This window comes from Schistocerca piceifrons, chromosome 8 (assembly GCF_021461385.2).
Source record: "Schistocerca piceifrons isolate TAMUIC-IGC-003096 chromosome 8, iqSchPice1.1, whole genome shotgun sequence".
NCBI classification, from domain to species: Eukaryota; Metazoa; Arthropoda; class Insecta; order Orthoptera; family Acrididae; genus Schistocerca; species Schistocerca piceifrons.
The window spans coordinates 66,070,196-66,131,403 of record NC_060145.1 but is presented as its reverse complement, the minus strand read 5'-3'; the positions used below and the strand labels follow the sequence as shown (position 1 = coordinate 66,131,403).

Below are 61,208 nucleotides of genomic sequence, written 5' to 3'. Positions count from 1 at the left end.
TAAGATTACATTGCAACATTAGCTGCAGACACTGGTCACTTCATACCTTGCTGCTGGTCGCTGCAGTCCGTCGTAAATTACGCAGACTTCCACAAGGCGTGCCATGTGCTTTTTGAGCGGGAACAGCAACTATATCGCTCACAAGCCGTCTCCGTCGAAATGTTGCATCCTGCAAGCCTTATTGTCCATTTGACTTGCTGACACACCATAAATCCAGTTCGTGTTTGTTGTAAGCTCACTTTTAACTGTCTGTAAGCAACGTTACCGTACCGTACTTAAACCGTCACTTTGGCGCCGCGTAATCTCTGTTCTGCATCTGAACAGTTCCAGAACACATCTCTCTCTACTGCCAAATTCACGCGCCAACCTGCATTGTCCGCGTTCTCGGGGATTTCCCTCACTTTTACACATTTTTAAATATTAATTTACACTACGCCAAGTTCTCTATTTAGAAATGGACATACCATAACATTACCATATTCAATTACAGTCAACAAAGATGATGTGACTTACCAGACGAAAGTGCTGGCAGGTCGATAGACACACAAACAAACAAACACACACACAAAATTCAAACTTTCGCAACCAACCGTTGCTACGTCAGGAAAGAGGGAAGGAGAGGAAAAGACGAAAGGATTTGGGTTTTAAGGGAGAGGGTAAGGAGTCATTCCAATCCAGGGAGCGCAAAGACTTACCTTAGGGGGAAAAAAGGACAGGTATACACTCGCACACACACACACATATCCATCTGCACATACACAGACACAAGCTGACAAATACTGTCTTACTTGTAGCGCTATTTCATTTGACTGCCGCCAGGCGGAAGCACCTGTGGTTTTGTTTGTGCAACTATCCAGGAGATGGCATTTGCGTTCACTTATTCAACTGCTGCGCCTTGGCTATGCTTCATTGTGGCATTACACGGTGACCAGTACTATCCTTCATCTTGCTGTTGTTTAGGACCACCAGCAGCATTCAATGTGTTGGGAGCAGACCGTGTGTCATCATACAAATAGATTAGCGGGACTGACAATAACAGCTCTGTGTCCTGCTCTAGCAAGTGGGCTATGTGCGCTACAGGATCCCAGGTGGCTGGTGCAGGTTCGGACATGCTGGAGGTTGTTGCTGCCGCAGTTAGAGAGGTCAGTGCAGGTCTCGACAAGATTGTGGCTGAGGTTGCTGCAGGTCCAGACATGGAACAGATCAATATGTTGGCACTCGCCCCTGCAGGCTTGGACGTGTCGAATGTTGCTGCCGAACAAACAAGAGGAAGCTTTACAAACGGACCAAGACATGAAAACAACCAATAATAATAATAATAATAATAATAATTGTAGACAAGGATGTTATATGGGATACTTACTTTTCCATTGCTTCCTGTTCTGCAGGGCTGGGCTGAATAACAACTGTTACTGATGCTTCATGGTTCTTCTTCTTCCTCTTCTGCTGCTGCTGGCTTACTGAGTGAGATAGAGGTCACAGAGCTGCTGAATCTGCCCTATATCCCCACAATGACATTACCAGATACTGCCATCCTATTGGCTGAAGCCTATCATGTGACCATATTCAGGGTTCCTATTGGTTCGCACCCTTTTTTTGGTCTGGACTGTCACGGGAGGAAGTGATGAAAGATCGACAGTGCACTCTGGTGGCAGTGTTGTGAACTAGGTCAGCTGGTCTCCAAACATCAAGGTGAACAACTATGTTTCATTGTGGAATAGGGCGAAGTTGATGTGGGGTGTTAGGCAGTTTCAAAAAAGATATGCTGTTCCAGCACAAGCATCTATCTGCATAAGTAGTGAAAAGCATGATCATACCATTCCACTGCACTGCCTTTATTTGTCGAAAAGTATTCACCACATGCTCGTCCATTACTTTTTCTTTCCACTCATTGTGTAGGAGGCTATGGATACAGCCCTCAGCCTGTAATACACATATTAAATTCATCCCTGAAACTTCCTGGCAGATAAAAACTGTGTGTCAGGCCAAGACTCGAACTCAGGACCTATTGCGTTTCACAGGCCGACAGCACCCTCAGTAGTTGTGAACCAGGTCAGTCGGACTCTGCACCTCATGGTGAACACACTGGCTGGAGCTACCGTCTATGACAACTCAAATTGTTTAAATAAACACTCCATACTTATGTCTATACATCCAGCAGCCCAGCACAGACTGAGCCCTTTTGGTGCCAATTGATGGATGGGGGAAGGTAGGGGGGGGGGGTGAGAGGGGGAGGGGAGGGGGCAGGGGAGGGGTGAGGTGAGGGGAATGGGCGGGTTAGGTTAGTGGAGACAGCCGAATAGACCTATTTTCCCGCCAAAATTTCAGCTTACTGCAATGACGTCATTGCGACATAGCCTTATCTACAGCCCGCCGTCTTGGGTCCACAATCTTGAATAAATGTGGCAACAATGCAGAGTGGGGTGTCACAGACTTTGTCACACTTTGTATATTGCTCCCTCCTACGTATATATCGCGAAGAGACCATGAGTATAAAATTAGAGAGATTAGAGCCCACACAGAGGCATACCGACAATCCTTCTTTCCACGAACAATACGAGACTGGAATAGAAGGGAGAACCGATAGAGGTACTCAAGGTACCCTCCGCCACACACCGTCAGGTGGCTTGCGGAGTATGGATGTAGATGGATGTAGTTCAACACTATTATGATACAGAGAGAACTTCACTTTGTTGACAACGAGTATTTCTGCTGTTCACATGGTAGAATAAGAGGTGAAGACAAATAAGAGAAGGTGCAGTGATTGAACAGACGATAAAGCGAACGCAAAGTGTGATAGTCTCTATGCTTATCAGCATGTAGCAGCGATATTTGCTCGCAGGCTGGTGTCATATGACCGAAAAAGCAAACGTTGCAAAGGTATCATAAACAACCATTCTTCGCCAGTTTCAACCGCATACACTTTCGTATGAAAGTCCTTGGAGAATGAAATCACCGTCTTGATAATAAGAGGCGTCATTTGCCAGATATTGCTGCTTGTTATGAAAAAATGAAATGTCGCGTGGTTAAGGCCTCCCGTTGGGTAGGTTGGTCGCCCGGTGCAAGTTGCCGACTTGCTCGTCGATGGGCATGAAATGATGATGAGGACAACACAACACCCAGACCCTGAGAGGAGAAAATGTCCGATCCAGACGGGAATCGAACCATGGCCCCTTTGCACGGCATTCCGTCGCGCAGACCCCGTAGGTATCGGGGCAGACACTGCATATTAAATTTCAACACCAAATAATAATTTAACACGATAAACATGCATTGTTTTATTGACTTTTCAAATCAGCAAATTTCGTTGCAGCACTCTTATAACCAAAGGAAACAGTAGCTACCGCTTGCGAGATTCCTCCATACATTAATAGCTCGCGAAATTAGTTCGAGGACCTTCTGCCGGTATAGCTAGAGCGCTGTGTTACAGTAAAACACGTGGGACTTATTTCCTGTTATCGACACGTGGTGGAACGTACGCAAGCTCTGCCGCTAGCCACTTACGTCGCTGCTAGTGGACAGCTGACAACTGATGCGTCATGGTGAACTGGGTTATCTGCACGCGCTCGCTCTTACAGTATATAAGGCGAGAGCTGTGCATCCATGAGACACAGTGGTGCATCGCTTCAGTGCCCAGACTCCACTCGTAGACAACAACGGTGAGTGTTCACGCCGGACTGGCGCAACGCATTGTAACGGCGACGTCAGATTCAACAACAGTAAGGGCTAGAGTGAAACGGAGCTAAATGTCTCGTCCTGGAGGTTACTTGGTAATTATATGTATGTGATGTCTGTTCATTCGAACGTGTCTGAAAGTACAGACATTACATACATAATTAAGGAGATTACAGCCAAACATCCCTCACTGCAGATGAACTCCAGGCTAGAACTCTTATGGTAATTGCGGGATGATGCGTGTAAAGAGACTAATGAGCAGGATTAGTATACCAGTAGTGTGTGGTATAAGTCGAGAATTTAGGTCTGACTGGAACTGTGCTAGGGTAGTCCGTGTTGTGGTTGTGGTGACCACTGGGTCTGGATGGCATACTGGTCTGCGCAACTGCCTAGCAAGCAGGAGACCAGGTTCGAAGTCCAGTTCAGCACAAATTTCCCATTTGTCCCAATGATATAAATCAATGTCCTTTGGTAGCTGATGATTTTAGTTCCTTTGTGGCTTTCTTCTGTAATTGTCTACTTCTTGCTGTTTTATTTTACCACACAACTTTCGTTTCACATACATCACAAAGTGGTCTCTTTATGCATTCTAATCCCAAAGTTTCTTATGAGTTAATACTTTTCTTACAAAACACTTGAAATCAGAAAACGTGTGATACATAATGGCCAGCTTAGGGTTAAATGGTAAAAGACAGTTTTGTCTCTTTCCCTCTATTAAATTGAATGTATTATGCAAATTTGAGATTAGGATAATAAATTCAACTCTTTCTAAAACATTTTGTTAAAATGTACCGATTTCCACAAAACACAAAAATGTTTATTTTCTTGTTAAATATAATAAATTCTTTGTGATATAAGACGTAGCATGATGCTCTGTCGCTATGTTTACGTGGAGTTCCCAAAATGCTTCATCATGAAACGATTTTCCTATACCACTTCTGGTTAGACATGTAAAAAATACAATAACGATAATGGAATTTCGCTTCTAGGTACCGGATTTCCTCTTCCACAGTCGATTTGCGCCCTTATGTGGACGCACAACCGTTTCTGACACGTGACCGATTTATCAGGTTACTCCTTGTTTTTAAAAAAAATCCGCTAATCTACGTGAAGCAACTTTTGGGCAGTGACGGAGAAGTTGAAACTTTATACTCAGCATTTTTAATCGATCAGAAATGGTCGTCGTGCCGACTAAATTAGCAACCAGAGGAGCTGATTTCCGAACAGCTGTAAAACAACTGATGGCGTAAAAAATTTGTGTAAAACAACCGACAACATTGGGAACCCGATATTTGACCAGGCTAGCAAAACCTCTTCAGGCCATAACATGTAAACAGGAAACAGTAAAAAAGTGTTTTTTCCTTATCTGTATCAGTGATATCTGCGTAGGTTGCATTTTATCTTATCTGTGGTAGCTTTGTTTAGTTGTCAAATGACTATTATCTAAGAACCTGAGAAACTGTTCGTTATCAAACAAACATCATGACAGTGTTTAGTATTTAATATTACCGTCAGGTTCTGTCATGAAAAAAGACGGAAAACTTTCAGTTAGTGTTCAGCTACTCCTTCTAAAATTTGTTGTTGCAAGAGCCTTCCTCCCAGGATTAATTAATTAAATTCAATGGTTTTTACAGCAACCAGTACAGCCATTACAACTGCTTATGTTAGTGACAACAATTAAATTTCAAAAACACAACTATTTTGTACAAAAAGATCACAAATTCAGCAGTTAATATGTCCGAGATCTATATCTACTTCTTGTACATAACGTACTATTGAACTCTCAATTTTGAAGTTGTTCTCACTCGTCAGTGTTTCAATATTTGTTGGCATTGTAATGGTTCTTTATTTACGTGACCATTACGGCACTCCAACCAGTAAAATCGTACTACTTTTCTGCGAAGTAACAGACATATTTTTGTGACAATATTCACATTTGGTTTTATTAATGTATAGGTACTCCGATGTATCGATATATTACAGTGATATGGTTCTTGTATGTATTCATTTCTTTGAGACTGTCATAATCTTTGACTTACTTGTAACGGTTTTGGTGGGAATGCGCACAGAGCAGTCTTTGTTTCACTTTGCAGTAGTTAAGTTGTTATTTCGCTTTGTAAAAGAACAGTCAAGTCTTGTGTTTGGTTAAAGTGGAGATTAAATACATGAAGATTGATGCAAAACTGTTTTCTTGATGATGTGACAATTAAGAAGAAGTATATGTGAATTTACAAGAAGTTTAAAAAAAATATGGATCGTGAAGACCAAGTCAAAAATTATTTCTACCGTACCATTGTTCTGATCTGGGATTGTTGACCATAAAGAATTTTCTGAAAAACGCATTTGTTAGGTCTTCAAATATTGCTAAAATACAGATCTGGACCTTCTAGCAGTCAAAGTGGAATCACCCTAGAATCAACAAGATGAGCCATAACAACATCGACGAAATCTACATGGGAATCCATTCAAGATAAGTGCCAAAATTAATGACTTTGTTACAGTGACTCCATTATTTCCATTCTGACGATACCATCAGCAGTCAATAACTTTGTTGTTGCCCGATAAAACGAACATATGCTGCGTGAGCAACATTATTAATCTGATTTCTAACCTACTTTGCAAGTTGTGGTGTTGTTAGAGCATCTTCATTTTTAGAAGCTTTTCTCGCAGTTTATTTGATGTGGTATATATTTGTAACATCCCAATATGACATGATGATCTTCTTCGTCTTCTGCATGTTCACTACATGTGGGAGGATCTGTGACTAACAGGGAAACATTCGTGTCCCAACCTTATTCTGATAACTAATGTTACATATCTTCTTGGGAGATTTTTTTTGGCGTTCCACGGTTTCGTTAGTATAGTACGCTGTATTGAAGCGAACGAAAAACCATTTTTCTGCTCCAATGTCTGCCACTGGGCCTCCCATTGCTCGTATGCCTCTTTCTTTGACACATATAGAAAGTCGCAGTGTGGAAGCTTTATAAACAGCGGGTCCCCTTCTTTGATACCTTTTCTTTTTAGCAAGAGTATCTACTATTTCGTTATGCCGGATACCTGAGTGTCCCTTTACCCACATTAGATGAACAGATTTATTATCTTTGTTGGCTTTTGTTATTAATTGTACCACATCAAAAACATAGCTGTTACCAGGCTTCCACTTTCGACGTTCCAACTGCTCAAAAGCACTTTTGGAGTCAGTCGGATTTAGTATTCCGTTCACTTTTCTGGTTTCAAACTTAACTGTTTTTTTTTTTAATTGCTGTTACTTCTAGTGAATAAATACTACTAAATGCTGCCAATAAAAGCTGTTTAGCTATCTGTGACCTAAAGCAATAATATGCACAACCAACTCCCTCATTTGTTTTACATCCGTCAGTATATGTGTGCAAAAAAACCTGGGCATTTTCTCTCCAGGTAATTTGTCACGTCACTGTGAGCTCTAAAGTCTTCACCAGTAAAGTCTGCTAGACAAGAAATTTCAGATTGAACAACTGTTGCCCGCACGATGTTCTTCACTTCACTTCACGTACTTCCAATACTGATGTTAAGTCAATACTGACGTTAAGTCTGCGCCACTATCTCAGAAAACGAGCCTCTCCCACTCCCTTTTGTTGTGGTATCTGTTGCCGGTTATGGTACTCTACTTTCACTCATTTCTATGGTGCAATTTTCTCCTTAACATTGTATGCCCCCGAAGGACAGGAGTTGGTAGCTACCTACATAAGAAGCTACGTACATGAGAAAGGGCGGACGATCTGTTGTGTGCCGTCGACGTTGGGGTCATTCGAGATGAAGGTCGGATTCGGGAGGGTGGGAAAAAAATCTAGCATGCACTTTCAATGGGCGCAACCCAGCAAGCATTCGGCTTAAGGAATTTAGGAAAATCACGGACGTGTTCAGCGTCTTACCAGGGCGCAAGCTTAATGGGTATGTGAAGACACAGCAGCACGATATAAAGTGAGACTTAGGAGGACGACGGTTCAATCCCGCGTCCGGCCATCCTGATTTAGGTTTTCCATGATTTCCCTAAATCGCTCCAGGCAAATGCCGGGATGGTTCCTTTTAAAGGACACAGCCTACTTCCTTCCCCGTCCTTCCCTAATCCAATGAGACCGATGACCTCGCTGTTTGGTCTCTTCTCCCAAAACAATCGAATCCAGTCCTACCCATAAAGTGAGACACTGCGCACTTCTAAGGGATTATTGGGTTGGAGCATATCTTCGCAGCGTTTTTCAAAAAAAGATGTTCAAATGTGTGTGAAATCTTATGGGACTTAACTGCTAAGGTCATCAGTCCCTAAGCTTACACACTACTTAACCTAAATTACCCTAAGGACAAACACACACACCCATGCCCGAGGGAGGAATCGAAGTCCGCAGCTCGTGGTCGTGCGGTAGCGTTCTCGCTTGCCGCGCCCGGGTTCCCGGGTTCGATTCCCGGCGAAGTCAGGGATTTTCTCTGCCTCGTGATGACTGGGTGTTATGTGCTGTGCTTAGGTTAGTTAGGTTTAAATAGTTCTAAGTTCTAGGGGACTGATGACCATAGATGTTAAGTCCCATAGTGCTCAGAGCCATTTTTTTTTTTTTTTTTTTTTTTTTTTGAGGACAACCTCCGCCGACACCAGTCGCACAGTCAGCGTTTTTCCATAAGTTTAATAAACACAACAGATACACGTGTCAGAGACTTTAGTCATCAATAATATATTCTCCTTCACTATTTACAACAGTGTGCCAATGCTGGGGTATCTTTCCTATTCCGCTGTTGTAGAAATCACCTGGTCTTGAGGCGAAGAAGTCGTCGAGCCAGGTTCGGAGGGCATTTTCATACAGAAAGGAAGTTCCTTGAGTGCTGTTCGGTAGAGAGAGGAAAAGGTGAAAATCTGAGGGCGCAAGATCAGGTGAATAAGGCTGGTGCGGAATGACTTCCCAAAGCATCTCGTGTGTAGTGTTTATCAGTCTAGCAGAATGCGGGCGGGCGTTGTCGTAGAATAGCATAACTTCACGCAGTCTTCCTTGTCGTTGTTCTTGGATTATGTCTGAAAATCGTCTCGCTTGTTGAGAATAAATGTCAGCGATGGTGGTTACACGTCGTGGAAGTATTTCGTAGTACACCACACCGCCGCAGTTTCACCAGATGCCCTCTGATGTTTGTACAGGAAGTTGCTGCTTTGTTTGGGCTCATTCATTCCTTTATTTCCATTATGTTAGCATAAAGACACCATTTCTCGTCACCAGTAACGGTGTTGTTCACAAGCCAATTGATGAACAATCAGGAACACACATATGGCCATCCACCGTTTTTCGTGATAGAGCATGCAGTAACCACTTTGGAACCTCGTCGTCGCATGCAAATGTCGCGCGACGGTGGTACGATCACAGTTCGTCACATCTGCCAGACCTGAAGTACACTGACGTGAATCATTGCGGACTAATGCGTCTAGCGATATTTATCAAGCCCTGAGGGTCGTGCAGAGTCACTACTGTCAAACGATCCTCCTTAAAACGAGGGATCCATTTTCTTGCCGTGCTCTGTGCAGTGGCATTATCACCATATACGGCGCAAATACTGCTTGTTGCTTCTGCTGCTGTCACCCCTCTACCGAATTCAATCATAGGAATGTCTCGGAAATATTCCGACACTTGGCACTCCATTTTCTACGTCCACGGCTCCACACACTATCTCCAAATGGCAAAATGACAATATAGGTACTCAAATGGGAACAGTAAACTACAAATAAAGAATGGGAGTCAATAAATAAACACACACCAAACGAAATACCAACATGCAAAACAAAAAGGCCACGAACGTATGCACCAACCTAACATAGACTAATATTTACTGCAGGTTGGTGATTCGCAACTGTGTTCCGACCTTGAACTGTGGCCTTACGCGATTAATCATATCGATAAGCGGACGAGCGGCTCACTGAAACTGCATCTAACTCCGCTAGGAACTTTAAGGCATACGACGAAGGGTACTTAGCCTAACGCTATCACCTCCCCACTTCCCATTGTTGGTGAGCATCCGTGAGAGCTCTTGTCTGTAGTGACTGACTCATCTAGAAACGTTCGCTCTCGAAATTTTAACAGTAAACGCTTCTCGTGTATCGTCTTCCACTAGAGTTGTATCAGCATCTCTGTGACGCTTTCGCGCATACTAAACGAACCTGTCACGAAACGTGCTGCTCTTCTTTGGATCTTCTCCATTTCATCTATCAGTCCTTTGAGGCATGGGTGCCAGACTATCGAACACTATTCAAGTACCGGTAGAGCGAGGGTTTTGGTATGCTACGTCATTCGTGAGTGGAATCCTGAGGATTCTTCTAACGGATATCCTTCTGGCATCTCGCTTTCCTGTGATTTGTTTTTTGTCGTCGTTCCGTTTTCAAATGTTCAAATGTGTGTCAGATCTTATGGGACTAAATTGAAAAGGTCATCAGTGCCTAAGCTTACACACTATTTAACCTAAATTAGCCTAAGGACAAACACACACACACACACCGCCGGCCGGAGTGGCCGTGCGGTTCTAGGCGCTACAGTCTGGAACCGAGTGACCGCTACGGTCGCAGGTTCGAATCCTGCCTCGGGCATGGACGTGTGTGATGTCCTTAATTAGTTCTAAGTTCTAGGCGACTGATGCTCTCGGAAGTTAAGTCGCATAGTGCTCAGAGCCATTTGAACCAAACACACACACCCATGCCCGTGGGAGGACTCGAACCTCCGCCGGGAGCAGCCGCACAGTCTATGACTGCAGCGCCTAGACCGCTCGGCTAATCCCGCGCGGCCGTCCCGTTTTAAATAGTTCTGTACGCACACATTATCTGATCAAAAGTATCCCGGTGCTCCCGTGTACCGTGAAATTCACCACCAGATATCACAAGAAGCGGGTCTGCCAATACGAAAGGAGGTAGGAAGTATTCTGTTGATAGTAAAGAAACAGTGGCAGCAGAGTGGAGCTGTCAAGAGAACTCGGGGACTTGGAATGTGGGCAGCCATTGGATGACACCTGATTAACAAAACAAACAGGGGCATTTCAGCCCTTCTGATGCCGCCCAAGTCGACTGTTTGTGATGTAATTGTGAAGTGTAAACGCGAGGGAACAGCCACAGCTAAACCACGACACGACAGATCTCATACAGTGATGGACAGGGATGGTCGAGCATTACCGACACTTGAGGTAGTGTAAAGATCGACGCAACTTTGCAGTGTGTTGCCAATGATGTAGGACTGTGAGACGACCTTGAGGTGCCTATTTCCGAGACGGTCACTTTAGTGCAGTAGTAGTGGTGCAGGGTACCCTCCGAAATGCACCGTACAGCGGCTTCTGGAGTATGTATATAGATGGAGATGTAACGGTGATTATACACTACTGGCCATTAAAATTGCTACACCACGAAGATGACGTGCTACAGACGCGAAATTTAACCGTCAGGAAGAAGATGCTGTGATATGCAAATGATTAGCTTTTCAGAGCATTCTCAGAAGGTTGGCGCCGGTGGCGGCACCTACAACGTGCTGACATGAGGACAGTTTCCAACCGATTTCTCAAAATGGCTCTGAGCACTATGCGACTTAACTTCTAAGGTCATCAGTCGCCTAGAACTTAGAACTAATTAAACCTAACTAACCTAGGGACATCACACACATCCATGCCCGAGGCAGGATTCGAACCTGCGATCGTAGCGGTCGCCCGGTTCCAGACTGTAGCGCCCAGAACCGCACGGCCACTCCGGCCGGCCCGATATCTCATACACAAAAAGCAGTTGACGGCGTTGCCTGGTGAAACGTTGTTCTGATGCCTCGTATAAGGAGGAGAAATGCGTAATGTCACATTTCCGACTTTGATAAAGATCGGATTGTAGCCTATCGCGATTACGGTTTATCGTATCGCGACATTGCTGCTCGCGTTGGTCGAGATCCAATGACTGTTAGCAGCAAATGGAATCGGTGGGTTCAGGAGGGTACTACGGAACGCAGTGCTGGATCCCAACGGCCTAGTATCACTAGCAGTCGACACAACAACCATCTGCATGAACAGTTCGACGACGTTTGCAGCAGCATGGACTATCAGCTCGGAGACCATGGCTGCGGTTACCCTTGACGCTGCATCACAGACAGGAGCGCTTGCGATGGTGTACTCAACGACGAACCTGGGTGCACGAATGGCAAAACGACATTTTTTCGGATGAATCCAGATTCTGTTTACAGCATCACGATGGTCGCATCCGTGTTTGGCGACATCGCGGTGAACGCACATTGGAAGCTTGTATTCGTCATCGTCATACTGGCGTATCACCCGGCGTGATGGTATGGTGTGCCATTGGTTACACGTCTCGGTCACCTCTTGTTCGCATTGACGGCACTTTGAACAGTGGACGTTACATTTAAGATGTGTTACGACCCGTGGCTCTACCCTTCATTCGATCCCTGCGAAACCCTACATTTCAACAGGATAATGCACGACCGCATGTTGCAGGTCCTGTACGGGCCTTTCTGGATACAGAAAATGTCTGGCTTTGCCCTGGCCAGCACATTCTCTTGATCTCTGACCAATTGAAAACGTCTGGTCAATGGTGGCCGAGCAACTGGCTCATCACAATACGCCAGTCACTACTATTGATGAACTGTGGTATCGTGTTGAAGCTGCATGGGCAGCTGTACCTGTACACGCCATCCAAGCTCTATTTGAGTCAATGCCCAGGCGGATCAAGGCCGTTATTACAGCCATAGGTGGTTGTTCTGGGTACTGATTTCTCAGCATCTGTGTCTCCAAATTGCGTGAAAATGTTGTCACATGTCAGTTCTAGTATAATATATTTGTCCAATGAATACCCGTTTATCATTTGCATTTCTTCTTGGTGTAGCAATTTTAATGGCCAGTAGTGCACGTTTTGCTCTTTGCCTATACACGCTATTGTGTCAAAGCATGTCGGCGTATCTACAGAAGCGGAGTGGTCAACAACCTGAAGGGTGGGTGGGGAGGGGAGGGGAGGGGAGGGTTTGTGCATCGTAACGGCCTACAGCGCTGACTGTGTGCGTTCTCTTGTCTGCAGCAGCAGCCGGACCGCGGGACAACCATGGCGCTGGTGACTGGGAGCTGGGTGCTGGACGGCCTGCTCGTGCTGTTGCCGCTGCTCTACTGGTACACGACGCGCCACTACTCTCTCTGGAGGAAGCTCGGGGTGCCCTACATGAAGCCGACGCTGGTCGTCGGCAACATGGGCGGCGTCGTGACGGGCCGCCAGCACATGGGGGAGCCCATATACGAGTGCTACCTGCGGGCAGGGGACGAGCCCTTCATGGGAATGTTCGCCTTCGATCAGCCGCTCCTGATGGTCAAGGACCCCGAGCTCGTGGGCCGTGTCTTGGCCTCAGATTTTTCCTCCTTCTACCGGCTGAATTTTACCATACCGGAATCAGAGGAATCTGTGGGTGGACGGTCAATCTTCTCCACCAATGGTCCAAGGTAAGAAGTACAATTATTTCAGTTAGTTTACACAAGTCACAGGATCAAAACGACGCTGAACAAAAGTTTTGCCCAGAATGCCTATTTCTTTATAAGCATACATTAAATGGAAAAATTACAGTCTACTTCAGTACTCTAAATGGAAGACTTACACGTCTATATGGGTAATTAAAAATTAGGAAAGATTATTTATTTTCGTCCTAAATGCATACAGGGGATTTGTTTTAACTTGAGATAACCCAATGTCTCGAAACGACAGATGGTTCGAAGAAACATTCTAGATATAAAGCTAATACACATTAAAGACATGTGTCTGTGCTACAACCAACACTTCATAACCACCCCTACAGCATGGGTGGGGTCAACTTTGTATTTTCAAACGGTATACAGCCCATATTTTCAGCACAATCAGATTCTACGCCAAAATATATGTATTGCTTACTCATAGTAGATGCCGATGTAATCGACACATATCAAGCGTGCCTGTTTTTGCAATTGACAACCGAGGTTCAGATAGCTCTGAGTACTATGGGACTTATCATCTGAGGTCATCAGTCCCCTAGAACGTAGAACTACGGAAACCTAACTAACCTAAGGACACCACACGCATCCATGCCCGAGGCAGGATTCGAATGTACGACCGTAGCGGTCGCGCAGTTCCGGACTGAAGCGCCTAGAACCGCTTGGCCACAACGGCCGGCTGAGAACCGAGGCGTTTGACTCTACGTTTCATTTACGATGTATTAGGTTGGTGCATAAGTTGGTAGCGTTTATGTTTTGCAGGTTCGTATCCCGGTTGCTGAGGGTTCATTTATTGATTGTCCTTTATTATTTGTAAAATGGTTCAAAATGGCTCTGAGCACTATGGGACTTATCATCTGAGGTCATCAGTCCCCTAGAACGTAGAACTACGGAAACCTAACTAACCTAAGGACATCACACACATCCATGCCCGAGGCAGGATTGGAACCTGCGACCGTAGCAGTCGCGCGGTTCCGGACTGCGCGCCTAGAACAGCGAGACCACCGCGGCCGGCTTATTATTTGTAAGTCAATTTTCCTATTTAAGTTTACGTTTTGTCATTTTATCATTTGGAAATAGTAAGTGGGGCTGTGTAAGCTAGAAAATACAGTGCCAAGTGGAGAAATCGAAACATTTCCGACATCATCTTCGGCGACAGCAGCGGAGGCAACCACAAATATTTGCGATGTGTATGGGGATAGCGCCATTGGACAGAACGTGGAAAGAAAATGATTTTCTCGTTTTTTGGAGGGTCGTTTTGACGTTAGTGACTCTACACATTCAGGAAGCCCTTGGGTGTTTGGTAAAGGTCGTTTCATCGCGTTAGTCCACAATGACCCACGTCAGTGTACTTGAGAATTGGCATGAACTGTGACCATTCCACCTTCGTGCGACATATTCAGGCGACGAGGAAGGTTAAAAAATCGGGAGTATGAGTACCGCATGCTCTAATCCATAATTACAAATAACTGGCGAGTGGCTATATGTGCATCTCTGCTTGCTCGTCATCGATTGCCTCGTGAACAACACCAATTGCTCCTACCCTGTATCGTTACTGGTGACGAGAAATAGTGTATTTGTGCTAACATAAGGAAAATAAAGGAATGAATGAGCCCAAGCAAAGAAGCAACTCCCTGTACGAAGATGATTGTGATGATTTATAGTGGAGGGCGCTAAGCAGCTAGGTCATCAGTGCCCTTGCATTAATGTTATACCGAAGAAGATTTTCACAGTCTGTGGAAGGAGATCAATAAACTGGAAAACTACATTGAACCCATCACAGGAAACATAAAGCACCCCCAGGAAGGTTAGGTTCATAAAAGCTCGTAATAAATTACCGGCGATACGGATAACTAAATAAAATCATGGATAAAATACCTGTAAGGACGCTGTGAAAAAAGGGACAAGTAACCGTGGCTGGATGACAACTTAGAACTAATACGTGACCCAGCCACTCTGTAACACATTAAGATCTGACACCCAGTATTTTGGGAAGAATTCCGGACACCATACAAAATTTTAAGACACGAACAACACTTGCCTCGTTATCAGTTAAAATAGAAGAAGATCCTGTGGGAGACCCAGTTTAACCCTCAGGTCACCATATAAAACACACTCAGTTAAAAGATGTACTGCCAGCTGTGTCCCGCATCTCTGACGTACTGGGGACTCGTCCCGACGTAAGAGGAAGCCATGTGTCAATGGACAATGTTCCACTCTAAGCCGAGTAGGAGCTATTTCTTCACATCGTCGCGAGCGGAGGGAGGTGATCCATATTCGCACTGAAGTCTTGATGGAATGCAGTTTATTATTACTCACAGCCAGCCACTGAGACTCCCACCAGCATATGGCCTTCCTGGTCACAAATGAAGTGACAGCCCAAGAGGGACTGTACAGTGGGCAGGAGAAGGAAAGGAGCAAGCCTCCTTAACAGTAGCATCAGCGACAGCGAGGTCGTATCGCTGGATGCCTGTATGCCCTGGAACCCAGCAAAAAATTATTTTTTTGTTTTGTCTGTGCAAGAGAAGGAGAGTGTCCTGTACCAGTTGCACCATCCGATCTGCTGGGTATATGTGTCCAACAGCGAGAAGGGCACTTTGAGAATAAGAACAAATGATAAATTTTTTGTCACTACGCCTTCTCATCTGGTCCATTGCCCTCAGGTTAGCAAACAGATCTGCGTAATAAACTGAAAACTCCTCTGGGAGCCCTATCCTGAGGACACTGTAGGGGAACACGACAGAACAAGCGGAAACAAAAAAAATGGTTCAAATGGCTCTGAGCACTATGCGACTTAACTTCTGAGGTCATCAGTCGCCTAGAACTTAGAACCAATTAAACCTAACTAACCTAAGGACGTCACACACATCCATGCCCGAGACAGGATTCGATCCTGCGACCGTAGCGGTCGCTCGGTTGCAGATTGTAGCGCCTAGAACCGCACGGCCACTCCGGCCGGCCAAGCGGAAACATCTCCCTGCTTAGAACTATCCGTGTAGACAGTAATAAAATCTGGGTGGCTACGTAAAATTTCATTACATTTAATTTCAAAACAAGTCTGGGGTACAATGCTTCTTGAAAGCAGTCAGTTCTAAAAGCAATCTGGGCCTTGGTAGTAGCCGGGGGGAGGTCGTACATCACCCCTGGCTGAGGACCTTAATACCCCCACCTGTAATAACTCAAGGCTCTCCCTTGAACGGATCTCAAATGGCCTTGCTCCGTTAGGTCGATGATCGAACAGCCGTTCCAGTGGCGGCTGAACAACGTAACTGGATGCTGGCGATGTAGGAACAGACAATGCCCTACATGCATGGCGTACCACGAGAAGAAGACGTCGAATAAACACCGGAGGCTCACCAGCCTCCGCACACGAACTAACAGCAGGGCTCGTGCGATAGGCCCCTGTCGACAGCCTTATACCCTCGTGATGAACTGCATCCAGCATTTTAAGGTATGAAGGCCTTGCTGACCCATAAATCTGGCATCTGTAGTCAAGCCGGGGTCGCACAAAAGCCTTATAAAGTTAGAGCAGACGCGGTCTGTCGGCTCCCCAAGACCTGTAACTGACACATTTAAGGGTGTTTAAGGCCTTGAGACATCTCAGTTTCAGTTCTTTAAGCTGTGGCAACCATGTTAACTTCTAATCAAAGATAAGACCCAGATACGTCACCTTTTCCTTAAAAGTGAGAACAGTGTCCCCCAGTTTTAAAACGGGCAATTTAAACTGACAGTGGGAACGATTAAAAGCAACACAAACTGTTTTCTCTAATGAGAATTTAAAACCTGTGGTGCAAGACCATTCCTCCAATCGCCTGATCGTCAGTTGTATTTGCCGAGTAGCCGTGGTGAGGCTGGAGGATGCACAGAAGATGGAGAAGTCGTCCACAAACAAGGAACATAGTACTGGACGTCGCACTGTGGCTGTAATACTATTGATTGCAATGGCGAAAGCCGTGAAACTTAAAACACTCCCTTGATGGACAAAATTCTCCTGCTTAAAACGGAGACAGAGCATTCCCAACCATGTATATAAAATATCTGTCCGAGAGAAAGGACTGTATGAAGGTTGGTAGACGTCCACGGAATCCCTACTGATGGAGCTGCTACAAAATATTATGCCTCTAGGTAGTGTCGTAGGCCTTTTCCAAATGGAAGAAAACACCGACAAGGTGTTGCTTACGAAGGAAAGCGTGTTGGATTTCAGCTTCGAGCAGGGTCAGGTTATGTACCCCTTGTCGATGTTACAAGATACCCCTGTATTCGTACAGCTGCTATTGGCGGTCGAGAGTTGTGCCTTGAGCTCCTCCTAACGGATTTCCATACTTTACTTGCGGATGTGGAGTTGTTGATGGAGTTCAGGAACTCTTGCCAAGACCTTTGCTTACTCTCCCGAATTATTCTCCTCGCCTTTGCGTACGCCATTAGAAAGTTTGCAAGATTCTCATCTGTAGGGCCTCGATTGAATCTGCACACAGCTGCCATCCTGTGCCTGATTGCAAAACGACACTCATCGTTCCACCAAGGGACAGGTCGCCTCCCACGCACTTCCACAGTCTCTGGGATGGATGCATCAGCAGCATGGTGAATCACAGCTGTAATGTGATCCACCCAGTCCTGGACGCCGTCATATTGCTCGAAAACAGCTAACTGCCTGTAAAGCATCCAGTTAGCCTTCTTGAATAACCATCTAGGTGGCTTTCTTTCAGGATCTGCTCCATGAGGCAGATGGATCCAGATAGGGAAATGGACACTACCGTGAAGGTCATCGTCCACTGTCCACTGAGCAGCGTCCCCAAGAGCAGGCGAGCAGAGGGAGAGGTCTATGGCTGTAGATGAACCCGTAGCAGTGCTAGAATGTGTGGCTTGACCAATGTTCATCAGTATAAGATTTGTTGTGTGTAGTATATCCTCAAGTACCTGTGTGCATTGAAGTCCCCTAAAAGGAGAAAGGGTCAGGGTAGTTCATCAAGAAGATGAGTGAGGACGCCTACTATCTAGAGGCTCGTGGGGTGATAAGTACACAGAGCACACTGTGATGTCAAAATGGGCAACTATCCAAACAGCAACCGCTTGTAGTATTGTTGTTAAGGGAATAGGTGAGGAGTGAAAAGTATCCTTTACGAAGACTACAACCCCACCTTTTGGCCTGTCACCAGTAAGGTCGTCGTTTCTATAAAGGTGATAGCCTCCAAGCACAGGTGTGCCAGTCTCTTTAAAATGAGACTCTTGAAGGCGGAGGCAAAAGGGTCTGTCCTGTACAAGGAGTCTCAGTTCTGCCAGATGAGTCCCGTATCCATTTATATTCCATTGAAGTACGGGAGCCATTTCATTAGTGTGGTCTTGATTTACCCCCGTCTTTGTGCCAAGCTGGTGAGGCGCTTGTAGAGCGAGGCAGAGTGGTGGGCTGACTGGGTCTGGTGACGAGACATCAAAATCCATGATGTCCTCATCATTAGTCAGATGTGCCAGAATGACGTCTGATGGCGCCCGGGTCAGCATTCTACGCGAAATTATGAGATCCTTTCCCTGCTCCCTTTCCCAGCGAGAATGAGGGAGAAAGGGAGCGGTGAGAGCCACTTTTCTTTGAAGAAAGTTGGCGTTGAGGGGCACTCTACTGTTGGGGTGCCTTCGGGTACTGTGGAAGCATTACTGGTCTCTTCCATCATAGCTGTCTGGATTGCTATGTCTTTCACTTTTCTTTGGCACATACAGGTGCAAGCACAGGTGCTAGAGGTGGATAATGGAACACTGGACGTTGTCTGAGCCGAAGCGTCGACCTTAGTAAAAGGTTTCTGCGCCACCGAGGCATAAGAAGTGACGAAGATAGGGGTTTCATCACCTGATAGTCCTTTTTGGCTTCTGTGTAGGGGATCCGCTTGGTCACTTTAATTTCCTGAATTTTGCGATCCCCTGAAAAAACAGGGCAGGGTCGGCTCCAGACTGGGTGGCTTCCAGAGCAGTTAATACAGTCTGCTGGAGATGGACAGTCTGTCTCAGATTCAAAGGCTGCCTTTCCACACTTCCCACAATTCGCTTCCCCTCAGCAAATCAGCGTTGTATGACCAAAACTCTGGCATTTGAAGGATCGCATATAGGTACATAGGGTTCAACCCTAAGTCGGAGGAAACCTGCCATGATGTGTTCAGGTAGCAATGGAGAACTGAAGGTCTCAATAAAAGTGGCAGTCTTCTCAGTATCTCCATTTTTCTTGCGTGTCCTTTGTTCCACATCTATGATCCCTTGTGATGCCTGTTCTTGTTTGAGTTCAGCAGCGTCTGTATCCATAATATCACGACAGGTACCACACCTTTGCTGGAGTTATGCAACTCAACAATGATGTCGTACTCACCCAATTTCTGTGACTTCTTAAGGAGTTCCACCTGCTTTGCCCAGTTAGTCTCAACAAGCAAGGAACCATTGAGCAACCGCTTAATAGACTTTAAGGTACGAGCCAGCCCATCTAAGCTTTTATGGATATAGAAGGGGGACACTTTTTCAAACGTCCCCTCCTTCCTCTTGATCACTACAAAGACATTGTTATTCATGACTCCTTGAGCCCCATTACTGACAACAAATTGATTATGAGGAGGACTAGACTCCCTCATTCTTTTGGATGAATGGGTATGAGAACTCCCAGGTGGCACATCCTTCCCACTGCGAGGAGAAGAAGAAGATTTCGAGCGTTCCATCTCGGCCCCACGAGCAGCTAGGGAAATAAGGGCCCACTCAGACAGAGCCCCACATGCCTGAGTAAGCCGTATACAACTAACAAGGGAACCTCCCCATCGCACCCCTCTCAGATTTAGTTGTAAGTTGGCACAGTGGATAGGCCTTGAAAAACTGAACACAGATCAATCGAGAAAACAGGAAGAAGTTGTGTGGAACTATGAAAAAAATAATCAAAATACACAAACTGAGTAGTCCATGTGCAAGATAGGCAAAATCAAGGATAGTGTGAGTACACGAGCGCCGTGGTCCCGTGGTTAGCGTAAGCAGCAGCCGAACGAGGGGCCCTTGGTTCAAGTCTTCCTTTGAGTAAAAATTTTATTTTCGCAAAGGTATGATCTGTCCGTTCGTTCATTGACGTCTCTGTTCACTGTAATAAATTTAGTGACTGTGGTTTGCGACCGCACCGCAAAACCGTGCGATTAGTAGACGAAAGGACGTGCCTCTCCAATGGGGACCGAAAACATTTGATCGCAAGGTCATAGGTCAACCGATTCCTCCACAGGAAAACACGTCTGATATATTCTATACGACACTGGTGACGGCATGTGCGTCACATGACAGGAATATGTTGTCGACCCACCTAACTTGTACACTTGGCGAATGGGTAAAAAGATTCTTCTATCTTGCCAGATTTAGGTTTTCTTGTGGATGTGATAATCACTCCCAAAAAAGTGATGAAAACATAAGATTTTGTCACATAAACTGAAAATAAAAAATTAAAATTTTCACTCCAGGGAAGACTTGAACCAAGGACCTTTCATTCCGCCGCTGCGCACGCTAACCCTGAGATCACGGCGCTCCTTCATCCTGTAAGTAGGCTGTTTGTTTTCTTATTGGCAACGTTACGTAGCGCTCTGTATGAAAATCACTGGCTGTGCTGTGTGCAGTCTATGGCTAGTTTGCATTGTTGTCTGCCATTGTAGTGTTGGGCAGCGGCAGCTGGATGTGAACAGCGCGTAGCGTTGCGCAGTTGGAGGTGAGCCGCCAGCAGTGGTGGATGTGGGGAGAGAAATGGCGCAGTTTTGAAATTTGTCATGAACTGCTATATATATTATGACTATTAAGGTAAATACATTGTTTGTTCTCTATTAAAATGTTTCATTTGCTAACTATGCCTATCAGTAGTTAGTGCCTTCAGTAGTTTGAATCCTTTATTTAGCTGGCAATAGTGGCGCTCCCCTTTATTGCAGTAGCTCGAGTAACCAATATTTTTGTGAGGTAAGTGATTTGTGAAACGTATAGATTAATGTTAGTCAGGGCCATTCTTTTGTATGGATTTTTGAGTCAGATTGCGTTGCGCTAAAAATATTGTGTGGCAGGATAAGCACAGTCTCGTATATAATTCTTCAAAAGGGGACGTTTCAATCCTCTTTCCTTTATGTTGCCTATCTTATACGGACTATTCAGTTTGTATATTTTGCTTATTTTTTTCATAGTTCCATACAATTTCTTCCTGTTTTCTAGATTGATCTGTGTTCAGTTTTTCAAGGCCTATTCACTGTGCCAACGTATAACTAAATCTGAGGGGGGTGCGATGGGGAGGTTCCCTTGTAAGGTGCAGCAGGTTCCCCAGAGGTTGCCCACTAGTGACTGTTCCACCTCAACAGCCCTGCATCTCATCAGTGCGCAGCACACCTTGAGATTGAGGTTTCTTTTTATAGAGGTTTATTCCATCCTCACGATCCAGGTGGTGAAGCCAAGATCCCCATTCCCTGTGACACACAATGTTCCACCGGCGCGCCGCATGGTGGTCGCTGAAGCATGCCCAGAGCTTATGGTGGCAGGAGACTGGCGGCGCTTACCAGTCCCCAGCTCAGGAACCCCAGGGTCGCCAAGCCCGCACCCAGCAAATGAATGCTGAGCCCCTGAGGGGCCCATACAAACATCAGCGCGCATCTGGTGGAACAGCGACGATGTGGTGTACTACGAATTACTTCCCCGAGGTGTAATCATCACCTCTGACATTCATTGTAACAACTGAGACGACTTGCAGACGTAATCGAAGAACAACGGCCAGGCAGACTGCTGAAGTGATGCTACACTGTGGTGACGCCCGCCTTCCTTGTGCTAAACTGACATAAACATTGTGCAAGAGGTGGGTTGGAATGTCATTCCGCACCTGATCTTTCGCTCTCAAATTTTCAGCTTTTCCGCTCTCTACCAAGCAGCCTTCAAGAAATTTCCTGTCCGCACGAAAAGGCGCGCCGAACATGGCTTGAAAAGTTCTTTGAAACGCCTGGTATGGCAGAACAGAGCGGATTACGTTGTGGAAAGGGGCCAAAATACGTTGCTGTCAGTTTCACTCAACATACAAACTTTATTCATCAACACTTAATAATACAAAAAGGATGCAAAACGCCCAAAACTTTAATCGACCTCCTTTGATTAACTTTAGATCGGCTGAAGGTCACACTCCAAATCCAAGACACAAGGCCTAAGCAAGAAATTGAAATACAAGGTTCTTCTGGAGGTTTCACCCAAGAATATTTTCTAAATATTCAATCTTAACAGGCTGAAGGACTTAGCAATTTAATTTTAATGGAACTTGGCTGGAGGCTGCATATTAGGCAATAAGAAGAGTTTCAATAAAAAGGCAGAAGGCCTTATCTTAAAACAAAAGCATAACAATCTTATGCCTTAAGGGCAAGATAACAACATTAATTTAAAAGACATTGAAACTCGGCTGAAGGCCACACATCAACCAAATAACCAAAATCCAAACAGGGAAATTACTAAACAAGGAACGGCACTCAGAAGTTTCCAAGGGTCGGCCTTGGATTGTAACACTAACGCCCGTTTAGGCGAGTGAGACTGGCAGCCTGCCCAACGACTTCTTAATCTGGAGGCAACCCAACGACAGACAGCCGACCGACCAATCAACCAAATCAGTTCCGCTCCACACACCCATCAAAACGACCACAAGATTTCAATAGACGACACATAGAATATTGGCGCCCACACCGGCCAACGACACCTCAACTGCCGAACTACAAGCCGCACTGGACAGCAACAACATGACGAGGAAAATACATCTACATCTACATCTACATCTATACTCCGCGAGCCACCTTACGGTGTGTGGCGGAGGGTACTTATTGTACCACTATCTGATCCCCCCTTCCCTGTTCCATTCACGAATTGTGCGTGGGAAGAACGACTGCTTGTAAGTCTCCGTATTTGCTCTAATTTCTCGGATCTTTTCGTTGTGATCATTACGCGAGATATATGTGGGCGGTAGTAATATGTTGCCCATCTCTTCCCGGAATGTGCTCTCTCGTAATTTCGATAATAAACCTCTCCGTATTGCGTAACGCCTTTCTTGAAGTGTCCGCCACTGGAGCTTGTTCAGCATCTCCGTAACGCTCTCGCGCTGACTAAATGTCCCCATGACGAATCGCGCTGCTTTTCGCTGGATCATGTCTATCTCTTCTATTAATCCAACCTGGTAAGGGTCCCATACTGATGAGCAATACTCAAGAATCGGACGAACAAGCGTTTTGTAAGCTACTTCTTTCGTCGATGAGTCACATTTTCTTAGAATTCTTCCTATGAATCTCAACCTGGCGCCTGCTTTTCCCACTATTTGTTTTATGTGATCATTCCACTTCAGATCGCTCCGGATAGTAACTCCTAAGTATTTTACGGTCGTTACCGCTTCCAATGATTTACCACCTATGGCATAATCGTACTGGAATGGATTTCTGCCCCTATGTATGCGCATTATATTACATTTATCTACGTTTAGGGAAAGCTGCCAGCTGTCGCACCATGCATTAATCCTCTGCAGGTCCTCCTGGAGTACGTACGAGTCTTCTGATGTTGCTACTTTCTTGTAGACAACCGTGTCATCTGCAAATAGCCTCACGGAGCTACCGATGTTGTCAACTAAGTCATTTATGTATATTGTAAACAATAAAGGTCCTATCACGCTTCCCTGCGGTACTCCCGAAATTACCTCTACATCTGCAGATTTTGAACCGTTAAGAATGACATGTTGTGTTCTTTCTTCTAGGAAATCCTGAATCAAATCACAAACCTGGTCCGATATTCCGTAAGCTCGTATTTTTTTCACTAAACGTAAGTGCGGAACCGTATCAAATGCCTTCCTGAAGTCCAGGAATACGGCATCAATCTGCTCGCCAGTGTCTACGGCACTGTGAATTTCTTGGGCAAATTACGTCACCGACCAGGGCAGGTAACCGGAATGTCAACGGCCACACAGCAGAAGACTGTTGGTGAACTTCCATAATAGGGAATAAATAAAGTTTCACAGGAAGACGGCTGGAATCTAGCCGACTTAAATACACACACTTTGTTGCTCGCGGGAATGTCCCAAAAGCGAAAATCAGGATCAAACGAAGAAATGTAAACCGTTAAGTGGGGACTCAACTTTCATGTCCAAGATCGGTGGGCGACGAACTCGTAGCACTCGCAAGCAGCACCTCACACTCCAACTGTGCGTGCATGCCACCAGCGGCTCCAGCCCGACTCCGCGCGACTTGCTGGCTGCTCCACGCCAAGCACGCGACTGGACTGCCGCTCCGTCCGCGACTGCTGCTCCGTCGCGAATGCACTGCTGGTGTGTCTCCCACTCACGGACTGCCCGACACACGACAACATGGAAATACTGCCGGTCGCTCCAGAAATGGTACGATAGTGCGCTTATCGATACGCGCTGCTGCTGCCACTCACGGGCAAGTAAGGCAGGAAATTAGTGGCGCCAGTAAATGGAATAAGAAAACGAGGCGGCACCACCGTAATAGAAGATGACAAACAATTAATGGGATGAACATGAACGGCTCATTCTTCTCTTCAAAATCAGGTGATTTCTACAGTAGCAGAGTGAGAAAGTTACCCCAGCATTGGCAGACTGTTGTAAATAGTTAAGGAGAAGGTATCATTGACGACTAAAGTCTCTGTTATCTGTATCTGTTGTGTTTATTTAACTAATGGGAAACCTACGAACACGTGCACCAACCTAATAAATGTAAACCTTCCTGTTCTAACGGCTGATATTTGTGTTCAATCGTTACTTGAGTGTCACAAACGCGATTGTACAGTACTTAATAATATGGGTAGAAATTGACGTTTATGGCAAATAAGCTACTTGTATGGTAACGTTGTTTTCTGTTCCCTACGGAGTTGAGAGTGGTGACTACGCAAACCATCGGAATGCTTGATTTCGGTGGCCACCCTCGAACCCCACCATGAGATTGACTGATTTCCGTATGTGTTTCCATCCAACGCCGTAACTCTTGTACTTGCCGCTACGCGGTTACCGGCGGAATAAAACAACCATTGTAATAAGGTAAAATGTCCGTAAAATGATAGTGACAGGTGCACCTGCCATGGATACTCACCTCAATGGTGATAGACAAGGGCACTCACCAAATTCAAGCATTCCAATGGTGAGAGGAAAGGGGACTGGCCAAAATTAAGCAGTACAACGGTGAGAGGCTTAGGGTCTCATGGATATCAAGCACTCTGTTGGGAACAAAACCATTACATTGACATCGTTGTTCCTGGATCATGGGAAACTTAGTTTCTAACGAGACACTGAAACGACTAACTATATTGCACCATACAGTCCATTTGCAATACTAAAGTAACTTTCGAACATCAGTATCAACCGTTATAACACAAAAGTTTACATGTACATCGTAAATGAAATGTAGAATTAAATGTAACGGTTCTCTTTCGCAAAAACAGGCATAATTGATATTTGTCGATTATAGCGCCACCTAGCACAAATGGGAAACAATGGTTTGAGTAAATTGTACCACGTCTTTTGGAGTATAATTCGAATATACAATAAAAATGGATGGTTCCCATTTGAAAACACAAAGCTGATCCCGTCCACCACGCAAGAGTGGTGGTTAGGAGGTGACGAGCTATAGCATAGACTGATGTTCCCTTTGCTAATATTGACTTTTCATGTAGAACGTTGTTTTCGTGATGTGCCTCTGTTTAGAGGTATTTAGTTGCCTCAAGTTAGAAGAAACATCGGATATGTAGTCGTCTCCCGCATAATACTTTCACTTCCAGCATCAAGCACGTTAAACATGTTGATGAAGTGCGTTCACCCAGATGAACAGTCGCAAGTAACCTATAAAGTAGGGACCAATATGTTTCTGCAGTGTTAAACATCGGCAAAAAACATAAACTTTGTTCTTTTTGTACGGATATCTGTAGCCAAATACGGTAAATTCAACTAGATGTTTAATCTTCTGTTCTTAATGTGAGTTGAATAAGTTACATCATCCGAAAGTTATATCACTCTAATCGCTAACATGTTCTGCTGAGGTGAGACAAAGAAAGCTTATATCACTCTAACGCTGAAATATTTTGCTGAGATAAGATAATGTCATTGAGGCTCACACGAACTTACAAGTTGTGCGACATCCAATGTGCCACAGGAATACAGAAGAATTGCAATAATACATGCAGTTTTTCTTCACTTAAATCTTCCGGGCTGATAGGCCGTGGTCGAAGTATAAAACTGTCTCCTGACGTTTCGTCTCCGACTGCGGGAAACATCCTCGGAGGTAAAGCGGCGAACTGCGAAGAGAACTCGAGGAAGCGCTGATTATATAGGCAGTTTTTGCCTCCTAACCTGTTAACACAGCTTTGACATGCGTAATATGGGTGTATTTATATCGGTGTATACTGATTAAGTGTCGATCACAAAACAAAGGAGAATCGGAATTAGAAATAACCGGACATGGTTTACCACAAGTTAAATATTTTGTCTGCTATTTGATTTCTGATTTAATATACATAAACGATCTTCTTTTTGAATTGTCAGAAATTGTAAATTTTGTCCTTTTTGCAGTGTTGGAAGGCACACTCAGATAAAGGGTAGGTAATGAAATGTTTGAAACATACAAACATGCGTCAAGGCAAAAAGATAATCGTTAAATTTAGCCAAGAGTCTGTACATACAATTTAGTATTGCTCATAGAACTCCACAGGTTTTAAAAATAGTCTACTGACACAACGAAATACATGTAGTACATACTCGTAATTCTAAGTTTTTCCACAACTTATGCATCTTTGCCTATGGTACACATTACAGAATCTACAATGGTGAAGGTTGTATGTACTTATTTTTTCCGAGTTCTGATAAAACTGTTAGGTTGAACTCGAGCACATCACTGATGCTCTGTGTTCCTGATATAGTATCTGTGCTGCTGCAGGCTGAACTGTTGCCAGATTTTACCGTCCTCGACCCATCCACATAGCCATTTTTATCACGGCCAAAATACATCGAAGATAATGGAAATAGCTCACTTGTCCTAGGTAAAAATAACGATAATATGTGCATTATGTTTCTGACCTCATTTTTCGAGTAGATTATTTCCTACACTGCCCGCCAAAAAACTGGAGAACCCAGAAGAGTTGTGAAGTTTCATTTCGGTTCCGCCTCCCATGGTGGGTACTGCACTTTTTTTGTCAGAGGGTGTATACCTTACTACATGAAGTAAGCAAAAAACAGGAGAACACGCAGTGTCTCCGCCCAATGACTAAGATTGAAATGAATATGAGGCACTTGGGATGGAAAGCTGGCGAATGTCTTCGACATCTATCCCTTGTTATTTGTTTAGAAGTACAGTCTGGTGAGGTATGTGTGAAAGTGTAGTAAAAATGTGTCTCCTCCGACAGGTGGAAGATGTTGCGTAATGTGTTGACACCAGGTTTCACTTCCGGCAAGATGAAGCGCATGTTCCACCTGGTCGAAGAGTGTGGACAGGAATTGGTAGAGCACCTGACAGCTGCTACGAAAAAAGGTATGGTTGTTTTTTTACCGTAATTGTTGTTGTTTCTATTATGTTATCATATCGGAAAGTTGCTACGATATAAATGAATCAACAGGAAGATATGGAATATAATGTGAACGTGAGCTATAGTTTCCCAGAATGGAGGATTTACATACAAAGTGCGAACCAACGATAGTATCAGCTGATACGTGACAATCTATTGCTGGACTGACATATCTCATGTATCATTCCCGTAATTTATTTAAGTTGATTTGGTTTGAGTTCGAGCGATGTCAGTTGATTAATGCTCATCTTTATAGCAAGAAACCTCTGTGATTTTGACCATTAGGGTGTAAATTCTTCTTACTTCTCTCTCTGTAAACTTGCGGAAGCTGCAAGCAATTCGTTCTGTAATTTTCCTGGAGTTGGAGAATCCCAGGTAAACGGCGAGGCTGTCTCATACGGTCCGTTGGGACGAGAACCATTTTCGCTTAGGAACCAGAAGGTAACCCGTGTGGCTGACCGCTTAACCATGGAGACAGGGCAATATCTGGGCCTTGCGTCCATCCTGCTGCTCGCTGCATAAAAATTCACTAAGTCACCTCACACTGTGTGAGGCGTGGCCGCCTTCTTGAGAAAATCGGATAACATGGTGACGAACACCCAAGTTTGGGCCAACTTGCAGATTTAACAAGCCGAGCCAGCTGACCGCAGGTGCTGACAAAAGAATTTTGTTTTCGTGATGGAAAATTCTTCCTGGAAGAGAGAGGAGTGGAACACCATTTAGTGTGCGGTACCGCGAGCAACGAGGTAGAGTTGCTCTTCCTCTACAGAAGTCATTTAACAGAGGTGATATGAACGCTGCTTTCCAGAAAATCCAAACGTTGAGCCCATTGCATTGGCTGCTGAGGAAACACAACTTCAGAGAAGGGACATCAGACAGAATTATTAAGAACTGCGTTCTTCTGTAGGATAACATTGCAAAGATGTAGCTAACTCGGAAATTCTTGGTCTATTTACGACTGTGCCATTTGACAGAATATTGTAAAAACAGCTTCATCGGCACGCAGAAAATTATGCAGGATCGGAGGTGAGTCAGTTCGGAGAATAAGCAGGAATCGTTTCTTCCTTGGCAGAAGGCGAGTAAACCCTTCTCCGGCGGACAAGGTGGAATGACTCCTTCCCCCACCACGCGCAGTCAGCAGCAGATCATGGGACACACTGCCTTCTGCTCAAGGACATGCTGGGTTTGGTGAGATTATGCGAGCTTAGGCAAACTGATTTCAAGACGCAGAAATGATGATGTGAATGAGTAACTGTTGCAAACCTTTACAATCATGGAATATAAGGGGGTTCATTAACGATTCATTCTTCGTTGTAGTATGCATATATTAAGTGATCACTCTTTCGGCGTCATTATTAGGTTGGTGCACAACTCGTTTTTTTTTTTTTTTGTTTTTTTTTTCATGTTGGTTTCCGGTTCCCATGGGTTTATTTATCGACTGTCATCTTTTATTTGTAGTTCACCTTTGCTATCTGAGTTCACATATTGTAGTTTTGTTATTTGGGAATAGTCAGTGGAACTGTGAGCGCTTGAAAATGGAGTACCAAGTGGAGAAATCGGGCAATTTCCGAGACATTCTCCTGTGCGTCTTGTATGGTGATCACGCCATTGGACAGAACACGGCAATAAAATGGTTTTGTTTTTTTAAGGAGGACCATTTTGACATTGGAGACTCCTCATATTTAGGAAGACTGTAGGGTTTGACAAAGATCGTTTAAACGTAATAGCCGACACTGATCGACATGAGTGTACTCGAGAACGACTGCTACGGTCGCAGGTTCTAATCCTGGCTCGGGCATGGATGTGTGTGATGTCCTTAGGTTAGTTAGGTTTAAGTAGTTCTAAGTTCTAGGGGACTTATGACCACAGATGTTGAGTCCCATAGTGCTCGGAGCCATTTGAACCATTTTTTTGTACTCGAGAACTGGCAAATGTGATGAATTGTGATCATTCCTGTCGTGCGACATTTGCATGGATGAGGAAGGTTGAAATACCGGGAGAGTGGGTACCGCGCGCTCTAAACCAAAATCACAAAAATCTGCGGGTGACCGTATACCTATCTCTGCTTGCTCGTTGTCAATTGGCTCGTGAACAACACTGACCATTCCTATCCCACATCGTTACTGTTTATCAGAAATGGTGTCTTTACGCTAATATCAGAGAAAAAAGGGTATGGTTAAGCCCAGACAAAGCATCAATTCCCTGTACAAAGACATGCAAGACAAAGCAGCAATTCCCTGTACAAAGACACGCACGTATACACGAAAGATAATGTTATACATCTCGTGGAGCAGCGACGGTGTGACGTAGTACGAATTTCTGTCCCAAGGTCTAGCCGTCACTGCTGACATTTATTGTCAACAACTGAGACGTCTTGCAGCCCACGTCATTATGGAGCCACCACTAGCTGGCTCACTGCCTTGCTGACAACCTGGATTCATGGCACTGTGAGGTCTGCACCACACTTGAGCCTTAGCATCACCTCTCACCAACTGAAATTAGGACTGTTTGACCGGGTGTGAAGGCATTGCTAACTACGCAAATAATTTTTTTTTCTGCTTCTTGCTTTGTACCTGTGGTAAAGTTTGTAAAGTTCTCTTTTGGAATATTACTAATTGTGAAAAATTCAGTCATAAAGATTTATGTAATTTACGATAACAATATAACATCTATAGACAGGGGACAGCGATAGTGATATCGATAGTCGAAAGGTTGTTGAGTAGTAGAGGGAATGGTGGATGGTGTGTCTGTGAAGCGTGCGCGGAAAAATAGTACTGTGTTTTATGAAAAGCATACGTAATTGTATGGACAGTGATACCGAACTATCAGATTGTTAATTCTCTTTACCACTGCGGTATGTAATGCCATCGCCAGCGAACTTTAAGAGCAAATAAACCGGACTGTGAAAGTGCCGCTAACAATACTTTGTTGCGGCCGACACTAACAGTGCTTTTATGCAAATGAACTTTGCTTGTATTGGTTTTGGATGGTGGAACTGTTGTATATCACATTCTATCAAGCCGTCAAAGTGAAGACTTTAACTGTGCCATATAAATGACTTTCAGTGACGTTGTCGAAGTTTGAAATGCGAGAACTGAGTGGAGATTGTTTACGGTGTGCTTCACACACAAGAACAATTCTATGAACTGTGTATTCGTGGCTAAGACTATATGAATGTGACGAACTGTGTAATTATGGACGATAGCGTCACGGACAGGGCATAAAGTGTAAAACGAGAGATGTCTACGTAATGTACTTTGAAAGAGAGGACATTTCAACAACGGTCGTATACTGTCGTCTTGTGGTTTGTTAATCACCACGGGGTTAATGATACAGCTGTGCCGGAACTTTATTACTTTATTCGCGTTTCGCCGGAGAAGATTAACGAGCGGAACTGTCTGTATCCTGCTCTCATCATCGTAACCCGCCGACATCGTGCTGCCCAACGCAACGCTTCGTATGCAACAAAAAGTTAAGAGATTTCGCCGAATGCGATCCCCTGACCTAGAAACTTTCTTTCTCTATTAAAAGTATAAGAATTACAGACTCTATTCAAATAAATTCTTTGTTTAGTTTATGTTTGGTTTCTGCTAACGAAAATAAAATTACAATCAGTGAATTAAAAGTTGCCTGGTAGTCATTGTTGAAACACCAGTAAATATAAATTTCTTCCTCTCATTGGAACTAATTCTCCTTGCATGTCAAAATTATTGTAGTTATTTTATGTAGTTTTATGTATTGTTATGAGACTAGATATATGACAGTGACTAATAAGAGTATTTTGTCGCGAAATATGGCTTCGCGCGAAAATTATGGCGACTGCCATAATTGCTTGCGTGCTGACCAATAACGTAAAAGCTGCTATTCCCGTATTGGTGCATTTCCTGACGTGAGCGTGAATTATAAATGTCAGCTGTCAAATCACGTAGGGACTGTTTACCCAGTAATAAAAGATTTTGATATTGTATTGCTACGAGTCGTAGTATTAAGAGACACTGGTTATACTCAAAAGTGGGTAGATGTATGGTGAACCCCCCGTGTTCATGCAATTATTAACAGTATTGTGTGTGATTCACGAAATTTTGTCACTTTTTCTAATTTCTTTCAGATATTATCCTAGATGTCTTTGAAGTTTCAGAGAATATATACACAATTTAGTTGGTTCAGTTTAATTTCAGAGCAGTTTCTCGTAAATATTAGAGTTTTCAGTTCAGAAACAAAGTGGGATCGTGACCAATTGAGAAGTATAACATGGAGTGTGGTTTTCCAACTAGAATTTTGGATGACTTCACAGTTCAGATTTTGATAATTGTTTTTCATCTACATCTACATTTATATTCCACAAGCCACCCAACGGTGTGTGGCGGAGGGCACTTTACGTGCCACTGTCATTACCTCCCTTTCCTGTTCCAGTCGTGTATGGTTCGCGGGAAGAACGACTGTCTGAAAGCCTCCGTGCGCGCTCTAATCTCTCTAATTTTACATTCGTGATCTCCTCGGGAGGTATAAGTAGGGGGAAGCAATATATTCGATACCTCATCCAGAAACGCACCCTCTCGAAACCTGGCGAGCAACCTACACCGCGATGCAGAGCGCATCTCTTGCAGAGTCTGCCACTTGAGTTTATTAAACATCTCCGTAACGCTATCATGGTTACCAAATAACCATGTGACGAAACGCATCGCTCTTCTTTGGATCTTCTCTATCTCCTCCGTCAACCCGATGTGGTACGGATCCCACACTGATGAGCAATACTCAAGTATAGGTCGAACGAGTGTTTTGTAAGCCACCTCCTTTGTTGTGGACTACATTTTCTAAGCACTCTCCCAATGAATCTCAACCTGGTACCCGCCTTACCAACAATTAATTTTATATGATCATTCCACTTCAAATCATTCCGCACGCATACTCCCAGATATTTTACAGAAGTAACTGCTACCAGTGTTTGTTCCGCTATCATATAATCATACAATAAATGTATTCGCAATACATTACAATTGTCTGTTAAGGGACAGTTGCCACTCCCTGCACCAAGTGCCTATCTGCTGCAGATCTTCCTGCATTTCGCTACAATTTTCTAATGCTGCAACTTCTCTGTATACTGCAGCATCATCCGCGAAAAGCCGCATGGAACTTCCGACACTATCTACTAGGTCATTTATATATATTGTGAAAAGCAATGGTCCCATAACACTCCCCTGTGGCACGCCAGAGGTTACTTTAACGTCTGTAGACGTCTCTCCATTGATAACAACATGCTGTGTTCTGTTTGCTAAAAACTCTTCAATCCAGCCACACAGCTGGTCTGATATTCCGTAGGCTCTTACTTTGTTTATCAGGCGACAGTGCGGAACTGTATCGAACGCCTTCCGGAAGTCAAGAAAAATAGCATCTACCTGGGAGCCTGTATCTAATATTTTCTGGGTCTCATGAACAAATAAAGCGAGTTGGGTCTCACACGATCGCTGTTTCCGGAATCCATGTTGATTCCTACATAGTAGATTCTGGGTTTCCGAAAACGACATGATACTCGAGCAAAAAACATGTTCTAAAATTCTACAACAGATCGACGTCAGAGATGTAGGTGTATAGTTTTGCGCATCTGCTCGACGACCCTTCTTGAAGACTGGGACTACCTGTGCTCTTTTCCAATCATTTGGAACCTTCCGTTCCTGTAGAGACTTGCGATACACGGCTGTTAGAAGGGGGGCAAGTTCTTTCGCGTACTCTGTGTAGAATCGAATTGGTATCCCGTCAGGTCCAGTGGACTTTCCTCTGTTGAGTGATTCCAGTTGCTTTTCTATTCCTTGGACACTTATTTCGATGTCAGCCATTTTTTCGTTTGTGTGGGTTGAGGTCATCACACGGGCCACCTTTACCAGGCGTCTAGAGTCCAACCTATATAGTCAGAAGCCTGGAAGAGGCGCTGTAGGCGATGTCTTGCTGTTAGCAAAGGCACTTCCGTCGGTCGTCTACTGACATCGCCCATTAAAGCGACATTTCGCCGCACTGTCCTAACGGATACGTCAGTAGTATGTCCCACATTGATTTCTGTGGTTATTAATTTAGGTTTGGTTCAAAAATTGTCTGGTAGCACTGACAACTCTACGCAAAAGCACGGCTCTCGGTCGTTAAGTGAAGGCTGCTGCCTTCTGCGCTGTCCGTGGTAAGAGGCAGTGCCTGAAATTTGGTATTCTCGGCACACTCGTGACACTGTGGATCTTGGGGTGCTGGATTCCACAACGATTTACGTAATGGAATGTCCCGTGCGTCTGGCTCCATCTACCATTCCGCATTCAAAGTCTGCTAATTCTCGTCGTGCGGCCATAATCACGTCGGAAACCTTTTTGCGTGAATCCTCTGAGTGGAAATGAGAGCTCCGCCAATGCACTGTCCTTTCATATGTTGCGGACGTGATACTATCGCCATATGTATTTGTGCATGTCGCTATTCTATGAGTTTAACTCAGAGTGTATTTCTTGTACTGAACCCATTTTTGCAAAATGTGATATTACCACATTAAAAACCATGTCGTCTATTGTCCTCGAAATTGTATTGTTATGCAATGGAGTTGATTACATCCTGGCACGTACATGAGACCCCAGCGTAATACTAATAACTTCTATGCCTGTGGGTAATGCATTTCTCTGATTGAATACGATTTCGCTATTAATAATGAGTTTTTTTTAAAAAAAAGCAAGGAACCTTTTTAAACACTGATGACAAATTTTTCGAATAACTTTTTTTCAATGTTGCCTTTCCCAGACTTTTCTCCTTTAAATCACTTTGTCGGTGAGGCACTGAATCTATGCAGAACTCACGTACAGATTATATTCCCAGTATGAAAGGATACTTGTGAGTGAACGCTTCGGCTTTTTATCTGGAGGATTCGTGTAACAACGTACGCACTTTCACGCTCAGATATGGAACTGCCTCCGCTTCTGTAAAACTTGAAGCACCGAAGAGGGGCTAGCGAGTTTACGTAGCATAAGCAACACTGCGGACTCTTATTGTGTGGCAAGAGGAACGTGTGAATTGACGTTTTAGAAGTGTACTTACCGGATGTTGCTTTATTATCTTGTTGCAATGAGAAAGAGTTCAGTCAAGAGGAGAAGTAAGCATTTATTATGTTATAGAAGAGAAGAAAGTCGAAGATTAGAAGGGTAACTAATAGAGCTGTAAAACTACCGTAAACCAACGTAGGCTATCATTAGTAAGCGTAGCGTGTGTGTGTGTGTGTGTGTGTGTGTGTGTGTGTGTGTGTGTGTGTGTTGGGGCTTACGGGCGCCCAACGTCGAGGTCATCAGCGCCCTGACATACATTAAAAGGAACGAATGTGGACAAATTTAGTAAAATGGAAGCATACACGCAAAGAAAGCGGGAAAAGGTGCAAAATGCTGTGTAAGAAAGTAAAACGTAAGGAAAATGAGAAAGGTGCGTCAACCTGTTCCTGGTAGCTTTGGTCAGTAAATGTCATACCCGCAATTCCTGAACGTTCTGTGTGTTGCATAAATATCGGGCGTTACCTCATACACAATTGCCTTCATCACATACGGAATCAATGTCTTACTTGATTCCCCTAAAAACCGAAAGCGTCGAACGGTCTAGAAACGGAGTGAAGATATACAAAGGGTCGGCTAACTGCGAAACATTTTTGTGCTACATAGTTATCCTACTGTCTATTACTTAAAAGTAAACACTGTTTATAACGAAAGTAAAATATTCGCTGTTTAATTTAGGTTTCATTCGAAAACTGTTGCTTTGTACGCTGAAACAAAGGGATGTTGTGTTAAAAATAAAGAAAGCAATGCAACATAGATTTATCATATAGCAATAGAAAACGCAATTTCCTCAACAAAAAGATAAAAGTAAAAAAATACGAAAAACAAAAGTGTATCACACATTGGGTCAATAATTCGACGAATGTATGTTCCTGTTATTCATAAATACATTTCGCATTTATCAGTAATAAGAGCAATCTCCTGCTTTGATCATGATGAAGAAAGTTCTATTGAGTACAGAATAAATCATATATGTTAGTGCATGTAAACTCTACTTGCATCAAAAGTAATTGCTTGGTTACATGAAACTGCAGAAATTATGCGATCAAATAGTTTTTGTTACTTGTAAAAGGCAATTTATATTCGGTAAGTATATGAAATACGCTATAGACTAACAATGAATGAGATGTGGTTCTGATTTTGTGCAAAACACACAACCAAACAAACAAAAATCAAAGACAAGTCGTCGACTTCCAATTTCTCTTTTACACATTCATTACATTAATCTATATTTCTTTTCCTACCAGTGCTACCAATACTACCGGTAATCCAACGACTCACTACGTCATTTATGTAGTGTAACAGAACAGTGGAATCGTAATTTAGGTAGGGTTGCGGGTTGGCCCTCAACCTACGTACCCTCAGACTCAGAGTTGAAATATTAAAAGTTTTGGCTGGTTTCGTTGTCTAGGGGCTGGGATACGTAGTTGCCGCATTGCACGCCAAACGCTGCTGAGTCTACAGTATACAATATGAACACACACATGAATAGAATGCTCGATGGTTTCTATCACTCGGCAATTGCGAATTTTGAATGTAACTCAGCAATTTGTAAGTGAAAAATTGCAATTAAATAAAATCTGCAAGTACTATTTTTAACGACTTTAAATGATGAGTACGATAGCAGAAGCACCTTTAAGAATGCCGTATATTACTGCAAACACTTATTGGTGTCCAGCAATTAAATAAAATATAAGTTGAGTAACAGAGAGTAACAGGGAAACAATAGATTCCCACATAACGTAATTAGTTATGAACAACAACATAACGCATAACGTCTTCACTGCAGAAACCATGGAAGTCTCACAACTGCACAAGTCGGCACTACGAAATATTTCTATCTCCCGCATCCACACTCAAACTTGTCAACTCTGCCAGTAGTTCCTGCCACCGACCGTCACTGCTTCCCATCCAGCACTCTCTGCGCCAGTGCGTCCATCGCGCCGTACGTCCAGGACTCTCTCCTGTCCTGTGCGACTGTCCCTCGCACCACACTGTTCAGAACTCCCAGTGTCCTGTGCGACTGTCCCTTGCGTCCCACCGTTCAGAACTGCTGTGTTGGCAGAAGAGCCAACACCGTGTAGCTAGAGGAGGCCGAAATGCACGCGTTTAAGCTCACGCAAACTGGCGTGAGGTCTGGAACAGTTAGGGAATTTATAGTAGCAAATAAAGTACGTAGTTGATGTAATACTTAACTTTAATCCATAATTGGAGAACATCGCTCTTGTTGATACATTAATAACAATCTCAATATAAACTGGTAATGGCGCCTTGCTAGGTCGTAGCAAATGACGTAGCTGAAGGCTAAGCTAACTATCGTCTCGGCAAATGAGAGCGTATTTGTCAGTGTAGAATCGCTAGCAAAGTCTGCTGTACAACTGGGGCGAGTGCTAGGACGTCTCTCTAGACCTGCCGTGTGGCGGCGCTCGGTCTGCAATCACTGACAGTGGCGACACGCGGGTCCGACGTATACTAACGGACCGCGGCCGATATAAAGTCTACCACCTAGCAAGAGTGGTGTCTGGCGGTGACACCACATTCCTCCCCCGCAAATCGGCGAACGGTTGTGGTATAAGGCTTCCGCCCGCCGTGGAGAGGACCCCATGTTGGCGTATGCGATGAGGTGGGGAGCCTAACAACAGGCGAGGCTGTGCCACCCGCACCCTGCCGTTCGGTCCGAGGGGAGCTAGGAAACGTCGGAAAACCTAGTCCAGGGTGCACGCCAACATGCGGTGTATGCGCCCGTAGAGAGACAGGAGGGGCCGAAGGGTCGACCTCCATCGAGTCGGGGCACCCGACGGGCGAAGACGACATCTGGTCCGGAGCGGGCAAGAGTTCAATGTCGGAGGACAGCTGGTCACGGGAAGCGATCGGCGGCGCGTGACCCAGGGACGCGCGTGGCGGCTGCAGCGAAGCGTCCACGGCGGGCGCCGCCGGCGAGAGAACAGGCTAGGCGGCGGCGCGTCGCCATGGGGCAAAATGGAAGGCAGCGTCGATAACACCTGGGGATGAGGCGAGCCAGTAAATGGGTCCCCAGGGTGCTGACCGGACGGCACCGTCGCTGAAAGCAGACGGGGAGCAGCAGAACCCAGGCGACGACAGAGGCGCAGCTGATTGAGATGCCGACGCACCTCACCAGAGGCCCCCAAAACCAGATACATAGCGCGGCCGAGGCAGTGAAGAATGCGCCCTGCGAGCCAACGCCGTGAACCTCGATAGTTGCGATAGTATACAACGTCGCCTGGAGCAAAAGCAGGTGGCTGCCGCTGCACAGGAATCTGATGCGGCGGATGTAGCAAAGACATCAAGGTTCGATGATGACGACCGTGGAGCAACTCAGCCGGCGAGTGACCATCTCGGGGCTGAGAGCGATACGAGGACAAGAAGAGCAATAACGCGTCCTCCCGAGAATGCGACTCTTTCAGCTTCAACATCTGTGACTTGAAAGTCCGGACCAAACGTTTAGCGGCACCGTTTGACTGAGGCGAAAACGGCGCGGACGTCAGATGTTGAATACCATTGGCCTTGCAGAATGACTGAAATTCTGCGGACATGAATTGTGGGCCATTGTCGGAAACAATAGTCTGTGGAAGACCTTCAATACAAAAGATAGCGGATAACGCTTGGATGGTGGCAGATGACGTCGTGGAAGACATCCGGACGACAAAAGGAAAATTACTGAATCAATCTACCACAACCAACTATCGAGCATTCCAGAATGGACCAGCAAAATCGATGTGTAAGCGTTGCCAAGGGGAAGTGGCTTTCGGCCATGCAAAGAATGTCCGCGGTGGTGCGGATTGTTGTTCGGCACATGCCATGCAAGAAGAGCACATATTCGTAATCGCAGCATCGATTCCGAACCAAGTACAGTGCTGACGAGCAAGTTGTTTCGTTCTCCCTATACCCCGATGTCCTTGGTGGAGAAGCCGTAAGACAGATGACTGTAACGAACGTGGAACCACGACCCGGGACTGTTCATTATCAGAACGCAACAGCAAAACACCACGTCATACAAAAAGTCTCTCCTTGTGAGCAAAAAATCGGCGAACCAACGGATCCTCGATCCGTGACTGTGACAAGGGCCATTGAGTAGCAACAAAACGCAAAACGGTAGCAAGGACAGGGTCAGCAGCTGTGGCTGTAGCTACACGACGAAAATCAATCGGAAACGATTCGACCACGTCATCGGTTTCCGCATCAATGAACATGCAAGCTACTTCGGAAGAATCGAATGCTCTATCCTCAGCAACAGGCAAACGGGACAACGCATCGGCGTTTCCGTGCTTAGCAGTGGACCGATACAAGGTATTGTAGCGGTACTGCGAGAGGAAAATAGACCAGCGAATGAATTTCTGCGCTGTTCGGATGAAAAAGCGATGTCAAAGGCTTGTGGTCTGTGATGATGGTAAAGTGACGACCATACAAGAAATCATGAAACTTAGTAACACCAAATACGAGAGCCAAAGCTTCTTTCTCTAACTGTGAATAATTTCTTTGCACAGACGAGAGCAATTTGGACGCAAAGGCAATAGGGCGATCATGCGACCCATCTTTGTGCGCAAGCACAGCACCGATCCCGAAATCCGATGCATCTACCATCAACAAAAGGGGTTTCTGGGGATTGAATGGCGTAAGGCAAGTATGAGAAAGCAACGCCGATTTCAACTGGCGAAAGGCGCGTTCGCTTTCAGTCGTCCAGACGAACGGAACACCTTTACAGCGTAAGCGATGAAGCGGAGCTGAAATGGAAGAGGCGTGGCGCACATATCTGTTATAGTAATTGATTTTTTCCAGCACACTCTGTAGCTGCTTCAAATTCTGCTGCGAAGGCAAGTCTTGTATGGCACGGAGGTGCTCTGGACTGGGATGTATGCCTTGGGCATTGATTACATGTCCCAGATCAGGTAAGTCACGAGCAAAAAACACACATTTGTCCTTCCGCAATCGAAGACCATTTTGTCGCAAGACCTGAAATAATGTTCTGAGATTGGCTAAATGTTCTTCTTCCGTCTTTCCGGAGATCACTATATCGTCCAGATAGTTTGCTGCAGTAGGGACCGACGCACAAACAGTTTGCAGATACTGCTGAAACAATGCAGGGGCGGATGCACACCCGAATGGCAGTCTTTTGAACCGATACAAACCAAGATGCGTGTTAACCACCAAAACGCGCTGGGATTCTTCGTCCACCGGTATTTGCAAGTACGCATCTGCTAGGTCCAACTTCGAAAAATATTTACCCAGTCACAGTTTGTCAAAAAGATCTTCCGGGCTGGGTAAAGGAAAAGTTGCAATCACTAGTTGTGGATTCACCATAGCTGTGAAGTCCACACAAAGTCTCAATTTTCCGGATGGTTTTGGCAATATTACTAAGGGTGAGGCCCAGAGAGAAGCCTGCACACGTTCAAGTACACCTTGTGATTCCAAATCGTGTAATGTTCTTGCGACCTCATCACGCAATGCGTGGGGAACATTGCGTGCTCTGAAAAATTTCGGTTGCGCGTTTACTTTCAGTTCCAAATGTGCTTTATAGTTCATAGCGCAACCGAGGCCCGGTGCAAAAATGTCTGCAAATTCCTCACATAGACGAGAAACACTGTCTGAAGGCACAGTCTGGTTCACTGATAGGACCCGATTGACTATAGACAAGTTAAACAACTGAAAGAAGTCTAAACCAAACAATTTCACTGCAGAAGAAGAACGAAGGACGAAAATGACACAAGTTTTGTTTGTCCCTTGTATGTTGCAAGAAGACTGCACTGTCCTAACACAGGGATAGCCTGTCCTGAATAACTATTTAATGTAACATTTGCGGCACACAATGGATGTGTGCGCAGTTGCTTGTACGTGTCCTTATTAATCAATGAAACTGCAGCTCCCGTATCGAGCTGGAATGGTATCACGGTGCCATGAATGTCCAAATCTACAAAAAGTTTGTTGTCCTGCTGACGACAAGAGCGACTGTCTCGTGCAACGTGAACTGACACTAGTACAGAAGCACTGGCGACTTGACGGGATTTCCGTCGATGTCGACGCACACTATTTGTGGGACGAACACAGTCACTGTTAGAGAGAATGGCACTGGGCGGAGTGGAATGAACTGCATGAGTGTCCATGGGTGAAGGTTCACGAGCCTGAGTAGCCTTGGTTCGATTCCGATTCCGGCGCAAAGCAACGGGCCTGGAATGGTTGTGAGTGTCCGATCTAAGCTTTTTCTGGCAAACACTCTGAACATGTCCTTTTTTATTACAGAGAAAGCAAATAGCTTGGCGTGACGGGCAATTCTCATGCGAATGTCTAGTTGCACACCGCGGACATGATTTTAGCACTGCATTTGCTTGCTTGTGCGGCACATGTAGCGGAGAGCTTGGCGGCAACTGCGCGGACGAGCGCGAGGGATGTTTACCATTCCTTGCAGCGCGCCCGGCGGGCCGGTTAATGTGACACACAGCTGGCAAAGTTGCAAATGATTCCTGAGCAAAGTCAAGTGTGTCCTGCCTATCCAATATGTCCATCACTTGTTGAAGGGAGGGATTGACTAGTTTCAAAATCTGTTCCCGTATACGAACATCAGAAACGTTCTGTGCAATCGCATCATGTACCATAGTATCGGAATAAGGGAGTCCACATTCACACTCAAAAGCACAATCCCTAGTAAGGCCTTGCAGTGTGACAACCCACTCCCTATTAGTCTGACCTGCCGTACGTTTTGTACGAAAGAACGTATACCTTTTGGCAACTACATTGACTGAGTCTTTGAAATATGCATCTAATGCAGACAAAATTTCGTCGTAGGACAGAGTTGCTACGTCGCGTCGGGGAAACAATTTCACTATCACACGGTAGGTGGACACTCCTACACAAGAAAGCACAAAAGGCTGCCGCTCAATACCTTGAATTCTGTAGGCGGCGAGATGGAATCCAAATTGGCGTGACCACTCCGTCCAGCTTTCCAGTGCAGCATCAAAAGGACGAAAAGGTGGTGCAACAGCATGTTGTGGCTTCGGTAGCCGTGGAGCGGCGGCGGCCGCATCGTTTTGCATCGCACGTTGACCCTGGACGAGCTGTCCAAGGGCATCCAATAAGGCCTGCGTCTGCTGATTCTGTAAGCGATAAAATTCGGACAGTACATCTGGAGATTGTGGCGAAGCCATGACACAATTAAATTAGTGCATCAATTGGTACAAACGCGATTTAGCTCGTCGCCATGTGCTGTGTTGGCAGAAGAGCCAACACCGTGTAGCTAGAGGAGGCCGAAATGCACGCGTTTAAGCTCACGCAAACTGGCGTGAGGTCTGGAACAGTTAAGGGAATTTATAGTAGCAAATAAAGTACGTAGTTGATGTAATACTTAACTTTAATCCATAATTGGAGAACATCGCTCTTGTTGATACATTAATAACAATCTCACTATAAACTGGTAATGGCACCTTGCTAGGTCGTAGCAAATGATGTAGCTGAAGGCTAAGCTAACTATCGTCTCGGCAAATGAGAGCATATTTGTCAGTGTAGCATCGCTAGCAAAGTCTTCTGTACAACTGGGGCGAGTGCTAGGACGTCTCTCTAGACCTGCCGTGTGGCGGCGCTCGGTCTGCAATCACTGACAGTGGCGACACGCGGGTCCGACGTATACTACCGGACCGCGGCCGATTTAAAGTCTACCACCTAGCAAGTGTGGTGTCTGGCGGTGACACCACAAGACCTCCCTCGGTGTCCTCTCCTGTACTGTCTCTCCACGTGTCCTTTTTGGAACGATCGCTGTGATTGGCTAGAGCGCTCCCGCTCTGTCTCCAAGTCAATGCACACGCACAAACATAACGCAACACATTCGAAATACTGGATTCACATTTAAATAATTTGAAATCAAATAAATATTTCTATAGCTGAACCATAAACACGCAGTAACACACATTATTAAACACATAAACAAAGAAAATAAACATATATCAAAGGAATAGAAACAAAAGGTAGCCAGTAGCGTAATGTCTCTGTGCTTTCTAAAACACAGTAAATATTTAACCAATCTCTTCATGAATAGTATATATCAGATATAAACAAAAGACATTGACGAATAAATATATTTATAAGCATGCTGCTACCGTTTTTTCCTGTAACTGTGGAGTACTTATGGCCTGACGCGATCGATAGTAATCGGCCACTTTGACCTCCAATAACTCTTGTACTATTCAAGTTACATGCCTGTAATTTATACTAATTCAGGTTTACACTAATAGCTTTCCAGATACACGTCGATCGACAAAATCGGATGAACCGTTTAGATTTTGGAAATTCGTTGCTGGGTGTTACTTGTATAATTTATCATCAGATACAAAACTTTAAACTAATAAAGATATTGAAAATCTGATTACGTCATCAGATTTGATATGCAAATAATGGTAATGTACATGTTTCTTTTTGAGGTATCATGATTCATCTGGCTACTATTAATTTCTATACGAACTGTGAAATGTCTGCCATTAAGATTTCACAAAGTCCACCATCTTTGGGACTCCCAGCATGTCTCCTTCATCGACACAGCGTCAACATGGCACTTCCAGCCACGTGCTCACCCTGGACCACACGCTGGGGTACCCCACTTGTCCGGCACCATGCGTTCCCCCTGCCGAGCAGCCCGCGTGGCTACGCCAACTCCGAACTTAGAATATTTTCAGGGCACCACAACTCACCCGTTACCTCACAGGGTGCAACTCTAGTAAGTAATGAAAAGATACTGAATCGAACATGAAATAATAACAAAACTTGATAGGACACATCCTGAGCCCTGAAGGAATAGTGAATTTGGCAATTAAGGAAAGTGTGTGAAGAAAAATTGTGAGGAAGATCAAGGGTCGATTACAGTAAGATGGTTCAAGTCGTTGTCGGTAGGAGTAGTTGTACAGAGGTGCTTGCTTAGGATATAATTACGTGGAGAAACGCATCAGACCAGTCTTCAGACTGAAGATTAAAACTTGTTGTTGCAGACAGCAACGTGGATGTGCACGACCTGATGGTGTGCTACACGACAGACGTGGTTTGTTCCACGTTTCTGGGCGTGAAGGGCGGCGCCCTGCAGGACCCTAAGGCTCCCATACGGCAGAGCCTAACTAGGATGCTTCGAGACGACTTGGTGGGCCGTCTGGCCCAGTCTATGAGCTTCCTGGCGCCCAAGGTGTTCGAGAAACTGAACGTCAACATCTTCAATAAGGAACTCGAGGATTTCCTTTCCAAGACCACTCAAGAGGTATGGCTTCAAAAAATGAGTTATTACAAGTCTTCGACTGCCCAGCATCTAAATTCTATTATAAAATGTTATGCGAGACATGAAGGTATTACGTAATCAGCATACGAATTTCACAGTTACACTGTTTGACATGCTATCTCAATAGTGATGGTATCTCCGATGACGTATTAATTATGTAGATATTTGTCATTTTCTGTAATTGATAGTAACCATATTCACATTAATTAACTATAAAATCTGGTACTTGTCTTCGTTGTTATCCTCCGCTTTTCCACTTTGAATAGACAATCTACAAAGTTCAGTTTCGTTTATAAAGATAGCGCCTGTTCCTAAATAACGAGGGATTTTTTAAGTTCTTTCCTCCTGCATTTTTCATAGTAAACAAGCAAACTCTTCCACAGTAATTAACCAACTTTCACAGAAACACAACTTCCTAGGAATGCAAAAACATTTCTGTTACAACTGACTCGACAAAGAGTCCTAATAAACTTTTCGTCCCGTCAAGTAACAGACAGAGAAACAGATATATTACAGTTGTAAGCAAAGAGTCTGAGCATTTAGATAACTGGCCTCGAAATTATTTAAATTCACTTTTCGCAAATGTGCATGACTATTATAAAATTTAGTGAAAACTCTGTTGATAAAAACTTTACAAAATTAACATTTATGCTTTTCCTTAATTAAGTACAAAATTGTTCAATTCATATCAAATTAAAGGAGCAGAAATTGATTTACACAAAGTTGTTTTTAATAAATGAACTGATTTGAATCGAAGGGTTCTTAATACGCATATTTGAGCTTAACTGCATCATAACTGAAACGCTCCAAAAACTTTGCCGATTTAAATTTAGCTTCGCATCGAAATTTCATAAATCTTTTCTTGAACAGCTGACTCCCCAGGTGTGAACTGGTAAAAGCAGAAAGATTTCAGACAGGTGCTGTTTCGTTTATAGCCACTGTATGGTGTGACGTTACCATGTCCGCTTTCTGATAGCTCTCTATCTCTGTTTGCAGACAATGGACTACCGCAAGAAAAACGGCGTTGTGCGAGAAGACAGCATCGACCTGCTGATGCGCGTCCTTGACGAGTCGAAGCGCATGGTGGACGAGACTGGTCAGGAATTCAGTACGTACTCTCCTGACACACCACAGTATGCCACTTCTGCTATATATGGAAAACTAAGTAGGAAATTCCTGTTTAACCCCTTGGGAAACTAATGTGTAGGAAAACTAATGTGTAGGTATGCGTTGACCTTGCCATTCTTGATCTTTTCGTGATCTTGCAGTTTGCTGGTATATAGCTTTGAACAATATTTCAGCCCCAAGTTGGCAAGTTATTTGATCTGGTATCCTTCGTTAATAGCACTATACGTAAATCATTTGGGATCATAGATTTATTATGCTTTCTAATTAAGTATAAGTCTTTTATGCATCAAGTTGCGATTACACGAATTGGAATAATGTACATCAGTGTGCACTCAGTTGAAAGACAAATGGGTTACATAAGTAACGTACCTCATAGCTGTTTTTACTTCCGCATGAATAATCTGCTTTGGTCCGTGATGACGGTTACTTTTTAAAACTTACATAATATCTTACCGTGAAGTTTTTGAACAAAAAATATGTAATGTCCCTCATCCACAAACTAAGCTTTCAGAAGTTCAATAGTTCTACTGGATTTTTTGATACTCTCAGTTTCACTTTCCTCAGTATTACCTTTTACAACGAGGCGAATCGAACAGTGGCTGGCTGACATTTACTCATGTATGTTACTGTCACTGCATTTCATTACCTGGCAGTACATATTGACGATGAAGCATCTTGTTGCTTTCACACTGCCTTGACTTTTCTAGAATTCTCCAAATAAACCGAAGCTGACCATATACCTTCCCAACCATCAACATTACGTTCTAGGCGCTGCAGTCCTGAACCTCACGACTGCTACGGTCGCAGGTTCGAATCCTGCCTCGGGCATGGATGTGTGTGATGTCCTTAGGTTAGTTAGGTTTAAGCAGTTCTAAGCTCTAGGGGACTGATGACCTCAGATGTTAAGTCGCATAGTGCTCAGAGCCATTTTTTGAACATTACGTGTTCGTTCCACTTCATTAGCTTTGCAACTCTATGTGTTACGGAGGGGTTACTTCAAGCTGTTGTTACACGAAATCCCTGTAAGCTCGGAAGAGGAATTTGTTGGTGGGGTCCTAGCTACACGTCCTTCTGTTCAACAGACAACAGGTGTTACAGTGAGACGGTGGAAAATTTTATTCACTCATTAATGAATATAGGATATGGTCGGTAGTCATTTTCAAGTTTATGTCGATTAAACAACGAAATATTCGTTTTGGTTATTTGTTATATTGGTACACTATACGTAAAAACTCATAACAGCCAAATGAAAATATACTAACTCCTGTGTGTCACCCTGCATGATGAGAAAAGGAAGCGGCCATCCTTTATGAAGGAACCACCCTGGCATTTACCTCGACTTGTTTAGGAAAATCACGGAAAAACGAACTGTGGCGGCTCTATGGGGATTTTAACTGACATCTTTCCAAATGTGACTCCAGTGTGCTAACCGCTGTGCCACTTTGCTCGGCACATCGGACGTTTCGGTGATGTTAATGAAGGAGTATTATTGGCCATTATGAAAGGTCATTACAAATAAAGCAGGTGAAATAATTTGTTCAGTGAGAGACGGTGGAGACGTAGAATCTTTGTTTCTTTTTGTGGCCAGAATTCGACCAGAGGGACGTTGTGGCGCAGGTGCTGAGCTTCCTATCGGCTGGCTTCGAGACCTCCGCCTCGACCATGATGTTCACACTGTACGAGCTGGCCCTGAACCAGGAACTGCAGCAACGCATCCGTCAGCAGGTGAAGGAGGTGGCCGCCAAGCATGGCGGCATCACGTATGAAGCGGTCGCGGAGATGACCGACCTCATAAACACCGTCAACGGTGAGTGTCTCGTCATTTATTCTTTTATCCTCTAGAGCTAGAAGGAAACACACAAATCTGTAGCTACAAATATACACTTACAAATCACCACACAACATCCACTGGGTAATTATAATTAAATTGACATTGTTCCGACTGCTGCAGTGCGGGATGTATACATCGCAGGGTGCTGAGGCATCGTAGGTATGCTCGTTAATCGATGCACTGTCAGAGTACGCTGAAAAAATATTAGTTCCACGTCCTGCCACCAGGTGAAAACAAGGCGTTGTAAATGTGAAATGTTTCCTGTTTTGGAGTCAATACACTGTTTGACTCTTGGCGACATGTGTTGATTTCTTTTGTGAAGTGACTGTTGGTGTAAAGTGTTAGGAAGGTTGAGGTTTACTATACAAAACGCACAGACTGTTGAGAAGAAAGACACTACACTTCTGGTAAAGAAAGCTGGCAATAGCAGCGCTACATTTCTGGAATATCGCCGACAGAGACAGCTGTGAGGAGGCTCCATGTCATTAAATGGGCCAAAGAATGTGATCAAGAAATCTGAAGCAACAAGTGAATTAGGTAGTGCAGCAGGAAGAGAGAGGCGGCCCATTTCCATGACAGTTGATGATGAAGTTGTTGAAGCCTCAGATTCTGCAGCCAGTGCTCAAGCTGCATCACGGAAATTGTCTCTCCAGTGATCAGCGGTTCGTAAAATTTTTGCGACGCATTTCACACCGATATCGCTATAGGATTCAGAATGTGCGCCAAATGCAGCCACCAGATAGGCTACAAAGACTTCACCTTTCGTTTTTTGGCACTCATGGAAATGGATGACACGTGGCCTGGGAAAATTCTTTGGACGGACGAGGCACATTTTACTCTGAACTCTAACGTAAATGCACAGAATGGTCGCATATGAGGTTCTTCTCCACCACAAGTTGTGCAGGAGAATCCAGTGCACTAAAGTTATGTGACTGTGTGGTGGGGTTTCATAAGCTCCTTCATTTTCGGTCCGTTTTCCTTCGAGGAGAAGGTATCTCATGTCCCTGTTAGGTGTACATTGATATCTGCACATTATAAGGATCTCCTTGTGCAACACGTTTTAATATTTTTGTGGGATCTGAAATTTAAAAACCTCTCTCACACCGGCCTGATTCAGCTTCACTGATCAGGATAGTAAAAAACATGCGTATATTAAGGGAATTTTCATTCACAAAGCAGGCTTATCACATTCACGCAGTTCAATACTGTTCTATCCTGATTAAATTGAGCTTAACTTAAATTCTATACGGCAGTGAAGCAATTTCGAAGGCTCGGTGCGACGAAAATTGTCTGTCGATCTCCTGAAAACATTTGTAATAATTATTAACTTCCGGTGATCACTTGGGGAAGACCGGAGATCTGCTGGTAAGACCGTGTTAGCCCATTTATTGAAAGTAATGAACCGGATATCTTGAGCGTACAAAACGGCAGGTTCGTCCAGTGTAAATCAGACGTTCCCCACTGATCCCGTGCAACACAGCGTAGTAAGCAGACACTGTCAATAATAATCAGTTAAATAATACGCGAACACACTTACTTTAGTTTAGTTCATGTATTAAAGTCCTTCTCATACAGAATCTCATGAAGATGGCGACTAGCTCAACAATATACATATACATCTTCGTTCTTTCACGGCTAATCGGCAAGATCTGAATCATGCTTTTCATAAGAGAAAACATAGATAGCAGAGAAGCTATTCCATGGAGTAAATGTACGCTCCAAGGAATAATAGGGCTTGAACTACTTTGCATTGATAATCATCGTATATTAAAGTTTAGGAATCGGTAAGATAAGAAGAGATATTCCGAGATAAGTACTGAGTTATATAATGTATAAAATTTCAGAAAATATCGCGGAGAGACCGCTGCAAGAGACATTACAACGTGATTCCAGCTTTGTATGAACTCAAGTGTGTCCACACAACTATTCCCATGCAGGATAGGATGACACCACATTTCGCTTGCTAGGTGCAAAATTTGCTTCGACAAACCTTCGGTAACGACCGCATCATCTCTAGGCAGTTTTAAGAGGTGCGGCTTCCAAGATCTCCCGACCTAAATCCTCGCGCCTCTTGGTTGTTGGAATAGCTGAAATATGGTCTCTATCAGGGATGTATTCGGATTCTTCCTGATCTGAAGGATAGCATACGACGACATATGGTTGTAATTACACTGGATATGCTGTGAGCAACTGACGACCATGCCTTGTTACGGATGCAGCATGTTGCTGAGTCGGGAAAACATATTGAACACATGTAGTAACTTATAACCACATCCTAATAAACGTGCTAGAACCACCGTCATCATGTGTTTGACCCTTCCTCACCTATTCCTGCACCCACACCATATTTTTCTGACTGTTTCCAGCGCTACATTTTCACCAGTTGGTAGAAAGTGGAACTATAATTTTTTTCAGCATACTCTACGGGCGCACGAATAGCACGAATATATCTACGACGTTTCAGCGCCGTGCAATGCACAGCCTCCACTGCAGCCCTCAGTTTAATTACAACTTAACGGTACATCTACCTTTACGCCTCACATGCCACCATATGATGTTGGTGACGGGTACGTAGTGTCCTTGATGAATTTCATTTTAAGGGCACATTTCCGTGCCTTGCGTTTCGTCTTCTAACGCTGAAGCCATAACCAGAGGCTATAAAGACTCAGGACAGCTGCCGCAAATTTAAACAAGGCTCTGAAAGAAAGTTGAACCATTTATATGTTTCCACGCAACGGACAGTTTGTGACTCAAACGCAAGTTTATCAAAATAACTAAAAAATAAAAAAACAAATTCATTTACAAGGCGAAAAGGCATCCTTCGTTGGAATGGGGATTGTGAGCAGGCAGTAAAATCGTGACATGAGAAATTCAGAACATGGAAAACTAACAAATCAGAACTTGGCATGCTCCTGGATAGATGAAAAGAAGCTTCAGAGTTAAACAGACCAAAAAAAAAAAAAAAGACATACGAGAGCAGTCAACTCCGTGAAACTAAAGAACATCTCCAAACAAACAATACGAGGTCTTCTTATAAAAACTTTTAGAACAAAGCTAAATGGATACCACCCCAAGATAGCTGCTTCAAGAAGGAAAACGGACAAGCCAAGAAAACTACAGAAACTTCACAAATACATTTATGAAAGTTCTAAATTGCCATCAACCCACAGAAAGGTGTATACCACAAGTTACCCTAAAACCCAGAAGACAACTGTTGCATGTCTTCTGTAACCAGCTAACCCGCAATCCTTAAAAGAAATTACTATGACCACGCAATAAATTTGGCAAACTGTGAAAATTCCATATGAGTGAAGAACCCCTTTAATATGCTCGCTATATAAAGAGGAAGACAGAATGAATGTTACGATTTATAGGGGGATTTCCATTCTCCCTGTCACGTACAACATTCTGTATCAACGTCCCCTGGACCGAGTATAGTTGCTACCTGGCTGCAAAATTGGTGAATATCTAGCATAGGTTTTGCCTAGAACAACCTTTTGTTCTGAAACTAATTCTCTAGCATCAACATATTTATAATAAGTAGGTAGATGGAGTCATAAGTTTTGTAAAATCTGGGAAGGAACAATAGCTTGTAACTCTCTCTCCCAAATTCTGAGAAAGGTCTTGACCTGAAAACCGCTGCAGTTGTTAGTGAAACACTAAGTGACACAAACACTAAGGTAGAATTCAGGAGAGAAATTTCGGAAAATTTTGGAACTGAATCAGGAGTGAGAGTAGGTGATGGACTCTACCACTATATTTCAACAGTGTGTTAGAAAAAGTAATCTAACAGTGCCGAAACCTAAAATAAAAGTTTAAAATTGACGAACAAACCAAAATAAAAGACCTGGTATTAGGACGCTCAGCTTTTGCAGACTGTCTGGTGGTTCTATGTCAGTGCAAGTAGTGCAAAAACAACAGAAATTCTTAAATAAACAGCACGGATAGTAGGACTCCAAATATCAACTGAAAAAAGTACATGCAGCTGCCTGGGAACCATAAATATAAAAACTAAATACGTAAAAATCGAGGGAATTTCTCATTTCAAATATTTAGACGAAACCAGTCTGGAAAGAAACGTGGAAAAGATTGGTTAGGAAATTTGTGATCACTTAGTGTAAACAACTTTCAGGGTTACGAAAGACATCTATAACAAAAAATGCATCGCAAAATACGCCAAACTGAGTCATCAAATGAGAGTGTCTTTACGGGACTGAAATACTGGTTTGAAACAGGAAGATGGACATTGAAGAACACGATAAAAGAGAAAGAAAAGTAATCAAGGAAATTTTAGGTGCAAACTATAGACTACTGAAGAGATTACATACAGGTCAAGACTAAGTAAAAAAATTGAAAACCATACCAATATTAATTCTGATATTAAAAAAGGCTAAAATATCATGGGCATATTAAAAGAATGGAACCAAGAAAATTGATTAGATAGGTCGTGGAATTCTACGGAAGGCGCAGTAAAGGTAAAACTGTAACAATAAAATGTTGGTGAAGTTAGAGAAAACCTAAAGCAATCAGAAGCCACACAACTGGCTATAGCAGAATAAATTCAACGTTTGGGTAGTTGGCCTAGCAGTAGGACCTAAGACGAGCGAAAAGCTTGGTCTGGCGAGCGGAAAAGATTACATTCTGAGATAATGACAGTAATATAGGCGAGAAGAAAAGCTAAAAGAAAACCCCTGTTCTCCAGTAGCACCCAAACGTGAATAATAATAATATTTATACCAATATTAATAATAATCATATAACATAATTTTCAAGATGCAACAAGTTTTTCCTTAGACTGGGCTACCCTAACTGCTTCTGAGTGTTTTTTAAAGAAAGTGTCAAAAATTAAGTTATGCAGTACTTTCATACCGAGTTAGATGGTATGTTCCCTTTAGCTATCCCCCACAAAAATGTGTTACGTCACTGCGAATGTGAGCTGATTGTGACTCCCGACAGATGTTAGTAATGTTGGTGATAATTTCGAAAAAGGAAACTTGAAGCGAAAACTTTAATCTCACTAGAGGACTTAACAAGATAGCCTAAAAGTGAACTAACTTATACGAAAAGAGACGGATACTTTGAAGCAATTATACACTACTGGCCATTAACATTGCTACACCACGAAGACGGTGTGCTACTGACGCGAAATTTAACCGACAGGAAGAAGATGCTGTGATAAGCAAATGATTAGCTTTTCAGAGCATTCACACAAGGTTGGCGCCAGTGGCGACACCTACAACGTGCTGCCATCAGGAAAGTTTCCAATACATTTCTCATACACAAACAGCAGTTGACCGGCGTTGCCTCGTGAAACGTTGTTGTGGTGCATCGTGTAAGGAGGAGAAATGCGTACCATCTCGTTTCCGACTTTGATAAAGGTAGAATAGTAGTCTATCGCGATTGCGGTTATTCGTATCGCGACATTGCTGCTTGCGGTGGTCGAGATCCAATGACTGTTAGCAGAATATGGAATCGGTGGGTTCAGGAGGCTAATACGGAACGCCGTGATGGACCCCAACGGCCTCGTATCACTAGCAGTCGAGATGACAGGCATCTTATCCGCATGGCTGTAACGGATCGCGCAGCCACGTCTCGATCCCTGAGTCAACAGATGGGGACGTTTGCAAGACAACAACCATTTGCACGAACAGTTCGATGACGTTTGCAGCAGCATGGACTATCAGCTCGGAGACCATGACTGCGGTTACCCTTGACGCTGAATCACAGACAGGAGTGCCTGCGATGGTGTAATCAACGACGAACCTGGGTGCACGAGTGGCAAAACGTCATTTTTTCGGATGAACCAGGTTCTGTTTACGGCATCGTGATGGTCGCATACGTGTTTGGCGACATCGCCGTGAACGCACATTGGAAGCGTGTATTCGTCATCGCCATACTGGCGTATCACCTCGTGTGATGGTATGGGGTGCCATTGGTTACACGTCTCGGTCACCTCTTATTCGCATTGACGGCACTTTGAACAGTGGACATTACATTTCAGATGTGTTAAAATCCGTGGCTCTCCCTTCATTCGATCCCTGCGAATCCCTACATTTCAGCAGGATAATACACGACCGCATGTTGCAGGTCCTGTACGGGCCTTTCTGGATACAGAAAATTTCGGCTGCTGCCCTGGCCATCACATTCTCCAGATCTCTCACCAACTAAATACGTCTGGCCAATGGTGGCCGACCAACTGGTTCGTCATAATACACCAATCACTACTCTTGATGAACTGTGGTATCGTGTTGAAGCTGCATGGGCAGCTATACCTGTACACGCCATCCTAGCTCTGTTTGACTCAATGCCCAGGCGTATCAAGGCCGTTATTACGGCCAGAGGTGGTTGTTCTGGGTACTGATTTCTCAGGATGTATGCAACCAAATTGAGTGAAAATGTTATCAAATGTCAGTTTTAGTATAATATGTTTGTCCAATGAATACCCGTTTATCATCTGCATTTCTTCTTGATGTAGCAATTTTAATGGCCAGTAGTGTATGTTGAAGCACGCTGTGTGTGTTAGATTACATATGAACATATCTACGAAAAGAGCGGGGGATTGGCCAGAATTGTACCACTGTTGTGCTGATGGACTCCTTTCCGTGTGCTGCTCGCAGAGGCCCTCCGCATGTACCCCGTGGTCAACTTCCTGGACCGGCGCTCGACGCGTGACTACCAGATCCCCGGCACGTCCGTGGTGCTGCCCAAGGACACTGGGGTGGTGGTCTCGGTGCTGGGCCTGCACTACGACCCCAAGTACTGGCAGCAGCCGCACCGCTTCATGCCCGACAGGTTCAGCGAGGAGAACTCCAAGGGGCGGCCCAATTACACCTACATGCCCTTTGGCGACGGGCCCAGGCAGTGCATCGGTAAGTACTGTACTTCCGTCACTCGCATAACAAGTTACGTGCATTATATGAGTTATTTCTGGAAATTTTTTGGGTCATTAAGTGGATTCATCACCAGATCACTAAGTTACCGGGTGCAGCATACTTCATTAAGGACGTCACACGATGAAACAGACATAGAAGGTCGTCATAATCTACTTCTTCTGCTGCTTACAGCCTGTTCCGTCTTCACTAGACCCATTCAGTTCAAATGGCTCTGAACACTATGGGACTTAACATCTGCGGTCGACAGTCCCCTAGGCTTGGAACTAGTTAAACCTAACTAACATAAGGACATCACACACATTCATGCCTGAGGCAGGGTTCGAACCTGCGACAGTAGCAGCAGCGCCGTTCCGGACTCAATCACCTAGAACCGCTCGGCCACAGTGGCCGGCAGAGCCACTCATTCCTCAGTCGTCCTACATCTCCCTTTCCTGTTGGTGTGGTACTGACAACTTGTTTCACTAGTTTGTCTTCGCCCACTCTGTTGATATGCTGTATCAATTTTATGCTTCATTACTCTAGTTTTGTTCATTTATGCAGTATACAGGATGCTTTCCCTAAAAGGGTTCAAAAATGGCTCTGAGCACTATGGGACTTAACATCTGTGGTCATCAGTCCCCTAGAACTTAGAACTACTTAAACCTAACTAACCTAGGGACATCACACACATCCATGCCAGAGGCAGGATTCGAACCTGCGACCGTAGTAGTCGCGCGGTTCCGGACTGAGCGCCTGAACCGCTCCCTAAAAGGGACAAACTGAAATGATCATATGGACGTATTCTCGGAAATGCGTTCCAAGACAAGTACATCCACCTGAAGGTGGAGGTACTCGTAAATGACCTTTGACAGCGCTGCTATTGGGTTTGTGCATATGTTCGTACCGTTTTTCCCTAAGTTTAATAAACACGACAGATACGTATCAGATGAAGTGACTAGGGGGCGTGGGAAACGACTTCTCAATCCAACTGCTCTATACGGTTTTTTGTCGGGGGCGTTATCATGGAGTAGCAGCACTTCCCGCTGTTTCAAAAAATTGCTCTGAGCACTATGGGACTTAACTGCTGTGGTCATCAGTCCCCTAGAACGTAGAACTACTTAAACCTAACTAACCTAAGGACATCACACACATCCATGCCAGAGGCAGGATTCGAACCTGCAACCGTAGCGGTCGCGCGGTTCCAGACTGTAGCGCCTAGAACTGCTCGGCCACTTCGGCCGGCTTCCCGCTGTTTTGCTGGTCTTTGTTGTTGTTGGACTGCGTCTGCAGGGCGTCTCAGTTGTTGACAGTAAACGTCAGTAGTGAAGTTACACCTTGGGCGGAACCAGTTCGTAGAACACCACACGGTCGCACCAGATGCATACATTATCTTTTGTGGACGTGCACAGCTCTTTGTACAGGGAGTTGCTGTTTTTCCATTCCTTTCCTTTCCTTCCGTTAGGATAAAGGCACCATTTCTCGTCACCGGTAACGATACGGGATAGGAATGGTCTGTGTTGTTCACAGAGCCAATTGATGACGAGCAAGCGGAGATTCACATATAGCCTCCCGCTGATTTCTGTGATTTTCACTTAGAGCATGCAGTGCCCATACACCAGACTTTCGAACCTTCCCCACTGCACGCAACTGTCGCACCATGGTGGAATGGTCCCAGTTCATCACATTCGCCAGATCTCGGGCATGCCGATGTGGATCATTGTGGATTAATGCGTTTAAACGATCTTCATCAAACCGCGAGGGTCTTCTTGAATATTGAGTCGCTAACGTCAAATGATCCTCCTTAAAAGGAGAAAATCATTTTCTTTTCACGCCCTGTCCAATGGCGTTATCCCCCCATTTCCGACATATTCTTGTGGCGGACACAGCACTGACAGAAAATGGATTTCTCCTTTTAAGTAGAACCGTTTTGACATTAGAGACTCCATGATCAGAAATATCTTCGGCGTTTGATGAAAATCATTTCAATGCATTAATACACAATGGTTCATGTCAGTGTAGTCGTGATTTCTATAGTCGTGGGAATCGAAAATTACCCCAGCGGTGGCAAACTGTTGTAAACAGTGAATGAGAATGTGTTGCTGATGTGCGTCTGTTATGTTTATTAATCTTGTGGAAAATCATCAGGAACTTATACACCAACCGAAAATTTCTCCATAGTCTTACAAGTACGCCTTTTTTATTTTGCAGGGATGAGGGCTGGTCAGATGCAGGTGCGTCTCGGCCTGGCGCACATCCTCAGCAACTTCGTCGTCGGCCCCACGGCGTACACGCCAGTCCCGCTGCCTCTGGACCCCAGGAACTTCATCCGAAGACCAGAAGGGTCGCTGGTGCTCAGCTTCCAACCTCTGGCGGCGCAGTGACACGTCGTGTGTAGCCAGTGTTCCACGTGCAGCACCTGCAAAAATGGACCGCCACTGTGACAGCTCACACGCCTGCCTTGCTTCAAATGTTTTCAGTTCGTTCTACTTACTACTGTCATGGATCGGTGGCCTGAAAGGAGCACTAAGGAAGTGCGAGGAACGTCCAGAAATCCTTCTCATTGCAGCCAGGAATTTACTTACATACTTCTTATCGAAGTCACATGTCCTGCTTCGTCAGTAACTAATGAAATTATCCTCGTAGAACGTATGCATATTCAGAACATTAGTTATGCCTGAGTGTTACACGTATCTACTGCAACAGGTAAATGTGTCTAGGAACTATGTGGCTGTAGCACAGTTTCAGTATATCTGTTCTTTCCTTAGGCAGGCTGAATGTCTTGTGTGTGCATGTGTATAAGTCATGTACTCATGCTGCTAGATTTCTTTCTTTCTTTATTATATAAGATGTCCTACACAGTGCGGGCACTCTTAGTATTTCACAGTATTAGTAATCGTTGCTAGCGCAGTCCAGTTACAATGGCACTGCTGTGTAAATATTACATCATAGGGCAGAGTTTAGGACTATAAATTGAGCGTAAGTCCCATTTTTTCTCTGAACCGTTTCATTGCACTGTATCGCCTTTCAAGAGCTCTCGAATGTCGTTAACTAATTCTGTTTTTAGAACAGAATGTAACAGTATTAACGACGCAACAAAATACTCGTTCCTCTGTGTACCATCAAGTTCCAGAAACTTTGTGTTGATAACTTGATTTGTTCATGTAGTATATAGTTCGTATTTCTTGAACACTCTGTGCATATGAGACTGCTGACAATTAAATTTTTGCCTATGTTTATCTCTCTACGAAGCTCTTGTAAATAGCAAGCATTGTAAAATATATTTGATCAGTCAAGTAGCATAAATAGTTTGTTGTGAAGAACTTACAACCCTTTCCACCGATTCCACTTTCCAGTATGTTAATGATGGTAGAGAGTTTTGGAGGCAGTCTTCTAATACTCTTAATAGGAGAATCTTGTTACAAAATGGGACACTCATACTTCATACCTATATACATCAGCTAAATGCATTTTTGTGGTCGACATGGAATACTGTATACGTAGCTATAATCAATCACAGCATAATAAGTGAAATAACAAAATAATGTTTTTTTTAATAGGTACATGTTATATTTTTTTGTCAATTCTCTGTGATAAGAGTAATGTAAGATACTTAAAGATTGAAATAAATCAATTTTTCTTAAAATGTCTGTGTATAATATAATGCATTTTAATTCCAAGTCTTTGTTTGATTCACTTCAGTATTAAAGAAAATCAATGAACAGTTTGACAAAACACGTACTTCCTTCCTCACTTCTTCCACTCGATACACGTTCTAAATGAAGCATATTGAATAATAAATAAGAGATATAAAAGGACAAGGACAATATTTCTCGGACTGATAGAAAGGCAATGTGCAAGTAATTTTTTTTACCTTATGTTGGTACATGTTACACAATGCAAGCCAAGCATCAGTTACGCTTTTGAAATGTATTTCAGTATAGAGGCCTTCAGAGTGTGTTTGTTTCCAATATATGATGCTTTCTTTGCTTTGGACGGTTTATTGATAACGGAACGATATCGAAAACTGATGGTTTAGACGCGTCCGCACCCGCTTCTTTGTTCTGAAATCAAGCGTTGGTGGTAGAATACGAACTGGTCATGTTTCTATTGGTGGAAGCGCACAGTATTTTGTGGATGGATTTCATTCTATTAGAAAAATCAATTCAATTAGAAATGTGTAAGTCCTGTTTGGGATCTAGGAAACATGAAGACAGTATTTGTAATTCTGCAATGATTATGAAATTCAGGTTTATCTAACAATAATAACTTAAAAATACTTGTTTGTTAAAAGCTGTACAAGAAAACACTTTTTCCCAAAATTTTCATAATAGCATGCCAGTTTTTTCGCCGTTTGGTAAAACAAAACTCTGTAATCAAACTTTCTTACAATGACAATTTTTAAGGGTAAGTGTAATCACGTATCAGTTTAAACAATGCGCTGTACAACATTCACCATCGTTTGTAGAAACAGTGCTGAGACACTGACCGCCGTGAGCTATGAACCATGCACGAGTTCAGTTTTTTTCTGTTTATCTAGAAATGGTACTGCATACCTACTATATGCCTGTGTACTTATTAGACAGATGAACTTATAGCTCTTACTCTCTGTAGGCTCTTCAAGGTTTTCTGATAACAGCTGGTATAGTTTCATTTATCCCTCTTGAGGAGACACTGGCATAAAGTACCACTGTCTGTCTGGACGAGAAGGTATGCATCTTTCAGTGAAGCAGGGCCGTACTAAGGAGGATACACTGGTTACTGTCAGATCACCAGAGTTAAGCACCATCGGACTTGGATGGGGGGGTGACGTTCCATGTACACCGAGACTGCTGACAACTCTCCCTTTGGCCTTAAGGCGGAGGAACTAGGAGGAGTGACGGCGTTAAGTCAATGATCACCAGTCTTGGCGCCAATATCCAAATCCCCTGCAGTGGCTCAACACTGTTGATGGTGATCCATTCGTCGAATGGGGACCTTAATCTCCACGGCCCCTTTGGTGCTCTTCGGGAGGAGTAGGCTATGTGCTGACGCCGAGTTTCACCCTCTCCCTTCGTGAGTATGTGGGTTTGCTATTCTGTCATTCTGCACAACGGATTAATCTGAGATGTACCCTTTACCGTATGGCTCCTGCAAGATGCGATTTCCACCCCCACACTACTACAGAAGTCAGACAGACGCTCCTAACGTTCTAAAGAGAAATGCCTGGAAAACTTTCAGCAATAAATATCTTCTGGAGTCGTCCCCTCTAAGGAAATGACACAAAAATTCACAAAATTTCTTACTTAACTAGTGGATACTTGGGTACTGGAGCAATGCTAGTTAGTGTAAGAAAAACATGAAACTAACGAAAATTATTATTTATTTTGCAAAAATTCTGAGAAATCACAATGGCACTTTTAGTTATGAACTGAACACGTTATTTCCTGGTTCTTTTCGGAACGTGAAGTTACCTCTTAAGGATAGGATTCGCTAATGAAATTTCTATACAAAATTTAAGATTGTTATTGACTTGGCAGAATGGCTGAGAGCTGCGCCTACTCCACTTGAATAATTATCCATTAGAATGTTGCTAGGTACGGTCGAGGCTGTCGCGTGAGGAATGCAGTGAAGTGTAGTGTTGTGGAGGAAATATGGGGCTCACAAGAGCTGTAGCGCACAATACCATAAGCTGCGATGACTGCTGTCTGCGCCGCTCGCTGCTGACAAATAAGATAACTCTCGTTCTATCTGTATTGACCTTCGCCAATCAAACTCTCCCTACGCCTTGATGAAGTCAAGAACTCCTATTCGCCTCTAATCTAACTATTGGCGTGGTACCCCGGTCAGATAACCAGTCCACTGTGATGCCACTCAAAATTAGCTCGCAGGCGTTTAACTATAACTCTGTCCGTTCACACCGCACAATAAGTGTGGCAGCCAACAGAGTGAACAATGCTTAATTGCAAGGACTCAGTATAGAGTCGCACTTCGATTCCCCTCTCGACAGAGGTGCTCTCCCAGTGAAGTACTGAGGAGAGACTTGTTCCTCACTCTTTGAGTACATGTACCAGCGCGCACGCTCTCGTTACGTGTTCTGGTTCCAAGAGCGACAACGGAACGGCCCCTCTCCACGCCAGACGTGAAGGTATATATCTTTTGGTGTCTTCCATTATTCCTTCAGGTCAAGGCATCAGAAATATCGTCTGCCAATCAGCATTGCTCTTCTAAAACGGGAGAATGGCGTTTCGTTTAAGGCGACCAATCCAGAAATCTGTAGTTTCGGCGTCTGGCGTTTGCTGTCTCCCTGTGAAAATCTCTGAAACTGCGTGCTATGTGTAAAGAATGTGTAGGCTGGCCGCTCCCACACGATGTAGCGGAATTTGCTTTTAAGCCGAACACGAGGTCGTCCTTTCACTCAGGCAAATGCTGTCTGCTCTACAGGCAGTCACCGGCCAACGTAGATGGGTTGGGACCGGCCTCCTGCGTGCGGTTGCCTCTCTCGAACTAAAAGTTCCTGTGACCGTCGTGTCTGGAATGTATGTGTGTACGCCAGCCTCGAGTATTTCAACCACGGTGCGCACTTGCGATTTATTAGTTATTTGCATATCGTTTACATGAATTCATACAACACTGACTTTATCTTATCGCGTTTGGGTTCGAATGAAGCGTCTTGATGTGTGGAATATGATTGTGAGGGCGGAATATGTAAGCAATGAAGGTCAGGAGACCACGGCGTCTTACACCTTCTCTCATCATCTCCAACACGAAAATCACACTACGCCACACACACACAAAACCATTACAACCATCTACACTTAACAGATGCAGTGAGGTGACAAAAGTCATGGGATACCTCCTAATATCACGTCGGACCTGCTTTTGCCTGGTGTAGTGCAGCAATTCGACGTAGCATGGACTCAACAAGTCATTAGAAGTCCCCTGCAAAAATACTCAGCCATGCTGCCTCTACAGCTGTCCATCATTGCGAAAGTCTTACTGGTGCAGGATTTTGTGCAAGAAATTTTCCGTGGGATTCATGTCAGGCCATCTGCGTGACCAAATCATTCGCTCAAACTGTCCAGAATGTTCTTCAAACAAATCGAGAAAAACTGTGACCCAGTGACGGGCGCCCTGTCATCCATAAAATTCCATCGTTGTTTGAGAATATGACGTCCATGAATGGCTGCGAATAGTCTACAAGTAACCGGACATCCAGGGAACACAGTCAATTTCGCGGAAACACAGCCCACACCATTATGGAGCCCCCATCAACTTGCACAGTGCCTAGTTGACAATTTGGGTCCATGGCTTTGTGGGGTCTGCGCCACGCTTGAACCCTACTATCAGCTCTTAACGTCTGG

At 44.2% G+C, this 61,208-nt stretch overlaps 1 protein-coding gene across 2 annotated transcripts; it reads left to right on the top strand.

The window, feature by feature from the left end:
- Positions 1-3,616: 3,616 nt before the first annotated feature.
- LOC124711483 (cytochrome P450 6j1-like) lies at positions 3,617-57,418 on the top strand. Of its 2 annotated transcripts, none has more exons than XM_047241592.1 (8): positions 3,617-3,659; positions 12,731-13,143; positions 27,556-27,680; positions 43,760-44,019; positions 45,034-45,145; positions 46,754-46,972; positions 53,614-53,865; positions 56,077-57,418. In XM_047241592.1, the coding sequence occupies exons 2-8, from the start codon at positions 12,755-12,757 to the stop codon at positions 56,247-56,249; spliced, it is 1,530 nt and encodes a 509-aa protein (XP_047097548.1). In that variant the 5' UTR covers positions 3,617-3,659; positions 12,731-12,754; the 3' UTR covers positions 56,250-57,418. The 2 variants fall into 2 exon arrangements, with proteins under 2 accessions (XP_047097548.1, XP_047097549.1); XM_047241593.1 differs by having other exon boundaries at positions 3,637-3,659; positions 12,734-13,143.
- Positions 57,419-61,208: the final 3,790 nt, after the last annotated feature.

Excerpts from the sequence above, each read along its gene's own strand:
- LOC124711483 (XM_047241592.1), top strand. The coding sequence starts at position 12,755 with ATGGCGCTGGTGACTGGGAGCTGGGTGCTGGACGGCCTGCTCGTGCTG. Across the intron at positions 44,020-45,033 it reads TTTCCAAGACCACTCAAGAG|ACAATGGACTACCGCAAGAA; the intron begins GTATGGCTTCAA and ends CTCTGTTTGCAG. Across the intron at positions 45,146-46,753 it reads CGAGACTGGTCAGGAATTCA|AATTCGACCAGAGGGACGTT; the intron begins GTACGTACTCTC and ends TTTTGTGGCCAG.